Below are 72089 nucleotides of genomic sequence, written 5' to 3'. Positions count from 1 at the left end.
CTCAGCACTCTGATTACTCAGCGTCGGCTTATGCAAATTATATACTGAGTAATTTAAGCAAGCAACACATACATATATATCAAGAGAAAGGTTTAGAGATTACTCAGCAGACTTATCCTGGTTCGGCCTCACCGCCTACGTCCAGTCCCCAGAATCCCTCCGGGCTTTTTCAATCCACTACTGAGCTCTTTAAAGGTAGAGCACAAACCGTTTACAAAGCAATTGAGTATGCAAGAGTACCGTCCTCTATTCGTCTACTCAATCCTACTGAGCGCTATAACCGAACACTCAGATTTTCTCTACCGCTGAGTACTAAAACCGAGCACTCAGCTTCACTCTTCTAACCTTTACAATTGATACAGAATTGTTCTCTCTAAATGAAGAACACTTTAGATGAATACAAATTCAGTTTAGACTTTTACACAAAGATTGGAATTGGGTGTAAGAACTTGCTTTTTCTAATCAGATAGCTTCTCTTTTGGATCTTTTAACTTAGTGAAGATCTTGCTTGTCTTTTCTCTTTTTGTAATTCGACAAACGATCCAAGTGATGAACTTGTCCTTTTATAGCAAATTCTGAAGCTTCAATGATTTGAATTCGGACATATCCGTTGAATTCAAACGGTCTTCTTTCGTCATTGATAGGTCAGCATTCAGAATCGCAGGCCAATCCTGTCATATGAATTTAGCAGGCGTCAGGCTTGCCAGTTTCGTCTTCTTGTGCCAGGTTCGTCTTCTAGCGCCAGTTTTGTCTTCTTGCCAAATGACAGGCGTCTTGAAAAGGCCTCTTGGTGTAATTCTGAGGCTTCTGAATTTGTGCAGACCTTTGTCGGACTTTGTCTTCTAGTCAACGGATCATTGGCGCTGTCCTGACAAATACTCAGCTTGATTGTTTGCTTTGCCTTCAATCTTTTTCTTTATCTATGCTGAGTTACATTCCACTCAGATTCTTCGGTCGGCTTTGCCTTCAAGCGTTATTCTGAAGAAGACTTTTCTTTTAACAAGGCTGAGTTACATTCTACTCAGCATCGGCTATGTGTCTTTGCTTATGCTGACTTGTTCTGTCTTTCTTTTATGAACTTTTAGTTCCTGTTCTCGTTAGTAAATATACTCAACATTGAACAAACATATTAGTACAATTAAATCAAAGCACTTAAATTTAATTGTCTTAATCATGGGATTAACTTAAATAATTTTGTCAAATCAAAATCATGTGGAAAGGTGTTTCAATAATAAGGAATTAAACTTTGTTGCAAAGGTACCATAATTCATTACCATAATATTATGTTCAGATATATGTAGTTGTTATCAGTGATATAGAGAAAATTCCTAATAGTAAAGCATTTATGTTTTGTAGTGGATAAACAATCGTGGATTGACTTACAGCCATTCGGATTTGGATCATCTCCGCACAGAATAGGCAGATCATGTGCTTTACTTGAAGTGACAATGGATTGTGTATGTAATCCTGTTTTCGTACAATATGATAATCAGTTTGTGGTACACTGTTGTTGTGCATATTTTGGGTCTTTTTTAGGCGTACAATGATATCCCACTAGTACTGTGTATATATTGTGCACAACTGGTGTACATGTTATGTAAATAATGGATAGTTAAGTTATATATATGAGGTTTATAGCTTGGTTGTAATTGGAGTAGTAGTATCATATTGCAGTATGTACAGGTGCATTAAAGGGTTACAGGTTATGCGACACAGTTGAGATAAAAAATCTGGCGTCTAATGCATTAATGAATGAGCGCAAAATTAAAAAAATTGTCATATTATGACGCGTGACATGATACCAAGTTAATGAAATACTGTCATGACTAAAACGCTAAGATGACATAAATAAAAAATATGACTGTCATCTTACAATTAACGTAGTCAAATTTCATTGACTTTTATGACATTTGATTAAATGAAAAATGTCATGTGAAATCCACGCGCAAGAAAAAAAATTTAAAGACAACGTCAACTGAAACATCTTTGAATGACAGCAACAAAGAGGAAAACTATCATCGTAACTTATCTACAATGACACAAACAATAATAAAAAATGTAGTATGACAAGAAAAAGGTCTATGGTTTTACATACTACAATGACGGTATATATAAAAAAGCTGTCATGAGAAATTATCCAATATTACGGTTTCAACAAAGTCGAACGTCGTTGTAACATGAAAAAGATGATAGACGTTTAGGAAGCGCGTGTTGTCTATCGCGTCGAAAGATGACAGAACTCGACTGTCGTCTGATGCCTTATCAGACGGCAGTGAGCCCTGTGATAGATTTATATCGTGCGGGACGACGGTTTTGAACCGTCGTCTGAAGAGGGTTTTGGCGTAGTGCTACCATATATGGTTTCGGCTTCGACCATTGAAACTACCACTATTGTGGATATTTGCCCCCCTTTTATGGCAAATTAAGATTCAGGATGGTTAATTAACTCATTAAGTTTGTATTTAATTACAAAATCTAACTTAATTAATATATGATTGGAGATAAACTTCCCTAAGTTTGTTCAAAACGATTCAATCTTACTTTTGTTGTTCAAATCTAGTTTAATTTTGAGAAGTTTTACCATGGTACGTAAAAATTGGTATGTACTATTCAGAGATTACATGTATATATACGCAAAAAAAAAAAATTGAATAAGTTCGATTTTGGAAAAAAAATCTACACACGCATGTGTGAAATTAGCCCCCCTGAAGACCAATCATGTATTTGTCAGTGCTTTTTCTCCATTCGAACTTCTTATCTTCTTATTTTCTTATGTTCTTCTCTATTGTAGACATATTACCGAAGAAACTGTTTGGAATTTAGAGTCCCGGACATATTACAAAATGTAAAGTGTCTAGGACTCTAAGTTTCAGACATGTTTTTCGATAAATACAGAAAATAGTCTTGGACTTTGAGTTCTAGACACCATCGAGTTTCAATTTCATTTTGAGAACCCATTTTGTAGCTTATTGGTTTGCAACCTGGTGATAAGTCAAGTAAATGCCAAGTTTTTGTTTGACTTAAGAGATTCCATTTCATCATTACTGCCTTCTTGCCACAAATCAACATCTAAAGAGGTGAGAGCTGCTTGGAGGCTAAGTGAATCCTTCTCTACTATGAATACATAAAAATCAGGACCAACGTCTTTTGACACTCTAGGTGTCTTACTTTTTCTGGCTTCAAATTCTCCACTCTTATTATGCACAATAGGACGAACAACAAGGATGTTACTAAATGATGCACCCCCACTATTTCTCAATTTAAAAGGAAATATATCTTTATAAAAGTAGTATCATTTGATTCCAAAACAACATGTGCATTTAAATCATAGAACCTATATGCTTGACTATTCACATCATACCTAGTGAACACACATTCATAAGCCCTACTAGCAAGTTTGACTCTTTTAGGGTCAGACATTCTAACCTAAACCAAACATCCCTGAGTTATAAAGCAGGACAAGTTTGGTGGTCTAATTTTAAAAATATCATAAGGATAGACTTTACTCTTTAACTTAGTGACTCTATTAAGCATATAGCAAACAGTCAACTAAATTTCTCCCCACCAACGGGAAGCAGCACCTAAACTTAGCACAATAGCAATAACCGACTCTGCCAATATCCTATTTTTTTCTTTCAACCTTTCCATTCATCTCAAGTGAATATGGTGTCGTAAATGATAAAAAAATCAATAAACAAGCTAGAATCATATTTTCTGTCTCTATCACTAAGAAGCCTCTTAATTTAACAAGTTCATTCAAAGACACTTTTGGAACTAAGCATATGTTACTCATATTCTTAATTATTCGTTTATTCATATGACAAAAACGATCATGCCAAACATTAAAATTACACAAAACATAAACACAAACATTCACTTTATTAATTTCAATATTAATTAAGTTTAAACATCCCATCAGTTGTATATGCTTTTCATACAGGCATTCCATTTTTTTTGTCAAAGTAAATAAATGTGCTCCTATAGTTTGAGTAAATACTACCTAATTGAGAGTAGCCCGAAATAAGATTTTCCTTATCTCTGGAGTGTGCATAACATCCTTTAAATCAATATTTTTTCCAGAGATGAAGTTCAATTCCGCACTGCTAGTTCCAACAATAGTAGTGGTGTGGGAATCAACCAACAACACTTTCTTATCCTTGCTCATAGTTGTATATGTTATAAACATATTTTGATCATAGCAAACATGGAGAGAGGTACCAATGTCTACCCACCATCTATTTGATCCACCAACAAGTTTGATCTTAGTAATCATTGATACTAGAGCTAGTTCTTCAGTCAAATTAACACTATGAGTATCGTTTGGTTTGTTCCTAGACTTACATGCCATATGACATGGTTTCCCACAATTAAATCAGAGAAATGTAATGTTATTTTTAGGTGGCTGTTGTTGGGATCTATTTTGGTTCTTTTAAAGGTTCTAATTTTTATTGCTCTAAATATTGCGGTTCTGGTTTTGTTTGCTGTTCTGATTCTTGAAATTTTTTGATTGGGTCTCAGAACATTAGTGGTTCTCTTGGTGTTGTTAGAGACAACAAACACCTCTTTTTTTTATCATATTTTCGAGCTTCCTCCTTAATACAGAGGCGGATGATGAAACATTCTAGCAAAATTCCTTAGTTTTGGGCTCAAGAACATTTTTAAAATTCTTCCAAAAAGGAGATAGTTTGGCAATAATAACATCAACTTGAAATTTTCATTAAGAGACAAACTTTTTATATAATCTCGTGAGCAATTTTTTAGAATTCTTGTTGTTGAGCCTACATAGATTTATCATCAGTCATTTGGAACTTGAGGTAGCGACTCACAACGTACTTCTTCATTCTAGCCTCCTATGTGTCATATTTCTTTTGCAAAGCATCCCAAATGTCCTTGGTAGTTTTCTGCTCAGCATTGTAGTAATCATATACATCAATTTTCAAAGAACTCAGTCTCTACCAATTTTTCTGCATCATGCTTTTCTGCCTCAGTGGAAATTTCAGGAACAACAAGTTTTTAAAGGTAAGAACAGATGCAACCCGCTTTGCGGTGAGGTAGAAAAGCATCTTCTGTTTTCATCGGAAGTGATCTCTCTCAAACCGAAATGGTTTATTGATATCAATCAACCCATTGGTTTGTTCGGTAGCCATTGCAGCAAAGAACATTTTAAAATTATTATTGCACAGTAATTGAAAGAATAGAATTACCGAACAAAATTATATGGGATGAGTCACGGATGAGGTTGCTCTCTTTAAGACGTTCTCGGCACTGCCTCTAAAATGTGCAAGCAATATAGAAGTCGACCGCCTCTAGGATGAAATAGCTCAATTAGGAATGCGATTCTAAATTACATAGTACATAATCGTTTTAAATACACTCAAGAAGAAACTACTACTCAATTTCTTATTTTGAAGAAGAAAAAACGTTCAGTTTTTTTTTTCGAGAATCAAACATGTTGATGAACTGGTCAATGAGAGAAAAGGTAGAGAGCAAAAGCATGGAAGGTTTTAAAACATGATTGTCAGACACTAATTCAAATTCATAAAACACTTAATTAAATAATTAGACTATTAAATAAAAAATTATTTAATTAAATAAAAAATTTCTAAAAAAAGTGCCCACTCCAACCCAACCTGGTCCGGCCCGATCAGACGACGACGATACACGTGTGCGGTGATCAAGCATCATATAGGTCCTTACCCTTTCATAAAAGTGGAGGTACCCAAATGTATGAGTCACCCCAATATAAGCACTTCAAACAAGTTGTAGTTTTCCCATGTGAGATTTTTGACACTTTCTATATCCTTTTGTGGGGCGTTTGGTACTTGGAGGAAATAAGTGTTGGAATAGGGATAAAAATAAATGATTGAGATAAGAATAAAAATAAGATAGTAGGACTTATGATCTCATGTTTGTTATATAGGATAGCCTGATAGATACAATGAAAATAAACAACACTTTACGTCGATGGCCAACTTACTTACAACTAGGGGTGCACGTGGTCGGTTAACCAGTCCATTAAGGTTAATTCGGTCGGTTAACTATTTTATCGGTTTTTGTAAAAACACTAACCATACGCTAGTCCACTAAATTCGGTTAACCACTAATTGGTTAGCCAATTTTTTTCGGTCGATTAATCTTTTATTTCGGTTTCTAACCATTATTAAATAAAAATAAAAATAATAAAAGAATTCTAATTTTTATTGTGAGTGAGACGGCGGGTCAATGGCGAGTTGAGAGATCAACTGCGAAGAGGAAGATGTGTGTGCATTATGTCCGTGTGGCTTTACATAATACATTAATTATTTAACCCTTATGGTTTTACATAATACACTAATTAGTCCCTAACATTTTAAAATAATTATATGATCCATCGGTTTTGATTCCATTAAATTGTTTAGTCCTTATATCAAATCTCCGTCTACAAATATGTTAAAGAACAATTAAACGGATAAAAATAAATTTCTAAAAGGCAAAATTGCCCCTAATAAAACTTTTGGCTACAAAGTTTTGGAAAACAAGTAATAAAATCTTGTCCTTGTTTCTATATCCAGAAACATAAAAGAAAAAAAACTCACATAAACTGAAATTAGAGAGATAATAACAAATAAACTGAGAGTTATTTACATATTTTTATCTCATTTAATGTTAATATTTGATAGAATGATTAAACCATTAAAAGTGAAAAAATTTAGAGACCTTATGATTAAATAATGGATTGATTAAGGAGTTATGTAAAACTATAGGGACTAAATAATTATTTACCCATATAAATAAATGTATTTTTATATTTTTTAATATTTAATTGATATTTGTTCGGTTTCGGTTAACCACGGTTTTTGAAATAAAGAAGCCGTAAGCGTAACCATTATCCAGTATTTTTAAAATTAAAAACCGTACATTAGTCCATCGGTTTCGGTTAACCTTATTTTTGGTTTGATTTTAGGTTTGGTTTTTTAGTTTTTCGGTTTTCCGGTTTTTTGTGTACACCTCTACTTACAACCACAAAATAATGTAGATATTTCTTGTATCTTCTATATTTCTCTTATAATTTCTAGAGATTGCTTTGTTCCGCGACTTAAGTCGGTGAGGATATAATTAACACTCCACTTTTTAATTTAGAAATGATTTAAGCGTCAGAGAGTCCTCTGACAAAATACAACCAACCTCTCTATCTTTATATTGCACGGATATATAAACTGCTCGCGATTGTCTCTTTCACAAAAGCATCCGGATGTTCTAGAAAGATTTTACACTTATCTTACCGTGTGATATGTAAAAATATGGATGAATAAATTATTTACTAATGACTTGGTTGCTACTTTTTCTCCTCTTGCTTGCTTTTCAGTTTAAAATGGAGAGTTTTAGGTATTTGGTTAGACAGATTCTGTTTACTTTTTATAGCTGAAAAGTAACTTTTTATAAAAAAGAACCTCTGCTTTTTTTAAAGCAGTTTTTTTCCAACAGCAAACCGTAACAGCAAATGGTAAATCGTAACAACAAACAACAAATAAACCAAACAGGAGCCTTAATATAGATTAAGAAAATAAATGAATGAGCAAAAGAGAAATGGAAAAGAAAAAAGGGAAAATTACAAATCTGGGTCAAATGGGAAGCCCATTTACATATTAAACCCATTTACTAATTCTACTACATATCTAGACTGATTTTGTGTGACTTTCTAAAAATACCCCTGACCTTCCCACTTCCCCCCTATCTCCGCGAATCACCGCTCCCCCCTATCTCCTTGGTTATGCGAAAAGTTGCTCCTGCATTAATGATTTCAAGACTTTTGATTTCTTCCTTTAAATTGCACGAAATCTGCACCATTTCGTCAAAATCACAATGAATTTCTCATTTTCCTCTTTTCATCTCTTGATTCTGCAACTTCCGAACCCTAGAAAACGAAGCCATGGTTTTTCATCTTCCTGTTCGTTGCTTGGTTTCTTTCTTCTTGTTACCATCAAAGAAATGGTTTTTCTACGTTATTTTCTTCGTTCTTCCCATGTTATCATATTGTTATTGTCGCTTTTGGGGGTGAAAGGGGCGAAAAATGTAAGTATCTGTTTTTTTTCTGCGTTTTTTCATGAATTCACTTCGCAGTCGATGGTTTCGCTAAGCTTTGCGAAGAGAACGCGCCTGGAAAGTGATGATCTACTTCGTGTATTGATGATCTCACGACGTTCTGCGAAGAGAAAGAGTCTGAAACGTATGGATCTACCTCGCGAATCTATTAGTTCGCGAAGTCTACGAATAGATCCTCACGTTTCAGACCTCGCATACTTCGCGAAAGCATCGATATGCGACGTAGATAGTCACATTTCAGACCTCGCAGACTTCGCGAAAAAATCGATATGCGAAGTAAAATCACCTCTTCCCCTGCACATTTACATTCGCATGCTTCGCTAATTTTCATTTCGCGAATCCAAAATCGTCCTTTTTCATAACTAACACGGTTAATTTTTTCTGTAGATGGTTGAATACGTAACATCCCTTTCTGGAAGGCGGCGTACTGGGCTGCAGGGAAGATGATTTTCCTTCCTGTATAGGGATGAACTTCCCCAAGATTGACACATTCACTCCTGAAATGATTCGTTAGGAGAGGTTGTGTCAATCTCGGGGTGCACCATGGGACACGTCCATCCCATGGTGCCAATCTTCAAAGTGGACCTAACTTAATCCGGTGCCAATTTTGAAGCGGATGCGTAATCTTGGTACCGGATTAGTTAGTTTCACTTTGAAATGATTAGTTAGTAGAGTTCATTGTGGCAATCTTGTTGTAAATTTTGATAATGTTATGATTTGAATGTTATTATTGTGGCAATCTTGTTGTAAATTTTGATAATGTTATGATTTTAATGTTCGAATCCGTTGTTGTTTGCCAATTTTTGTAATATACCACTTCGCGTATTAGCTTCAAATCATATCCAGCATTCGCATATGCGAACTAAATTCATCAAGCAAAACAAACTTCAGCTTCGCAGGCTTCGCATATGCGAACTAAATTCATTAAGTAAATCAAAACATTAACTTCGCAGGCTTCGCATATGGGTGAATATGCGAAGTCAGACGGGATGGGGCGAGCTCCGCGTAAATATTGGGGGTATTTTTGGAAAGTCACACAAAATCAGTCTAGATATGTAGTAGAATTAATAAATGGGTTTAATATGTAAATGGGCTTCCCATTTGACCCAGATTTGTAATTTTCCCAAGAAAAAAATGGGGAGAAATTAATTATAGGATTAGCAAATTAAGGTGCAATGCACTTGAACTGATTTTATTGCAGGACCACATTCATCAACAGGTTCTTCCAATTATTTTAACATCTAAAAAACATCATCTCTTATTTTATTAAGGCTAAATAGTAGTATATAATATGATATATCTAAACAGTTTCTAGGAAAGGAAAAAAACAGCGGCCTCCTTGGATTAATCCCTTGTTTGGGACCATTTTAAAAAAAAATAACTTTTATAGACTTGGTTGGGAAATCCCCTAGAAGGGGCTATTTCCAACCATGGTTAATAAAAATAATTTCTTTTTTTTATAATTCTATTACCCATTACGGCGCCATTGGCGCCGTAATACGTATGTTGACAGGAATCCCTGTGGGATTCCTGTCAACAAGCCACTGCCCAAAATTTATATAAAATAAATTTTAAATTTTATTTTTATAATAATTATTTTTAAACTTATATAATAAAAAATTTAAAATTGATTATATTATAAAAATAAAATTATATCCGTAACGTTAGAGTTAAATTTGTATAATTTTATACATTAGGATTAAATCTGTATTTCGTTTGAAATGTTACGGTTAAATATTTAGTGCATTATTAACGCATGAAATTGTGCAAATTTAACTCTAACGCTTCAAGGGAAGTGCAGATTTAGCCCTAATGTATAAAACTGTATAAATTTAACCCTAACATTTTAAGCAAAGTGCAGATTTAGCCCTACCATATGAAATTATACAAATTTAACTTTAACGTTTCCAAGCAAAATCAATTTTAACCACGTGCTACTGAAAATTTGAAAAGACTTGTTTGACTGCTATATATATATATAGGAGGGCTCTTGTGAGAACCCTTTCTTAGATGAGAACCCTTTCTTAGGTGAGAACCACTAAAACTACGTAGTTTTGAGTCTAAAAATAACAAAAAAATGCTACTGCTAAAGGGGTTTGAACCTGAGACCTTTAGTTTACACTCCATGCTACTTACCACTAAGCTAATTATTTTGCTTGTGTAATGTATGCCGCGCGGATTAATATACCATACTGTAACTTTCATTGTTTAATATTTTACACATGCACTTATTAATATTGATTAAATATGCATAATAATGAATTATTAATAGAAAAAAAGAATGTGCATTATAATGAATTATTAATAAAAAAAAAAGAAACGTGCATAATAATTAATTATTAATAGAAAAAAAATCCAAGGACATGCTCTAATTTCTTATTTATTTAATTCCTCCATATTTTTGTAATTTATGTTTTAAAATGTTAAGGACGATGTTCTAAATATTGTTTAATATTTGACGCATGCACTTATTAATATCGATTAAATATGCATAATAATGAATTATTAATAGAAAAAAAAAAGAAATATGCATAATAATTAATTATTAATAGAAAAAAAAAGAAATATGCATAATAATGAATTATTAATAGAAAAAAATACAAGAACATGCTCTAATTTTTTATTTAATTTCTCTATATTTTGTAATTTATGTTATATAAGAAAATATACGTTATGTTTTTTCGAACATGAGTTATAAATTATATTATAGAACAAACACGAACTATAAAGTTTAGAACGTACGATATATTTTTTAGAACATACGTCATGCTTTTTTAGAACATGTGTTATGTTTTTTCGAACATGAGTTATAAATTATATTATAGAACAAATGAAAAAACGATCCAGATATCTACTGATTTTTTTAAAACATTATACTGAATTTTTGAAACATAAACTATAAACTTTAGAACATGTGTTACGTTTTTTCGAACATGAGTTATAAATTATATTATAGAACAAATGCAAAAATGATCGAGATATTTACTGATTTTTTTAAACATTATACTTAATTTGGAGAACATAAATTATAAAGTTTAGAATTATGTAACATTATTTAGAACATCGTGCTTAACATTTAAAAACATAAATTACAAAAAATATAGAGGAATTAAATAAATAAAAAATTAGAGCATGTTTTTGGATTTTTTTGTTTTATTAATAATTCGTTATTATGCACATTTCTTTTTTTTTTCTATTAATAATTTATTATTATGCACATTTAATCGATATTTAATAAGTGCATATGTCTAATATTAAACAATAGAAGCTACATGGATAATGGTATATTAATCGGCGCGCTCCATAATGGATAAGGAAAACAATTGTTGTTTAAAAAAACAGTAAATATATGAACCATTTTTGCATTTGTTCTATAATATAATTTATAACTCATATTCTAAATAACATAACGTATGTTCTAAAGTTTATAGTTTGTGCTCCAAAAATTAAGTATAATGTTCTAAAAAAATCAGTAGATATCTGGATTGTTTTTTCATTTGTTCCAAAAATATAATTTCTAACTCATGTTCGAAAAAAAATAACACATGTTATAAAAAACATAACGTATGTTCTAAAGTTTGTAGTTTGTGTTCCAAAAATTAAGTATAATGTTCTAAAAAAATCAGTAGATATTTGGATCGTTTTTTCATTTTTTCCAAAAATATAATTTATAACTCATGTTCGAAAAAACATAACACATGTTCTAAAAAACATAACGTATGTTCTAAAAAATACGTCGTACGTTTTAAACTTCATAGTTCGCGTTTTAAAAGTTAAAATATATGTTGTTTCAAAAAAAAAAGTTAAATTATATGTTATAACGTATGTTTAAAAAAATATATTTTCTTATATAACATAAATTACAAAATATAAAGGAATTAAATAAATAAGAAATTGGAGCATGTTCTTGAGGTGTCTTCTATGGTTACTTTGTTTTTGACAAAGTACCATTACTTGGTGTGTTTGTACCATTGGATGAAGGAGTATAAAATTAATCCAATGGTGCAAACACACAAAGTAAGGCTTACTTTGTCAGAAATAAAGTAAGCATAGTCTTTACCTGTTCTTGAATTTTTTTTATTAATAATTCATTATTATCCACATTTTTTTTTCTATTAATAATTCATTATTATGCACATTTCTTTTTTTTCTATTAATAATTCATTATTATGCATATTTAATCAATATTAATAAGTGCATGTGTCAAATATTAAACAATGAAAGCTACAGTGCGATGGTATATTAATCAGCGCGACACATATTACATAAGGAAAGGAATTAAATAAATAAGAAATTGGAGCATGTTTTTTAATTTTTTTTTTAATAATTCATTATTATGCACATTTTTTTCTATTAATAATTCATTATTATGCATATTTAATCAATATTAATAAGTGCATGCGTTAAATATTAACAATGAAAGCTATAGTGCGATAGTATATTAATCAGCACGGCACATATTAGACAAGAAAAGTAGTTAGCTCAGTGGTAAATAAGATGGAGTGTAAATTAAGGGTCCAAGGTTTTTTTCTATTAGTAATTCATTATTATATGCATTTTTTTTCTATTAATAATTCATATTATGCAAATTTTTTTTTCTATTAATAATTCATTATTTTGCATATTTAATCGATATTAATAAGTGCATGCATCAAATATTAAACAATAGAAGCTAAAAGGCACTAGTATATTAAACAGCGCTTGACAATATATACAAAGAAGGCAAATGGCTTAGTGGTAAGCCATGTGAAGTGTAGTTGAAGGGTGCCAGGTTCAAATCCCCTAGGCAATAGCATTTTTTTAAATTTCTCCACTTAAAAAAACTAAACCTGCTGCATATAAATTAATCACAATTTTATTTTAAATTGTCTAAAATATTTTACTGTGTTATTAATACACTAAATTTTTTTTATTAGTAATGCACTAAATATTTAACCTTAACGTTACGACTAAATCTGCACTTCGCTTAAAATATTAAAGTTAATATTTAGTATATTACTAAAAAAAAATATTTAGTGCATTAATAACACGGACAATTTCAACTGCATATAAATTAATCACAATTTTTTTTTAAATTGTCTAAAATATTTTACTGTGTTATTAATACACTAAATTTTTTTTATTAGTAATGCACTAAATATTTAACCTTAACGTTACGGCTAAATCTGCACTTCGCTTAAAATATTAAAGTTAATATTTAGTATATTACTAAAAAAAAATATTTAGTGCATTAATAACACGGACAATTTCAAAAAAAATTGCGATTTATTTATATGTAACAGGTTTAGTTTTTTTTAAATTGTCTAAAATATTTTACTGTGTTATTAATATATTTAAAAAAATATATGAAACTGCTTCAGTTTATCGACAAACTGGTTTAGAATGTCCGATGTAGCTAAATAACAATCAAACAGGTCTTTTCAAATTTTCGGTAGCGCGTGATTAAGATTTATTTTGCTTGAAAACATTACGGTTAAATTTGGACAATTTCATATGTTAGGCTAAATCTGTACTTCGCTTAAAACGTTAAAGTTAAATTTATACAAGGGCTAAATTTGTATTTCTCTTGAAACGTTAGGGTTAAATTTACACAATTTCATACGTTAATAAATATTTAACCATAACGTTTCAAACAAAACGTAAATTTAATCCTAATTTACATTTTAATTAAATTTCTATAAAATAAATAATTTATATATATTTAAAAAATAATTTATATATATTTTTATTTTAATAATATAATAAAAAAAATATATATTTTGGGCAGTGGCTTCACGCCACTGCCCAAAATATATTACTATTTGACAGGAATTGATTCCTGTCAACATAGATGCTCATTACGACGCCTACAGCGCCGTAAGTATTATATTAAAAAAAAAAATTGTTCTTTTTAACTGTGGTGGGAAAACAGCCTCTTTGAACGAAATATTTTCCAACCACAACCAATTGAACAATTTTTTATTAAAATTATCCCCTTTAAGGGATTAATCCGGCCTCCTTTCCATTATTCTCATCTCTTTTCCCTCACGTCTTGCAGTCCATCAAAATATACAAACTTTTTTATTTGGGCATAATACATCATATGCATCTTGAATTTATCCCAAAAAAAAAAAACTTGATTAACTCTTAAATTTTTAAAGTGTCTCGATAGTCTCTAATTTGTATAAAATATTCAGTTAGCTCCCTGAACTTATGTAAAATGTACTCAATTGATCACTCGGTTGCAAAAAAAAAAAAAAGTTAAATGCGGAAGATGTATTCCGCGTGTCTTAGAATGTTATTACATAATTCAAAAATAGATTAAAAATAAAATTATTACTTACTCGACTATAAACCTTGTATTCTCTAATATTACAACCGCATATATCCGATCTTGATTGTTTTACTTTTTTTAAGATGCGTACAATACATCTTCCGTATTTAACTTACTTTTTTTTACGACTGAGTGATCAATTGATTACATTTTACATAAATCCAGGGAGCAAACTGAACATTTTATACAAGTTCAGGAGTCTATAAAGACACTTTGAAAGTTCAGAAGGTCAATCAAACTTTTTAAACAAGTTCAGGAGGCAAATGATGTATTAAGCCTTTTTATTTTGTTGATCTATTTTAAAGAGGATGAAGGAAGTTTATCTTCATTTTTTCTCCTCCCACCGGATTGTGTTTTCTGTGTATTATTTTCTTTTTTATTTGTGTTCGTATATTTTATCGGATCTCTTTATCCGTCTGAATTGTATCTGATTTTTATTGTTTAGTTGTTTATATAAATTTTGAATTTAGCAAGAGCGGAAATGATTTATCTTGCAATAAAAGAAAAAAGTTTGATCCTAAAATGACTAAAATGATGAAGTTTAAATTGCAAATATTTTTATACATATTTGTTTTATAGGAAATATATTTTTTTTTTTTGTTTTATATTTTTTTTTATATTTTTATGGGTTTTTTATGGGTAAATTACAAAACTAGGTCGAATGGGAGGCTCATTTACATATTTAACCTATTTACTCAACCTACTACATATGTAGATTATTTTTGTGTGACTTTCCCATAATACCCTCAATATTTACGCGCGTTTGTCTCCCTCCCGTCTGACTTCACAGATTCGATCTTATGCGAAGCCTGCGAAGCTGATGTTTGAGTTTACTTGATGAATTTAATTAGTATATGCGAAGCCTGCGAAACTAATTTTTGGTTTACTTGATGAATTTAATTAACATGTGCGAAGCCTGGATGTGTTTTGAAACTAATTCGTGAAGTGGTATATAACAAAAAATGTCAAACAACGGATTCTAACATTAAAATTATAACATTATCAAAATTTACAACAAGATTGCCACAATAACAACATTAAAATCATAACATTATCAAAATTTACAACAAGATTGCCACAATAAACTCCTAACAAATCACTTCAAAGTGAACTTGACTAATCTGGATGGAAATTTCTCCCTCTACAGGAAGTCCAGACCTTTTGGGATGAGAAATGGAAGTCCAGACCTTTTGGGATGGACGTGTCCCATGGTGCACACCAAGATTGACGCAATCTCTCCTAACCAACCATTTCAAAGTGAATGTGCCAATCTTGAGGGAAATTTCTCCCTATACAGGAAGGAAAGTCATCTCCCCTGCATCCGAGGACACCGCCTTCCAGAAAGGGACGTTATGTATTCAATCACCTTCAAAAAAATTAATCGTGTTAGGCAGGAAAAATGACGATTTGGCTTCGCGAAATGAGGATTAGCGAAGCATGCGGATGTAAATGTGCAGAGAAAGGGATGATTTTACTTCGCTAATCGATGTTTTCGCGAAGTCTGCGAGGTCTGAAACATGACGATCTATGTCGCATATCGATGCTTTCGCGAAGTCTGCGAGTGAAATCATGAACTTTTCTACTCGCAGACTTCGCGAACTAATCGATTCGCGAAGTAGATCGTCACGTTTCAGGCTCTTTCTCTTCGCAGATCTTCGCGAAATCATCGACTACGCGAAGTGATTTCATGGAAAAACGCAGAAAAAATAGCAGATACTTACAATTTTTCGCGCCTTTCACCCTTAAAAGCGACAATAACAATATGATAAACTGGGAAAAACGATGGAAATAACGTAGAATAACCATTTCTTTGATGGTAACAAGAAGAAAGAAACCAAGTAACGAGCAAAAACATAAAGATGAAGAACCATGACTTGGTTTTCTAGGATTAGGAAGTTGCAGAATCAAGAGATGGAGAGAGGAAAAAGAGAAATACATTGTGATTTGGAGAAATGGTGCAGATTTCATGCAATTTAAAGGAAGATATGGAGATCAAAAGTCTTGAAATCATTAATGGAGGAGCCAACAGCCGTTTCGCGCACCCAAGGAGAAGAGGGGAGAGGACGTTCGCGTAAGGGGGAAGTAGAAAGGTTAGGAGTATTATGGGAAAGTCACACAAAATCAATCTAGATATGTAGTAGGTTGAGTAAATGGGTTAAATATGTAAATAGACCTTCAATTTGATCCATATTTATAATTTACCCGTTTTCTTTATCCGTGGATGGATCTTACATCCACTTTATCGTATACTAATTTTCTACTTTTTATTTGTTGTACCTACAGCTACTCCACTTATTCCGGAGAGTACTGTAAAGGGAAATAAGCTTTTTGATTTATTTATTTATTTTCTTTTTCTTCCTACTACACTTTACTTATTTTAACATTGTGCTTACAGAATTTTAATTTTTAATTGTATGATTATTGAATTTTTCATTATTTAACACTGGTGACCATTTAACATCTCAAACAACCGTTGACAGCTTCAAAATAAAAAATTTCGAAGAGTTAATTATATTATAAGGAACTTTATGATACAAATCGGTTTCGGGACGTGTTAGTTTTAATCGTAAACTAACAAAGATGTTTTTCTCTAGCTAAACTAGAAGGAGTGAATCCCGGGTTTTACGGACTAAATCCATAGGAAATCAATGATTCCCCATTGTTGAAGGTTTCAAAGCTTAACAAGCTTCAATGAAGAAGAAGATATATTTTGTATTGATAAAAGTTCAACAACAATTACAAGAAAGAGATGTATTTATACAATCTCAAAACCCTAAAGCAAATTACATAAAAGGGTAAATCCTTAATTAATTAAAATGATACAGATAAGGGTAAAATGGGTTAAATATAAAGGGGTGGTATGGATGGTAAATAGGGAGTGGCATGAGTTGTAAATAAGAAGTGACAAGATTGTAATTAAGGAGAGAGTTGGAGTAAGGAGCAAGTTCCTTAAAATGAAGGTACGCGGAGCGTGCCTAATTCTACGCGGTGCCTATGTGACCTCTTGGACTTCTCTCCGGATCAGTATTCATTATACGCGGAGCGTGCCCAAATCTACGCGGTGCGTGGATTCTTAAAATGAAGGTACGCAGTGCGTGCCTAATTCTACGCGGTGCGTATGTGACCTCCTGGACTTCTCTCCGGATCAGTACTCATTTTACGCGAAGCGTGCCCAAATCTATGCGGAGCGTATGTTGGCTACTGGACTCATCTCCGGGTCACCTTCCTTCACGCGGAGCGTGCTTTAATCCATGCGGAGCGTGTCTGAGCTGCTGGTGTATTGTGTGGCACTGTCTTGGCCTCTTTACTCGCTTATTGCTCGTGCTTTGTTCTTCCTCCTACTTTCTTCGTACGGACCCGGTCCCAGAAGGAGATGCCCCGCATCATACACTCTCTCTTAAAAAGAACTTGATCCCAAAGATGGTTTGACAAGTTTCGCCAAGACATACCATTCGATGTTGGTAAATCATTCGATATTGGTGGAGATGGGGAGATGAGTACCACGGAAGATGAAGTTCGGGGTGAGGCACTTGTTGAGATATGGGGAAGATCTCGTGAGGAGACGGTGAGTCTGGTAATATGTGGAGTGAACTTCTTGAATTCATCTCGAACAACACCTTGGTTCGATTTGAGGGCTTGGTTCCGCTCAAAATGAATACGTCTCATCAATGCGTGGCAAGCAACTTGGGATCAAGTTTTTTTTAAGAGAGAGTGTATGATGCGGGGCATCTCCTTCTGGGATCGGGTCCGTACGAAGAAAGTAGGAGGAAGAACAAAGCACGAGCAACAAGCGAGTAAAGAGGCCAAGACAGTGCCACACAATACATCAGTAACTCAGACACGCTCCGCGTGGATTAAAGCATGCTCCGCGTGAAGGAAGGTGACCCGGAGAAGAGTTCAGCAGCCAAACTCGCTCCGCGTAGATTTGGGCACGCTCCGCGTAAAACGAGTACTGATCCGGAGAGAAGTCTAGGAGGTCACATACGCACCGCGTAGAATTAGGCACGCACCGCGTACCTTGATTTTAAGAATCCACGCACCGCGTAGATTTGGGCACGCTCCGCGTATAATGAATACTGATCCGGAGAGAAGTCCAGGAGGTCACATACGCACCACGTAGAATTAGACACGCTCCGCGTACCTTCATTTTAAGGAACTTGCTCCTTACTCCAGCTCTCTCCTTAATTATAATCCTGCCACTCCTTATTTACAACCCATGCCACTCCCTATTTACCATCCATGCCACCCCTTTATATTTAACCCATTTTACCCTTATCTTTATCATTTTAATTAATTAAGGATTTGCCCTTTTATGTAATTTGCTTTAGGGTTTTGAGATTTTATAAATACATCTCTTTCTTGTAATTGTTGTTCAACTTTTATCAATACAAAATATATTTTCTTCTTCATTGAGGCTTGTTAAGGTTTGAAACCTTCAACAATGGGGAATCATTGATTTCCTACGGATTTAGTCCGTAAAACCCGGGATTCACTCCTTCTAGTTTAGCTAGAGAAGAACATCTTTGTTAGTTTATGATTAAAACTAACACGTCCCGAAACCGATCTGTATCACTTTATTTTTTTTTAAATTTTCGTTTTTAGGTCATTTATAAGTTGTTTGGTTTGGAGAGAGAATGAATCTTTAGAGAGAGCTCCAAAAAATTATTTTGAAAAATAAAAAATGTGGTTTGATGGTAAATGTCGTTCTGAACAACTTGAATTCTTGAACATTTTCATTTTGTAGTCATTAACGGTTATTTTGAGAAGTTAGTTAAAGTTGAGTGGCTGTCGGTGTTTAAAAGTGTAAAGTTCGGTAGTCATATTATTAAAAATTAAAGTTTAGTGGCCACAATATTAAAATGGCTAAAATTCAATGGACATGGGTGTAATTTACCCGTTTTTTTAGTATGTTTTAAAAAAATTATGTACTTACAATTTATATTTATAATATTTTTATTTTTAAAATTATATTTAAGTAGCATTAAATTTTTTTTCTTACACGTTGCTCCCCAGATTTTGGTCCTGACTCTCCACCACTTTTAATAGCTATCAAAATTTCCAAGCAATTCATAAGAATTAAAGAATTAAAACATAAAAATATGTCAAATCTACCCATATCAAAACTCTAATCTGTAATGATTATTAGGGTAGTTATGTTTGAAGTGAGGGAAACATAGAGAGATAGGGACAATGAGTGAAAATGAATCATTGTCCCCTTTGTTTGTGGGGCAACTATCTTACTTTTTAATGAGTATGGAACTGGAAAGACTATTTTGTCCTTGAATTGGCTTTTGGATGCTAATTTAAGATGTACTTATATTTACAATCATTCTCACTTTGGTATATTAGATTGACATTTGATTCAAATTATCTTTATAATTATGAAAGAAATGAAGGTATGTGTGGCTTCACTTTGTAATAGACAATGAAACTTCTTAAAGTTTTATTTCACATTTCCCCCATTTTGAATTTGATAGAGTGAATTTAGTTAGTAGTATAGGATTAATTTTTTTTTTTTTTAAAGAAATTGGGACGAGACAGAACTTGGGCAGGGTAAGCACCCGTGGTCCAAGAACTAAATATAATTTGTGATTTCCCTTGGATATTTATCATATAAGGATTGACATCTCGCATTGGAGAATGGATGTGAGAAATATTAAAAGTAAATACTTTACAATTATCCAATATATTTATTTTTATCTTTTAAAAAAAAATTATGTTTTAATGTGTTGGAATTGGATTTGAACCCATATTCTCCAACTATACCAATTGTTAAATATACTTATAATTTAGGTGCAAATTGTTTGATGATATATCATAACTAAAATTGGTTAACTGGATTATTTTTATATAAGAAAAAAGTATCATTCCTTTAAAAGGAAAATACAGCAGAAAAATAAAAAGAAATAAAATTTGGTATAAATCTAGACTATAAGTGATATAAATGTTTTCAAACATTAATATAAAAAATTATATTAAATCTTAACTATAAGTCTAAGTTTTTAATATGGTAACAATGTTTTTAGATCAAACTAACTGGGTAAGAATTCAAATCCTAACAAATTCATTAGTCGGTGAAATGCAAAAAAAAAAAAAAAATGATAAAATAAATATATTTTGTGTATGCTTCAAACCTACCAAGCATTCATATGCATAGGTATGTCAAAAACTCCACTCCCCTCTTCACCACATGTATTCAATGTTTTAAAAACCGGATCAGATATCAAACCGATGTGTTAAAGGATTTAGGGGTCAAGGTGTTCAACCGGTTGACTTGGACTGGTTGAACCGGATGACATCATAAATAATAATATATATTTATCTATAAATAAATATATATATATTATAATTTTCTGTTAGGGTTAGTGTTTATTATGTTTAGTATTAAAATTTGTGTTTTGTTAAAAAAAAATACGTGTTAATTATTATTAGTATGGTTTTGTTTTTTTTCTTTAATCATGCATTATTAAAATTATGTTTGTTTCACTGTTAATTATTAACAATATACATATATTAAATGAATAAAGAAGATCCACTCAGAAAAAAAAAATGAATAAAGAAGATGAGGAGAGAAGGATGTCATATGTCCAGTAAAAGAAAAAAAAAAAAGAAGGAAGTCATATGAAGAAGGAATCCCACATCGGGATGAAAATAAGTACTTCCACAAAAGTCTTTCCTATAAAAGGGCATTTGGGAATAGAGATATGGCTCATATGTGTCAATGATCACGTGAATTAAATGGATTAAAGTAAGTTTTTTACTTTTTAAATTATATCGATGGTACATGAAATATAACCCAGTTCACACTTTGGTACCTAGATTAAATTTCGTCCCAAAAATATACCCTAAATATAAATGACCGGATAATTTAATATTTTTAACAGGTATTAACCAGTGAATTCAAATTTGTCAATCCATTTGACCATTTTTAATAGTTTCACCATTTAAATCAATAACTTTTAATTAAAAATTAAAAACACTCCCTTTCTCTCTCCTTTAAATCTGTTCCTCTCTCTTCTGTTTCTTTCTCTCTCTTTCCGTCTCCCTTCTCAAATTTATTTCTCTCTCAATCTTTCTTTCTCTTCCAATCTTTCTCTTTCTCTCCCTTTGAAGGATTATGATCGATCTCTATTTTCTTTCTCTTCCAATCTAGGATTCAGATCTCTTTCTCTTTCTCTCTCTTCCTCTTCAAAGGATTCAGACCGATCTCCATCTTTCTTTCTCTTCCAATCGATCGAGAGTCTGTACCATGGATTTCTTCTGGAGATCGATTGATCGAATGATGTGAATTTCTTTCAATTTCAATTCGAGCGCATCTATTTCTACTTCTTCAAGTTTGTCCGTGGATTTCTTCTAGACATAGAGAACGATGATATCAGTACCATGAACGCCAACAGCAGCATTTCCCTTTTCGGACGGTTCGAGAGCGTAGTCCATCTGTAACAGTGAAATCCATATAATATCAAATAATGGAGTTCAAATAAGAACTGTGACAATGAGAGAGAGGAAGTAATGAAATCCATGTAATATCAAATAATGAAGTTCAAAGAACTGTGACAATAGCGAGAGAGGAAGTAAGATAATGCATAATGTATGCAGCAAATCGCATGAATAAGATAATGCTCAAGTCATAATATATGATTTTCAATGTATAACTTATTATTGAGTATTTATTTCCTTTTTGTTTTATTTTTTTTTGGTAAGAAGGGAAGAAAAAAAACAAACAAACAAAAACCTAACCCGGGATCAGTCTAGGAAGACTGACCCCAATCCTATCCTCAAGAAGAGAAGGTAACAGAAAAGAAGGAGGAACGGAAAGGGTAGAAACACCTAACATCCCCCCATGCCCAGCAGCTGCCAAGCGATCCGCCACGCGGTTTTCCTTTTTGTTTTATGATATTTTGTTAAATGTTATTTTGCAAAAATGTTATTTTCCTTTCTGTTAAATGATAATTTATGATATTTTGTTAAAAATGCAGCACCCAAATTTTGGAGAGAGACTCTTAATTTTTGTTTAGGTGAAAGTACATCACCTGCAAATTTTGGAGAGAGAGAGTCCTAGTTTTTTATTTTTAATTAAAAATAGTCAAATAAATGGTCAAACTCACATTAACTAGTAAATGACCGGCTAAAACTACTAAATTGTCCAGTTACCTTTACTTGAGGTATATTTTTGTGACAAAATGTAATCTAGGTACCAAAGTGTGAACTGAGGTATAGTTCAGGTACCGTTGGTGTAATTTACTCATCTTTTAACAGAAACCGGGGTGAAACCGGTTCACCGGGTTGATCCCGGTTTACCGGTTTTTTCCGGTTCTAATGGGGTCAATAGTATTGACCCCTGAGTAGTGTAACCGGATCGGAATCCTAGCCGGTTTCCGGTTGAACCGGTTCGACCGGCCGGTCCGATCCGGTTTTTAAAACCATGCATGTATTAGCCGCAAAAATTCCGTTTACCAACTAGTCTTTCTCCTTTTCCATCTTCTTGTTGTTTTAGAGTTTTTTTTTTTTTTTTTTTTTTTTGTCTCTCTCTTTAGGTTTGATACTAGCTAGTTGAGGAGGAACTCCCACCATTCCATTTTTCTAGTTGTTTATTTTTCTGTGTTTGTTAAGTTTATTTTAGTTGAATTTCATATATTTTATCGGATCTTTTAATCTGTTTGAGCTGCATATGTTGTATATAATCTTTGTTTTTGTAACCTTTTCTGATTTAGCAAGAGCAGAAACAATAGATCTTTTCTATAGATCACTGAATCTACGTGGTTGCGAAAAAAGGACTTAGATCCGAAGGTTCGAAATGGTTAAGACGAAGAAGACTAGATTTCAGTTGCCTCTCTGCGAATTTGGAGTTACGAGAAATATATGTGAGATTATACGGTATGCCAGGCATACCATATCAAAATCTGATGTGGTATGCCATGGCCAATCAAAACAAGACAGCTGTTAAAAAAATTCCTTCTAAAATGTTTTAGGTTTGACGTATAATCCTTCCCCAAATAACTCAACTAAGTTCTGAAGATTTCTGCCCGCAACATTAAAGCTCTCATTCACCGACTACCACTACGGATCCGATTGTTCTTCTTTGTTGGTCACCACCGCTTCTCTTTCCAATTTCCTCCGCTGTCAAGCCCGACAGTTCCGATTGTTCTTCTTTTGATGGTCACCACCACCGCTTCTCTTTCCAATTTCCTCTGCCGTCAAGCCCGACAGTTCCGATTGTTCTTCTTTTGATGGCCACCACCACCGAATCTCTTTCCAATTTCCTCCGCCGTCAAGCCCGACAGTTCCGATTGTTCTTCTTTGCTGGCCACCACCACCGCTTCTCTTTCCAATTTCCTCCGCCGTCAAGCCAAGAAACCAAAATTTAATTCTATAAAACAAAATTTAATTCCAGAAACCAAAATGAATTAACCACCATTGTGTTTTAATAGAAATTGAAAAAAACCTAATTGAAGTTCATATACCCATTACGTTTTAATAGAAATTAAATATAATTTTTTTTAGGATCCTCATAGTTTTTGAGATATCAAGTAGAAAAAGGACAAAGAAAGTTAATGGTGTTGGTTTTAATTTTAAGAGGATGGAGACAACAGGAAGGAGGAAGAGATCAGAAAAGTGATTTAATATTTTTAATTATTAACTTTTTTAATTAAAATCCATGTGTTGTAATTTGATTGGCCATGGTATACCACATCAGATTTTGATGTGATATGCCTGGCATACCGTATAATTTCTATCTTATATGTTGTTTAACTTAGTCGTACCTTTAATAACTTTATTCAAGATAATCGTCATTGCATAAAGCTCTAATTAACCAACTAGGAATAACATAAGAAATAAACAGATCAATATTGGAATGAGCAACCCCATTAGCTAATCCAGGAACGAAAGACACTGAAAGGTTTGATCTCGACAATCTTGAATAATATATAGTACCGAATTCAGTAAGGTCCTGTTATGAGGAATTAAGACTATCAACCACAAACTTCACATCAGATTCGAACAACACATTAATGAACTGAAAAGAGATGACCCAACTGACACTCTAACAGAGAGCCACATCCACTGCTAACTTGGCCTCAAGAACACCCACATATGAAGAACTTAATATAGTTGTAAAGCTGTTTACACCAGATTACAGCCCCAAGCCCACTCTCACGCCTCATCCAGATGTTGTACAAGACAACAACAAAGTTTTTCGCCTCAGAGCTATTCCCAGATTCGAAAAACTTTGATTTTACTGATAGCTTTAATTCTATTATTTCATTAATGATATTATTAAACTTGTGTTATTCTGTATATAGGAATTAAATTGGCTCTTTCCACAAATATGGAGATTATTTTAGTATTTCATATTTTTTTTTTAGAGAGAATTGAGATTTTTTTAGAATTGAATTGTTCACTGTTTGTAAAAGAAAAATAATTAAGAAGTGAACATTTAAAAAGTGAAGGGATATAAGGTACAAAAATACCTCTAATGTTTCGAGAAAAAATTCACCTTTAACGTTTAAAATGGTGTAATTTTATCCCTAACGTTAGCAGCCAAGAGCAATTTTACTCCTAACAGTGACAAATTGAGTGCATTTAAGATATTATTATTATACGATACATATATTTTATTTCTTATTTTGCAACAATTTCGTATCAGTTTGTTTTTAAAAAAAGTTTCATATTTTATGTGGTTTTTTTTTGTAGGAAAAAGAAAGAAAGAACAAAAAACCACAACAAGTTAGCCCGAGATTAGCCTAGGAAAGCTAACTCTCACATTATCTTCCGAAAGCAAAAACAAAAGGAAATCAGGGGGAGACGAGAAAATCGAGACGTCCAAAACCCTCCCATGGCCTTCTGTGGTTTAATAATAGAATTGAAGATTAATATTTTAAAAAAAACTATTTTTTTTTATCAAAACTAGTGATATGTTTATGATCTGTTACTGTTAGTGATAAAATAACTCACGTATGAAGTGTAGATAACAAGATTCATGATCGAGAAAACAGTTTGATGAATTATTTCTCAAATTGAGTCAATTTAACAATATTAAGGGTAAAATTGCATCATTTTAGACGTTAAAAGTAAAATTGTTTCTACTTTAAGAACGTTATGAGTATTTTTGCACCTTATCCTAAACACTTAATCCGATCTACTTATATATATAGTTCATTCCAACAAAATTTACAAATCCACAATGAAGTTAGAATGATTTTATTAAAAGGCATGTTTTATGTGCAATCTATGTAGTTGGTAACCATTAATTACTTTAAAACAGAAAAATGCAAAATTCCATAATATATAATATTATATTACAATTCACATTAATTAACTTAATTGATTAAATAAATAAAAGATGTACATTATAGTACATAGTGTTTGGTAAACTTAATAAATTCCAAGAGGTAGTTGTGGGTAGATCGATCTGTTCACCATTTTTATTTGACCCCTTTGGTATTTATCCTTCTAATGTTTCATTCAAAGTTTAAACCTTTAATATAATAATACTGAAAATTCTGGGCAGAAGACCTTTTTATGTTAAAAAAATAGGGATATATTGTAAAAATACCCATAATATTTACAGACAGAGCGATTTTACTCTTAACGTTTAAAATGACGCAATTTTTTCCCTAACGCTAGCAGTCAAGAGCAATTTTACTCCTAACGTTGGCAAGTTGAGTCAATTTCAGACATTATTAGAAAACATAAATATTTTATTTCTTATTTTGCCCCAATTGCACGTAAGTTGATTCTAAAAAAAGAATTTCATATTTTTTGTGACTTAATAATAGAATTTGAGATTAATATTTTTAAATTCGGTGAAATATTTGAATTTTTTTGTCCAACTCGTAAAAAATACAGTGTATTTTAAAAAAAATCACATTTAATCATATGTTTGTGACCTATTACTAGTGAATGATAAAATGACGCACATGTGAAATGTAGATGACAAGATTCATGAACGAGAAGACAATTTGATGAATACTTTCTCCAATCGACCCAACTTGTCAACGTTAGAGGTAAAATTGCTCCTAGATGTAAATGTTAGGGGTGTTTTTACAAATTATCCCAAAAAAATAATAATTCTAAACGAATTTTATTAGAAGACTTACCTGCGTACATGTTATGAAAGATTTTTTTCGTTACACGGGTGGGCTAAAGATCCCGAGAACAAAAAATAAAACGACCACCTACGCTTTAATTGTATGAGGAAAACAAGAGCCAATAATTTCAGAAAAAATAATCTTGGATGCCTATAGGATATAGGATGCACATCATACTCATGATAACCTAAGAAAAACTGTCATGTGTAGTTTGTCATCCAATCTGATGTGCGGCGCCCCTCTCGATACGTATGAACAATGAGAACATCCCAATCACGAGCAATATACTCTCGACACTTCTCAAGAATCCGACGTATAAGTGTCATTAGTGACCATTTGAAGCACAACCTCAGAGTCGACTCCAAGATTACTCTCCGACAACCTTTCTTCCAAACCAAATCCAAACCCGAAAAGAGACCTCGCAGCTCCGCTAAAACAACCGTATAAATACCGATATTAATTGCAAAACCACCTTGCCACTGACCCCTCTCATTCCGAATAAGATCTCTAGACGAAGCTAGACTCGGATTGCGCTTGCTAGCACCATCCAAATTCATTTTAATCCACCCCATATCAAGCTGCTTTTGAGATGTTACTCATACAAAAGTCAAAAGCCAGCAAACACCATGAAATGTTTAAACAAAGAAAAGTAACCTTGTCAGGAGGAGGATCTCTTCTAGGATAAAAATATATTGACAACACCATCTCCATAACCACCAAACCACCGTTACAAACATTATCGGTCATCTATAACTCTCCCACAAACTCTTGTGCTTTAGATTGAACATGATCCAACTTTGAATATCAGCCATGTAGAGCACAATAGTGTCGTTCGCTGAAATAAAGGCGGACCGAATCTATTACGCACATCGGCGATCCCCAACGATGTGCATCATTGATTCCAAATGAAAAACTCTGAACATTCTGCACTCGGGCTCAAGTGACGGGCAAGACGACTAACATTAGATAACACGTGATTATAAAGGATCAGCCATATGAAAAATCTTAGACGTTCTGGGACTTGAATGCGCCAAATATTTGTCTAGTTACATGTAACGTCCAGCAGCAGCGACAGACTGATGCGCGAGAGATAAGCCAAGGCAACAGTGAACATTACAAGTAAATAATAGTTTACAAATGACACAATGTCGTCGGTAATTGTTATATTTTTTGTTGGTAATCATCATTAGCAACGGGATACCAACGTAATATATGTCGAAGCCATTTCGCTTGTTGGACAAAAATCTGCGTCATTGGTATTTGAATTTGAAACGACAATGTTGTTTGTAAATTGCGTCATTGGTAAAATATATGTCGATGATTTATTTTATACTTTAATAAGATTTACAGAACACTCAAGCTCAGAAGAAGAAAGCAAGAAGAAGATTTACAGTCTTGAAACCAGGAGAAAGGAGGAGATGGTTTCGATATCTTTTTGGCTTTCCAACAGTCAAGTACACCGACTTCAGAATATGAAACCTTATTGAAGACGTTTCATTACCCAAGGGTGGTTCGGTCTTTTTACCAAAAGAGGCTTCTAGAATAACACACAAAGTGTCAATCCTGCACCATCACACAGCCAAGCAAATCCCTCTTAATCACAACCGTCCATCTTCATCAGCCTTGATCAACGTCCGAGATTGCACCACTTGTTTTGTCCTGTTTTTATTCCTTTGTCCTTTGTATGTCCTTTATCCTTGCTCAACAAGCCTATAACAAATATATAATATAGGTAAGCATAATGTAATGTTTTAATGAGAAATAGTAAGAAATCAAATTCTCTTACCTCATTCTTTTCATGGTATCAGAGCAAATACTCTACCTTTATCAAGCTTCATCATAAGCTTTCTTTACAGCTATGGCTGGTCCCATTATCACCTCCAGCAGCCCCTATCACCTCCCTCAGAATGAAACTCCAGCTTTGGCTCTTGTCACACAGGTCCTCACTGGACCAAACTACCATCAGTGGTCTAGATCGGTGAAAATTGCCTTGATGTCCAAAAACAAGTATGGCTTTGTTGATGGGACTCTAACGGCACCACCAGTGACAGATAACATGTATAGTCAATGGGAGAGATGCAACAATATAGTCATGTCATGGATAAATCACGCACTTTCACCATCGATAGCTAGAAGCATCATGTGGCTGGACAAGGCTCACCAAATCTGGGCTGATCTGAAGGAAAGGTTGGCACAAACGGATTCCCTGAGGATCCTCGAGCTTTGAAGGGAGATTCAGAGCCTGAAACAGGGCAATGGCAACGTTACAGATTACTACACAAGTCTTAAAATCCTGTACGATGAGCTTTCTGTTGTCCTCAGATGTGACTCTAGCAAGTGTACTAGATACAAGTAATAAAGTGATAAGTCAAGTATCGTATCCACAGGGATTGAGATCAAAATGATATGAGAAAATCGTTGCTGAATAGAGTGTGTGTGTAAAGGTATCTTCCTAGCAGGATTGATTGCTTGACTGTGACAGTTAAGACAAAAGTGTGCTAAAGCTATGAAGGATATGACAAATAGTAGACAGTTTAAAGGATAGAACAGGCTAGGCACTGCCGAACAGGTTGTGCAAGACCTTACAACACTCCAATGAATTTATGACATTACCAATGAAGTCAAAGTATCAGCTTTAATGCCCACTTAAGTCAACTTTCGTGTGTTCTTAAGTTCCTAAGATTTACTAGAACCAATAGCGTCCTAAAGGAACTTTCTTTCTTGCATTAAGATCAAAGTTGCATTTCCGTTAAGAAAACCTTTGACACAACCATCTAACATGTCTGCTTCGAGGTGGTGAGATTGATAGAGATATCAGTGAAGATGCAAGTAGTGTCCTAACATTCATCTATCACATGCATATATGCCGAAGCATAGAAATGAAGACCCTCATCAACACATCATTGGCAAAATACTAAACATTCATTGAAAGAGTTATAGAACTTACATAACCGGCCCGGACTGGCCGTGCCTATTCAAAATGGATTACTCACTCATATCGAGCAGTGAGCAATAAGAAGTTCTTGATACATTCCCAAACTCCATTGGAGCTCTAATCTACGATTTTAAAGAGTGACTTTTCTGTTCTAAAATAAATAAACTAACCGATGATAAAAACCATCCCCTCTCCTTCCTTTGCTACATCTATTTAAAGGAGAAAGATAGGGCCAAAACTGGTACCCGAAAGTACCCTTACAAAAGAAAAGCACAGAAAAATAAGTCAACACTTTACTAAAACTAAAACAAAGTAGAAAATAATCATTGATCTTTTTGACCCTTGAACACTCAAGGGTCGAAACTTCTTGTCTCTTGTTGCTTTTAGGAAATGCCACCTGAACACTTTTCCACCTGCTGCCTCTGCCTTTGCCACCTCTGATCTATCGCTGTCCGTCATCGAGTATCCGACGTTTAATCGCTGGATCATAGAAAGGCTCCACTCCTCTTTGGCAGTTGCGAAACAAGCTGTTTCCAGCTAGTTTGGCTTTTATCCATGCTTATCTACAAAAAGACATTAATCAGTCCTTTTATCTTGCAATATAATGTAACAAACACCCAAATTCTCATATAAATATTATGTTAAACTACGTCTATTTCATGCCTAACAAATACCCCCAAATTGAACCTTTGCTTGTCCTCAAGCAACAAATTGTAAGAAAGAATACTGTAACAGAAGAGAGTTAGGAACGAAATTTTTCAGAGAATGACAAGGGGAACAGAGATTATTTTGCCCAATGAGGAAATTAACAGATGTGTGCTATGATTTTATCAAAGAGCTTAGAGCTTGTTTTAAACAGTGTGTCCTTTTACTCGAGAACTTCCTTAAAGCTTAAAATTTAGACTTCTACTTTCACAAGAAGTTACCAACTCGCCAGACATGCCTTGCTAAGGAATGGAATAATTCACTCACTCTCGCATGGCATTTATTTACCATAGGAAAAAGAATTCGATTACACTCCTCAGCTCAGTCACCACACCCTTAGGGTGTGAGTTTGCCTATTGGTCTTGAATCTATGGGTCAAAATTCTTCCAAGCATAGTCCAAAGGACTTGACAAGGGTTGAAATGTAAGGCTCGGGTTCTGGTTTGACAGTGAAAGGCTATTTCAGTGTATGAATTCTGTCTTTATGCAACTTATTTAACTGACACAACTTTCAACAATCAAAGTGATTTACCCCTTAGCACATTCAAACAGCTTGTTTTCTCAAAACAACCTACCCTTTCTATTCATATCAATCATTAAAGATCTTTCCACCCAAACACAAACTTCCCAAGTTCCTTTCTATCTTATCTTAAGCATTATCTGCACAACTGCCTTTGCTGTGTAATTTTAAAAACACATGATTTCAATTTAACCAGTTGGTTTTAGAGCACAAGACAGAACTCAGGGTATTTAGGAATATCAGTGAAAGAACGGGGTTTCTTTGCGTGGTTTTCAGAAAGAACAGGTTATGTCTCAAGTTGGGTACCCCTAAAACGTGAGTGCAAAGCACAGGTGGCATTTTGTGTAGTGGAAAGGGGAACTAATGCCTTTTTCTTCCTAAGTTTGTCAAAAAGAATCTCCATTTCAATAGGGCAATCCAAGGCAAATTCTCCCTAAAGATAGTGAGTGTTGGCCCTCTTAGAAAAGAATCGATGCATACTATGATGCACACTCAGGCTCGAGTTCTCACTATTTTTGGGGAAATGCAGTAAGACAAGGGTTACTAATTGTGAAAGAAGATTTAAAAAATTGAATTTTTTTTGGAACTTCCCGATTCGGGGAGACAAAATTCAAACAAACAAGTAAAACTAAACAATTCCATCAAAACACGCACAGTCTGTTTAGTAATTCCCATTGAACACAAAACAATCGAAGAGATAATGATTAAACAAGGATATGAGAGAACGAAGAAACGAAAATCACAGAAATCACAAAATCACAAAGGACAATTGCATCAAAGATTCTCAAGGGATATTTGTTCTACATCAAATCACTAGTTTAAACAATCTGAATTTAAAGTATTTATCATGTTATGCCTGCATTTATTGTGATACACAACCCCCACCCCCAAGTTAAAACAGAACATTGTCCTCAATGTTATAATGATGGCAGCATATTGTAAATAATTTAAAGCATAACAACACATGCATAGCTTAATTGGATAGAGTAAGGGTGTTATAGGTTACCAAATGCTAGGACATCGACAATGTTGACAGATCAGGCAGGCTGGGAAAGAGAGGAGTTAACCTCTCTATCCGCAGCGGCAGGAATGCCCTCCCCTTTCAAGGAAGTTTCAGCATTAGCATTAGCAGTAGCAGGTGTTTCAGGCATTTTTCTTACCGGACTTTTGACAGAAAAACCAGATGGACTCTCCTTGCCATGCTCCTCAATACAGATTGTTTTGAGCATGTCGATCGATACCTCATGTGACTCACACTTTTGCTCGAGTGCAAATATCATCTCACGGTTGGCTTGGTTTTGAGCATATAAGGCATTGAACCTGTCAAGGATGTCCTTGCTCGAAAGCTTTGCACATTTCTTATAGAAGTTCAGATCCTTTGGCAGCTCGACCTATTCAGAATCCGATGAGACCGACACAGTTGGTTCATTCTTTCTCTTCCGGCTCTCAACTTTCCTTGATGCCATAAAGTCTGACATCCAAACCCACTTCCCGTTTACCATTTTACCAAACAACATCTTCTGCAGGCTCTTTAGGTCAATCTGGTCTGGGTGGTTCACAATAGTGAGCCAGGAGTGGTCCTCAGGCTTAAAAACTCCGATAGATTCAGCAATTCTAGTGACAATGCTCCCGCAGTAGATTAGCGATGAATTCTTCTTATAAAAAGCACGGATGTACTCCCCAAACCAGTAACCTAAGTTCATTCTTGGCCCAATTGACATGCTCCACAAAGCTGTGAGGTCTACATGCAGCATAGTCTCCTGATTTTCGCGGGCAAAGATTGTGCCGGACACCAGCTTGTGCAAGTAACGAACATCATAGTCATCAATATTTGACGCTTTGGAGACGCTCCCGTCATAATGTTGCTGACCTGTAAGAGAATTCCAGAAGGCAGTAGGGTCAAAGACATCAGGGGTCTTGGTGAATGCTTCCTTGTAGCTCTCGGACTCTAAGTCATCATCATCCGCAGCACCTAACATTTGGTTAAACAGGTTGAGCGAAGGCCTCTGAGTGTGACCCATAAGCCTGAAACTGAACTTCCCTTCTTCTTCAAGATCGGTGATCTCAGTATCGTGCTTGAAAGTAACCAGGAATTCTAGCGTCAGTTCTTTATACGCAGGCTCTTTCATCTCAAAGAAGCAGCCGAAATGGCCTGCCTCCATGAGCGTGCGCACGCGCTCTTCAAGCTTTAGCCGCCTCAAGGTGTCCCAACAAACTGTTCTTATGGGCCCGAAATCAAGTTTAGCCAGATCTTCATAGTACTTTTGCACCTCAGGATCTTTGAACTGAGAGAGCTTTTTCACAAGCTTTTCATCCGGAACGAAAGCGACCGTGCTTGGTTCCGTCATCTTCCCTTTTGCTTTTTCCTTCTTGGTCGACCCCTCGACTTTCACGTGCTTTCCCGATCCTCTAGTTCTCATCTGTAAATCAAACTAAATAGGAACTTTTGCACCGTGTTATGAGAGAAACAGAAATCTTGGTAAAGGTGAGGGAATAGTGCGTAAAGAAGATTTAGGGTAACCAGCAGTCTGCGTCCTTTAAGTAGAAAGGAGGAGACAGATCTCTTGAGCTACCGCCCTAAAGACCGTCTCCCAATCTGCCACCTGGATGAAATAGATGATTACCCGAGGCGAAAAGACGCAAGGGTACAATAAATCTTGCATTTACGGCAAGCTATCTACTTTATATTTTTCCGAGGGGACGATTAGGCTGAAATTACCGCCTAAAGACAGTTGATTTGACGCGTCCCCTATCTTCTTTTTTTATTTTGAATTTTATTCCCCCCCCCCAAAACTATTACGACCTAACTTCACATCCCTCTAAAGTTTACACAAGCAAAACTAAAAACTTCACTCTTATTGACAAGGGTAGAAGTTTTACATTTTTCCTTGCGAAGAATTTGATTACGACCATGGTTAAAGCAAAAATCAGACAATGTAATTGTTATCAGGTTAATCACTTAACACATGATGATGGATTAATAAAATAATAAAAAAAACTTGTTCGGGGGTACTTTCCTGCTGCAATTGGTGTTTGCAGAGAACACCCTGTGTCTATGTTCATTAGTGCGGTGGATCCTGGAAGTGAACAGTGTCAATCTTCCTCCTGTGGTCGTTCTCAAGGTACGGTTTAAGACGCTGCCCGTTCACTTTGAAAGGAGCATCACCATTTTTGAAAATTTCCACCGCTCCATGCTCGAACACCCTGTGTACTGTGAATGGTCATGACCATCGTGACTTAAGCTTTCCTGGAAACAGTCGTAGTCTTGAGTTGAACAGAAGGACATTTTGACCTTCGTGAAAGACTTTTTCCTGGATCTTTTTATCGTGCCACTGCTTGGTCTTTTCCTTGTAATTGACTGCATTCTCATAGGAGAACAACCTGAATTCTTCCATGTCGCACAGTTGCATGCGTCTCTGTTCTCCAACAGCCTGTGTCTCAAAATTTAAGAATGTTAATGCCCAAAAGGCCCTGTGTTCCATTTCAACGGGTAGGTGACAAGATTTTTCGTATAACAATCTAAACGGAGACATTCCAATTGGTGTTTTATAAGCTGTTCTATATGCCCAAAGAGCATCGTCAATCTTGTTTGCCCAGTCTCTCCTAGAACTGCCAACATTTTTCTCTAAAATTCTTTTGATTTCACGATTGGAAATCTCCACCTGTCCACTCGTTTGTGGATGGTAGGGTGTGGCAATTCTGTGAGAGACTCCAAGCTTACCCATCAGCTTTTCAAATTTGGCATTGCAAAAGTGGGTTCCTTGATCACTAATGATCGCTCGTGGGACACCGAATCTGGCGAACAGCCTTTTCAGGAATTTTACAACCACACGGGCGTCATTGGTGGGACTAGCCATTGCTTCAACCCACTTGCTCACATAATCTACATCCACTAAGATATATTTATTCCCAAAAGATGTAGGGAATGGACCCATAAAATCTATGCCCTAGATATCAAAAATTTCGCAAACAACTATGTTGTTGAGGGGCATGGCATTTCTAGCCGAGATATTGCCTGTTCATTGGCACTCATTGCAAGTGCTAACAAACATATGGGCATCTTTAAAAAGTGTTGGCCAGAAAAAACCTGATTGAAGAACCTTGGCCGCAGTTGTGCTAGCGCTATGGTGTCCTCCAGCTTCTCGGTCATGACAATGGCTAAGCACATCCTGTTGCTCCTCTTGAGATATACATCTTCGAATAATTTGATCAGCGCACAACCTGAAAAGATAAGGGTCATCCCAAAAATAATATTTAATTTCAGAAAAAAACTTCATCCTCTGATTCGTGGACATGTTGTGTGGCTTGAGCGAACTCGCAAGGTAATTAGCAATATCGGCAAACCACGGCTCAGACTGTGCAGCATATAGATGCTCGTCTGGAAATCTTTCTAGAATCTCTGGTTGTTCCTGGCTGCCTTGGTGAGAAATCCTTGACAAATGATCAGCCGCGACATTTTCAGTTCCCTTTTTATCCTTAATCTCGAGATCAAACTCTTGAAGCAACAATAGCCACCGGATTAACCTCGGCTTAGCATCCTTTTTCGCGAACAAGTAGCGTAGCGCAGCGTGGTCTGTGTGCACAACTACTTTGGATAACACTAAGTAAGGTCGAAATTTGTCGAAGGCATACACAACTGCAAGAAGCTCCTTCTCTATAGTTGTGTAATTCTGTTGGGCATCGTTTAGCGTCTTGCTTGCATAGTAAATTGGCCTAAACTTTTTCTCTATCCTTTGTCCAAGGACGGCCCCCACACAAGTATCGCTTGCGTCGCACATTATCTCAAAAGGTTGCTCCCAGTCAGGTCCTGCCAGTATGGGTGAGTTGATCAGCTTGCTCTTTAAAAGCTCAAACGCCTTCAAACAGTTTGCGTCAAAGGAAAATTCGGCTTCCTTATGAAGTAAGGCAGACAAGGGAAGCGCAATCTTTGAAAAATCCTTAATAAACCTGTGGTAACACCCTACGTGTCCCAGAAAACTTCGCACATCTTTTACATTGGCCGGAACAGCCAGCTTTTCGATTACTTCCACCTTCGCTTTGTCCACTTCCATCCCCTTTTCTGAAATTTTATGCCCGAGGACAATTCCTCTAGTGACCATGAAGTGGCACTTCTCCCAGTTCAAGACCAAGTGGGTCTCCTTGCATCGCACGAGCACGGCTTCGAGGTTGTTTAGACAACTATCAAATGAGTTTCCATAAACTGAGAAGTCATCCATTAATATTTCTACGGTCCGCTCCACCATGTCATGAAAAATGGACACCGTACACCTTTGGAAAGTGGCTGGAGCGTTGCACAACCCGAACGGCATTCTTCTGTAAGCATAAGTCCCATACGGACATGTGAACGTTGTCTTCTCTTGATCCTCACTATGAATTGCGATCTGGTTGTATCCTGAATAACCGTCGAGAAAACAATAGAAGGCATATCCTGCTAACCGCTCTAACATATGATCAATGAAGGGCAAAGGGAAATGATCCTTCCTCGTGGCTTCGTTGAGCTTTCTGTAATCAACACAAACTCGCCATCCAGTTATTGTTCTTGTGGGCACCAACTCGTCTTTCTCGTTGAGAACTACGGTTGTTCCTCCCTTCTTAGGCACAACGTGAACAGGGCTGGTCCACACACTATCAGAGATTGGGTAAATAATGCCAACATCAAGAAGCTTGATCACTTCTTTTCGCACAAACTCCTTCATGTGGGGATTTAACCTGCGTTGCGGCTGGACAGATGGTTTGTGCTCCTTTTCCATCAAGATTCTGTGAACACAGACTGCTGGACTGATCCATTTTATGTCATCAATTTTCCATGCGATTGCATCCTTGTTTCTTCGCAAGACGGCCATGAGTTGCACCTTTTGATCAGGAGTTAACTTCGAGGATATGATGACTGGACTTCCACTGGGTGGTTCAAGGAAGGCATACTCGAGGTGTGCATGCAATGGTTTCAATTCTGGTTTCGACACCGGCACACTTGGTATCTCTGGTGGTTCTTGATGAGTAGGAACAGTCGGATCGAAAGGAGGTGTCGGTAGGTTGGATTCAATGGAACAGCCTGTTCCTTCGCATATGTTCACCTCTTCTCCCAATAAATTCTCCAGAGTGTCCTGTTCCTACAAAGTAGACAAACTTTGAAAATCATCCAGGAAACAGCATGTGTCATCATTATTATTTGCACGTCTCATTGCCTCGTTCATCTTAAAGATGACTTCTTCCCCATTGATCCTTAAGAATAATTGCCCCTCTCCTACGTCTATCAATGCTCTACCTGTGGCTAAGAATGGTCTACCTATGATGATAGGAACATGCAAGTCTTCATCAATGTCCATGATAATGAAATCAACGGGCAAAATAAATTTCCCTACTTTGACTAGCACATCTTCCACAACCCCCCTAGGATAGCATACCGAACGATCAGCTAATTGAATAGACATACGAGTAGGTTGGGGTTCTCCTAATCCAAGCTTTGCATATACAGAATAAGGCATCAGATTTATGCTAGCTCCTAGGTCACATAGTGCATTTTCAATATTTAGCTTTCCAATTGAACAAGGAATAGAAAAACTCCCTGGATCTTTTAGCTTCTTGGGTAGCTGCTGCTTGTTTTGGAGTATTGACGAACAATCTCTGTTGAGTTGTATCATGGAAATGTTTTCCAGTTTCTTTTTGTTAGACAGGATGTCTTTGAGGAATTTGGCATATGTCGGCATCTCTGCCAGTGCTTCTACGAAAGGAATGTTGATGTGCAACTTCCTTAAGGTATCCAACACTTTAGAATTCTATTCCTCTAGCTTTTTGTTGACCAGACACGTTGGATATGTCACAGGTGGAACATACAATGGTGGTGGCTTATATATTCTTTCGCTTTCCTCTTGATCCGGCTTACTTGTACAGGTTGTCTTCCTAGTTTCATCTTCACTGGGAACAGCCTGTTCTTGCTCCCTTTCAGCTTCTTTGGATGTTCCTGTGCATTCAACATCTACATCAGTTGAAATAATGGGTTGAGTTTGCTTACCTAACCTCAGGGTGATTGCCATGACATCGCCCTTTGGATTTGGCTCTGTGTTGCTCGGCATTATTCCCTTTCCTTTTGACGTAGATGCAGCCAACTGGTGAACCTGTGTTTCCAGACTTTTTATTGATGCTTGTGTCTGTTTCATGAACTGCATCATCATTGTTTTCATATCTGGCTCTACATCTTCCTTTGGTGGCACAGGTTGTTTGTAATGCTGCTGAGGTTACCTTTGGTAATGTCCTCCCTGTTGTTGTTGATATCGCGGTTGTTCCTGCTGGTTTGGCTGGCCTGTCCATCCAAAGTTCGGATGGTTTCTTGTGGCAGGATTATACGTGTTGGAATACGGGTTAGGTGGATTCCTCTGATTATACCATGCGTAATCACATTCTGCCTGTGCGCCCTTTCCCTGCTTAACTCCGGGACAGTTGATACTGAAATGAAGACCTCCACAAAAATCGCAAATGTCATTGAATGGTGGTTCATTGTGAATTGAAGACACATTTATCTTGCCCAGCTGTCTAGTGAGCTGTTCTACCTGACTTGTCAATTTTGACACAACATCATCATTTCCCATCTTCTTCCCTTCACTTCTGGCTGAGTGCCAGTTGAAACTCGTGCTTACTACCTTCTCTATAAGGTCATAAAAAGCCTGTGGCTCAAGATCTTCTGGATTACCGTTAGCAATGGATTCGATTTGAATTTTGTAAATGTTGGTCACACCATTGTAGAAATTTGGCACTTGCATCCACATAGGGATACCATGATTTGGCACCCTTCTCAACAACTCTTTGTATCTCTCCCAGGCTTCTGCCAGCGACTCATCCTCTTCTTGTATGAACCGAGACACTTCATTTCTCAGTTTTATGGCTTGTCGTGGTGGGAAATATTTCATCAGAAAAGATCGCGCCATCTCTTCCCAACTTGTGATTGTCCCCGGCTGTAAATTTCTTAGCCAGTTCTTCGCTTTATCCCTTAGGGAAAAAGGAAACAACTTCAATCTGATTACGTCGTCAGAAACACCTCTGTTTGATCTAAATGTGTTGCACAACGTGATGAATTCTTGAATGTGCCCGTTTGGATCTTCAGATTGAAACCCATTAAATTGCACTGAGGCCTGGATCATGTGTATCATGGATCCCTTCACCTCGAACATGTTGTTCCCCTCGTTGGGCAACACGATACAAGATGAATGTCCCTATGTGGTTGGCCTCGAATAATCTCTGATTCGCATACAGGAGGGTTATTATTCTCTCCTTCTTCTTCTTGGTTTGGTTGAACTGGTTGTTCGGGTGGCACACTTCCAGTCATTCTTCTTTCTCGTTGTCTTTCTCTCTGTCTAGCACGTCGAGCTCCTACTCGGTTTCGTCTACACGTTCTCTCTAATTCGAGATCGATAGGAAAAACAGGAGGTCCAGCTCTACGCATAAACAGGTTGAGAACTTCTTTGTTTCCTGCACGCCTTAGCAAACAGATTAAAAACACCCTGTTTCACAGAAATTTCAGATAAATTTTGTTGCTTAATCCCCGGCAACGGTGCCAAAAACTTGTTGTGCTCAGATGTGACTCTAGCAAGTGTACTAGATACAAGTAATAAAGTGATAAGTCAAGTATTATATCCATAGGGATTGAGATCAAAATGATATGAGAAAATCATTGCTGAACAGAGTGTGTGTGTAAAGGTATCTTCCTAGCAGGATTGATTGTTTGAGTGTGACAGTTAAGACAAAAGTGTGCTAAAGCTATGAAGGATATGACAAATTAACAGTTTAAAGGATAGAACAGGCTAGGCACTGCCGAACAGGTTGTGCAAGACCTTACAACACTCCAATGAATTTATGACATTACCAATGAAGTCAAAGTATTAGCTTTAATGCCCACTTAAGTCAACTTTCGTGTGTTCTTAAGTTCCTAAGATTTACTAGAACCAATAGCGTCCTAAAGGAACTTTCTTTCTTGCATTAAGATCAAAGCTGCATTTCCGTTAAGAAAACCTTTGACACAACCATCTAACATGTCTGCTTCGAGGTGGTGAGATTGATAGAGATATCAGTGAAGATGCAAGTAGTGTCCTAACATTCATCTATCACATGCATATATGCCGAAGCATAGAAATAAAGACCCTCATCAACACATCATTGGAAAAATACTAAACATTCATTGAAAGAGTTATAGAACTTACATAACCGGCCCGGACTGGCCGTGCCTATTCAAAATGGATTACTCACTCATATCGAGCAGTGAGCAATCAGAAGTTCTTGATACATTCCCAAACTCCATTGGAGCTCTAATCTACGATTTTAAAGAGTGACTTTTCTGTTCTAAAATAAATAAACTAACCGATGATAAAAACCATCCCCTCTCCTTCCTTTGCTACATCTATTTAAAGGAGAAAGATATGGCCAAAACTGGTACCCGAAAGTACCCTTACAAAGGAAAAGTACAGAAAAATAAGTCAACACTTTACTAAAACTAAAACAAAGTAGAAAATAATCATTGATCTTTTTGACCCTTGAACACTCAAGGGTCGAAACTTCTTGTCTCTTGTTGCTTTTAGGAAATGCCACCTGAACACTTTTCCACCTGCTGCCTCTGCCTCTGCCACCTCTGATCTATCGCTGTCCGTCATCGAGTATCCGACGTTTAACCGCTGGATCATAGAAAGGCTCCACTCCTCTTTGGCAGTTGCGAAACAAGCTGTTTCCAGCTAGTTTGGCTTTTATCCATGCTTATCTATAAAAAGACATTAATCAGTCCTTTTATCTTGCAATATAATGTAACAAACACCCAAATTCTCATATAAATATTATGTTAAACTACGTCTATTTCATGCCTAACACTTTCCAACCTCAGACCTATGCCTGTGTGCTCGTGTGTTCCAGCATGTCGCTGCGATGCCTTCCGAGTACTACGAGATCAACAGGACGCCGACCAAGTGATGACATTCCTTCAGGGTCTTAGTGAAGCCTATTCCACCATTTGTTCTCAGATTCTCCTGATGGAGCCACTTCCCTCACTCAACAGGGTTTATGCCTTGTCAATACAACATGAACGACAGATCGGGATGTCACCTGCGAAACATAATGAAGGAAGTGAGAACAGCCCTTTTGCCGGCTTCACCAAAATGCAAAACAAGCAGGGAAATCGCTACAATACTAGGTTCCCTAATCGCAAGGGCAACAACAGTAATAGGAACTCATCCCTTTGCACCTTCTGTGGCAATACGGGACATACCGAGGATATTTGTTTTAAAAAGCACGGTTATCCTCCGAGCTATGGAAACAAGGGCAGGAACAACAATTATAAAACACCACAAGCTAAGGCGAATGTTGCGACTAACCAAGGAAAGGAAGGAACAGAAGATTCAAGTGAGGAAGATAACTCACAGATCAATGGAGACCATTTCACTCTCACAAAGGATCAATACCAGAAGCTCGTTGCGTTGCTACCCCCAAAACCACACGGAAAGGCCATAGCCTCAACCAGCAGCGTTAATACCTTCGCAAAGGGGGACAGTTCTGGTAACATTTTTAATACCTCTCTTGATAAAACTGCGAATTCCTGCTGGATAATAGATACTGGGGCTACCGATCACATTATTTGCAGTGTTGAATTTTTCAGCTCATACAAAAAAATAGAAAAATGCTGGGTTAGTTTACCAAATAGAGAAAAGGTGAAAGCAGAATATATAGGCACAGTCATTTTGAGTCCGAAAATCATCCTATACCGTGTGTTGTGCATTCCCAAGTTTGATTACAATTTGATATCAACTAGCAAGTTATTAGACACATGTGAAATACGAATTGTTATAACTGGTTCGACATGTGTGCTACAGGACACCACGAATTGGAAGAGGATTGGCTGGGCTAAGGAACAGGGAGGCTTATATCACCTAGAGCACCCATTACCTAGTATAGCTAAAGACATGTCTGTTTTTTCTTATTCAATCAAAGGAAATGTATGGCACTCACGCTTTGGGCATCCCTCTCATGAGCGCTTGAGGAGCCTAGAATTACCATGTAATGACTTTCAGAAATCAAAAGGAATGCCATGTGATATTTGTCAAAGGGCCAAACAAAAGAAAAGACCTTTTTCTCTAAGTAGCAGTATAGTAACACAAGCTTTTGAACTAATACATGTGGATATATGGGGCCCTGTAAAGGAATCCCATCTTGATAAACACTATTTTTTGACTATACTCGATGACTATAGCAGATACACATGGGTTGCCTTGTTACAGAACAAAGGGGAGGATGGACAAACATTGAAGCACTTCTGTGTTCACATAGCCAGACAATTCAACAAGCAAGTGAAAAAGGTTAGATCAGACAATGGCCCCGAATTTACTATGCGGGGTTTTTTTTTATCTCAACGAAGGAATCATGCATCAAACTTCGTGTCCTGAAACACCGCAACAGAACAGACGGGTGGAAAGAAAACATTTAGACATAATGAACACGACAAGGGCATTGATGATGCAAAGTTCCATGCCAAAGGCTTATTGGGGAGAAGCAGTCAGCCATGCAGTCTACTTGATCAATAGACTACCAGCCACACCAATACAACAACAGACACCATATGAACGCCTCTATGGAAAAAAAAGCAGTGTGAAAGATCTCAGGATCTTTGGATGTTTGGCTTATGCCTCAACATTGGACAGACATAGAACAAATTCACAGATAGAGCCACAAAATGTGTCTTTATGGGATACGAAAGAGACACCAAAGGCTATAAATTATTGAGCCTAACCACTAACATTATCTTCTTTTCCAGGCATGTTCAATTTTTTGAAGATCATTTTCCATTCTCAGATCAAAAGGACAAGGTGGACACATCATACTGCACAGAAGATGAACTTGACACTCTCCATATGACATTAATGGAAGACGACACAGACACAAACAATGATGCGGAACCAATGCAGGAAGCAGATATGCAGGAAGAACAACACATAGACAATCTTACAACAGAAGAGGCCATCAATCCCATTCAACAATAGGCAACCACAAGACCAATTAGAACAAGGAGAGCTCCCACTTACCTTCAGGATTATCACCTCGCCTTGTTGCAAGGAACTCCGGTGCCTGACCCTGCAAATTCACCCCACACCATGAGCAAGCACTTATCCTACGATAAGTTATCCCAATAAAGGCAAACCTTTGCCCTTAATATCACTTGCCATATAGAACCTGCAACGTACAAACAAGCCTGCTTAGATCACAATTGGCAACGTGCTATGAACGAGGAGCTCACAGCCTTAGAAGCTAATCAGACATGGAGGATAATGGATTTACCTGAGGGAAAGAAAGCAATCGGCTGTAGATGGGTATATAAACTTAAACACAGAGCAGACGGCACCATTGCTCGCTTCAAAGCGAGGCTAGTAGCCAAAGGCTACAACCAACAGGCCGACGTTGATTTTACAGCCACCTTCGCACCTGTAGCCAAATTCACAACAATTAGAACATTGTTGACGGTTGCTACTTCAAAAGGATGGCATATTCAACAACTAGATATTGACAACGCTTACCTCCACGGCGAGTTGCACGAAGACGTTTACATGGCACTACCTCCCAGAGTCCAGGGAGCTTCTCCAAGGCAAGTATGCAAACTCAATAAATCTCTCTACGGTCTTCGCCAGGCGGGGCGACAGTGGAACGCCAAACTCACTGCCACTATCAAATCCATGGGTTTTCTGCAGTCTGGCGCCGACCTATCACTCTTCACTAGACAGGTGCATAAATCCATCATAATGTTGTTGGTCTATGTCGACGATGTCATAATTGTAGGAAACGACGAACAAGACATCTGCAGAGCAAAAGACTCATTGCATGCCTCCTTCAGCATCAAAGACCTTGGCCCCATCCACTACTTTCTAGGCTTTGAGTTTGCTCGCAGTTCGACGGGGCTGCATATGTCACAGAGGAAATACACGTTAGAATTACTTCAAGAAACAAATTATCTTGACTGTAAACCAGATTCCTCACCAGCCCTACCTAATCACAAACCAAATGCCAACACCACCCCACTAGCAGACATCACCAGTTACAGACAAATCATAGGAAAACTGCTTTACCTTACCCACACAAGACCCGACATCTCATACATTGTTAACCAGCTTTCCCAACACCTAACCCAACCAAACACAGATGACCAACACAGGGTTACAAGGATCTTACGTTACCTCAAAGGCACCATTGGCCTTGGCCTCTTCTTTCCGGCATCAAACAACCTTCAGCTTCAGGCTTTTTCAGACTCCGACTGGGGCACATGCAATGAAACTAGAAAGTCAATCACCGGCTATGTCGTTTTTCTGGGCTCAGCCATTATCTCCTGGCGTTCGAAGAAGCAGAACATAGTGTCCCTCTCCTCATCGGAAGCAGAGTACCGGGCAATGGCTTCCACCTCCTGCGAACTACACTGGTTAACCTTCTTACTCGCTGATTTGAAGACCCCGCGGGCCACCTCCGCCTTGCTCTTTTACGATAATGTTTCCGCCATGCATATCGCACAAAATCCAGTGTTCCACGAACGCACGAAGCACATCGAGATCGATTGCCACGTGATTCGGGAACGGGTTCAATCGGGGTTGATCCGTCTCATGCCTATCTCCTCCGCCATGCAACTCGCCGACCTCTTCACGAAGGCCCAGCACTCTCCGCAACTCCGATTTCTCCTTAGCAAACTAGGCTTGCGTAATCTCTACCAAGCATAGTTTGAGGAAGGGTAATAAGATTTACAGAACACTCAAGCTCAGAAGAAGAAAGCAAGAAGAAGATTTACAGTCTTGAAACCAGGAGAAAGGAGGAGATGGTTTCGATATCTTTTTGGCTTTCCAACATTCAAGTACACAGACTTCAGAATATGAAACCTTATTGAAGACGTTTCATTACCCAAGGGTGGTTCGGTCTTTTTACCAAAAGAGGCTTCTAGAATAACACACAAAGTGTCAATCCTGCACCATCACACAGCCAAGCAAATCCCTCTTAATCACAACCGTCCATCTTCATCAGCCTTGATCAACGTTCGGGATTGCACCACTTGTTTTGTCCTGTTTTTATTCCTTTGTCCTTTGTATGTCCTTTATCCTTGCTCAACAAGCCTATAACAAATATATAATATAGGTAAGCATAATGTAATGTTTTAATGAGAAATAGTAAGAAATCAAATTCTCTTACCTTATTCTTTTCATACTTTGTTAAATTTGTAATATTTTTTTATTTTATTTATTGATTCTTAACGCGAATTAAATGGGACGGGTATGAGATGCAAAAAGTATACCCGTTAGGGTAATGGGACGGGTACGAGTAATTAAAAAAATAAAAGGATAAGGGTTTGCGGTTGGCATTACCCGCGGGTACCCTAACCGTTGCCATCCGCATACATATGCGAATAATTTAATAATAAGAGCATTCTCCTATGGAATCATGAATTTCTTCTTTAGTTCATGATCAAGGGTAACCTTGGGGTATAAGTTATATCCATTCTCAAATTCAATCTTCACCTTACCCAAAACCTCAATAATTCAAATACTCTTACATCCCTGACTACATCTTTGTTCACTAGAAGATCATGCCACACGACATGAGGAGGTGACGGTGATTTCAGGCCATGCTTGTCTGGCGGGGCAAGCGGTAGGCATGAAGAATTAGGGTTGCGGTCATGTACAGCCATTAATGCTTTAATTCCCTACTTCCCCCTATCTTCTACTCTTTTTATTCTAATACTCCATTATTTATGAAAAGATTGAATCATGGAATTTTTTTATTGCAGTAACTTAAGTATCAGAGTGTTTAAGTCAGGAAGGAAACCAAAAACTCCCGGGTTTTACAGAAATTTATTAAATGAGAGAAAAAAAATTTCTTCTCGGATCTAATTCATTATAATTTTCACAATATATCACCTTGATATCACATTCCTCATAATTTAATGTATTAAAAAATTAATTTTCTCGAAAAAAATCAATTAATTATATAGTAATAATATTTTATTTGTCAAAGTGTAACATGATATTAAATTATTATTTTAATATATTAGTAACATAATGCGTGAAGTCGTATATTTCTTTTTCCTTTTCCGAACGGATATTTTTTTCCTGAATCACGTATCCAATGACTTGTAATTTTTAATTAAATGAAATACAATTGATGAGTGATAAACTAATTTAGTCCAGAAGGTTTCCCCAATCAACAAAAACATGTACTTAGAGACAACTCTTTAAGAAGTAAAACTTGTCCGGTTGGTATAGTCTGATCCTGACCTCTTAACGCCCTTAAATTATCACTACCATTTTATTAGCCTTTTCCAATCATTCATTCACACACAAACATCTAGGTTAACTCAACACACCATTTCTTATTGACAAAAAGTATCATTAAATTCTTAATCTTTCATTTTTTTTATTTATTAAACCTTTAATTTTTTATTCGGATACATTAAACCTTTAATTATTATTTTTTTTATCTCATTAAGCTTTTGATGAAACATCTAATTCTGTTAAAAATATATTATTAACTTCATATATGTATTTAAAATTATTAAAAAAAGATTTTTTACAGTTTAAATTAAGGTTTTTATAGTTTTCGTATAGCCACATTAGACATCCAAAAATACTTTCAAACAGTGAAAAATTTAAATTTTGAATCCAGGTGTAACGAATAACAGTCTGTTAACAGAATTAGATTTTCATAACTTACTAATTTGGTCATCAAGGGTTTAATGAGACCAAAAATAAATAATCAGAGGCTTAATGTATCCAAATAAAAGGTTAAAGGCTTAATAAACAACAAAATGAAAGATCATGGACCTAATGGTGTTTTTTTTTTTTTTTCCTTTCTTATTGATTTTTCAATTTTCATCAATCTCAAAATAATTCAATTCCAAAACAGTATTATTATTTAATTTCCATTATTATCCAACGGAAACCATTCGACTACTACAAGTAACACATGATTAACGGCAAAACATAAACAATACTTATGGTCCCTAAATTTGGTTAAATTCTTTCAATCCTTCAACTTTGATTTTCTGAAATATAATATATGAATTTTGGTTTATATTAAAACATACCCCTTTTCTTTTCTTTCTTTTTTTTTTTTTTTTGAAGAAAATTAAAACATACCTTTTAATGGACTAAATTAATAGGGATGTAAAATCTATATTATTTCCTACTATTTTTAAAATCTTTTAGATTGTTTTAAATTATTTTTCTTGTTAATTTTAATAAAATGCATGGTTTGTTCTTATTTTAGTTTTTATGTTGTTTTCTTAGTTTGTGTTAGCATTTTCCATTAATTTCAGTCATTTTCTAACAATTTTAATTAAAAAAGATTAATTGCGTGTTGTTACTTTTTAATTTTATCTTAGTAATTTTATTTTACTATTTTCGTTTTTTTTATGTAGATTATAGAATTTAACATTTTCTGATTTTATTTTAGATAAGTTGTTATTTTAAATGTATTAGGATAAGCTTCCTTTTTTATATATTTTAATTTTTAATTCTTAGATAGAAATAAAAAGATATTTGACTTTTGTTTGAATTAAAAGGAAAATAGGAAGTAGATTTGGTATATATAATTTGAAATTATGCCGTTTGAATTTTAATTGAGGAAGAATTAAAGATGATTTGGAGCAATGAAGGAAAGATTTTAACAATCAAAAAGAATTTTCTGCGGAACAATTCCATTTGGCGTATTGGTCATGTAACACGTTGAGTTAAAGTTCAGATTGTCCAAGGTCCAGCTTTCCACTATCAACTCGACGAGTTCATTTGTCAACATGCCGAGTGGAAGATCAGAAGTTACAAGACTTTGAGCACCAATTTTCAACTCACCGAATTGGCCTGTTTTTCAACAGAGTTTCATTAAATCATGTCTTTGTATTTACAGTTTTGCTATACATAGTTAGCTTTTTTTTTTTAATTGAAACTCACTTAGAATTCATTTTTAAGTACTTAGATTTTAGTATTTGCATCCCTTAATTAGTTGTCACACCTAACTAGTAAACTACATCCTCCATAGCCATCAGCACCTCAATATTTCTTCCGTCTTTCATCTTCTACCAAATGATAGTCTTAGCCGCAGATTTCTCCGGCGAAGCACTAGTCCGGGTTAGCAAAATGCTTTAATGACATAATTCATTCTCCTTTATGTCGTCTTGTTAACTTTGTATGTACTTTTTGTGATGACTCGAGTGTTCTTATCCATTTTCAATATAATTTCATATTTTGATGTTTGATCATTTTCTTATGCTTTTTCCTTTCAATTTAATTATATGTTTTCTTGCCTTTTAGTTTAATCTTACTTCAATCATTTTATCTTACTATCTCAGTTCACAAATGAATATCATACCGTAGATAAAAAAAAAGGGGTTAGTGAAATTGAACCTAGATTAAATTAGTTTGCTTGTATAGTTTTTTTTTAACTCTAATAACGCTCTCATCACATCAATCTTACCATACTCTATATTGTTCGCACAAGCGGAGATAATGCTAAAATCTGTTTCATATAGTTAGGAGTAGGAGTAGATTAATATAGTTCAAAACCTTAAATATTTGTCCACCTAAATAATAGGAGAAGCTATTAGAGTATTGCTTCTTAAATATATCTCTCTCGTGGATTCAATAACACAGTCTAACCGAAGTTTATTATATGTTATGTTGGGATACACATGTCACTAAGCGTACGTTACATTATTAATCCGAGTTACGTTACTCTAAGTTAAGTTACATTATGTTACATTACATATCATTACTCTGAGTTACGCTACGTTACTCTGAGTTACGTTACGTTATAGCTGATGAAGGATCGAATTATACTAGACCTAATACGGAAAGGTAAATATCAGTATCAATCTGGCTTCTTATCGCTCTAAGGGAATGTTTACGGTTATGCTAGTGATGGCTCAATGCTTCATACATAGTTTCGCATTTTAATTTGTCACCTTTTGCCCATAGTATCATAAACTTATTATTGGACCTACTACATATATACATAAACTGGTTAATTTTGGATATCTTGTTGATTCGGTAGATTTTAAGTTGATAGAGGATTGGAAATCAAACTTTCATTGAAATACGTTTCATATTGTCATTGAAGCAAAAACTTAAATTCATAGTTAAGGCCCAACCAATTTTTTTACAATAATCTTTAACACACTCCCGCATGTAAATCACTTGGATTGGAAGCGTGTACAACTAATGCTAATCTAAATATGCTGAAATTTTACTAACTAATAAGTTTGCTAGAATTTGACTTCTCACCCACTTGGGGTAAGAGGCTTTATGTCATAAAACTATTTGAACCAAAAGTTTAAATTAATAGTTAAAGTTCAATCAAGATTGTAAAAATGTTAAGCGCTAGTTGGACGGACAGAGCCCGAATACTAGTCAGGGATAAATTGAATTTTTTATTTATAATTTTTTATTTGTTAATAAAAAAATTATTATATAAAGACAATAAAAAATATTTGTTATATTGCCTGAAAATAATAATATACAATAATTTAATATAGAAAAACACATATTTATATATCTTTAAGGCAAAAAGCATCCTGAACCCCCTGATCTTTCATTGTTTGGTGCATTAAGCCCTCGATCTTTTATTTAGACACATTAAGCCCCTGATCTTTCATCATTTGGTGCATTAAGCCATCGATCTTTCATTTAGACACATTGAGCCCTTGATCTTTCATATATGGGTGTATTAGGCCCTTCCGTAAATCAATTAATATATAGGTTTATTAAGGGCATGTTTGGTTAGGTTTATATAACTGCAGCGTTTCGCATTTTCTCTGGACACTGCAACATTTTGGAGCTTTTCACGAAAAGCTCTTTCCATGAACAGTTGTTTGTAGTTACTTGTTATTGATAAAATTACCATTCTTATTTCCACAAAATGTGCTTCAATTTTAACATTATTTTTATTTTTAGAACATAATTATCGAAAAACAAGGTTTTATTGTGTTCAATAAATTTTTAATTTTTAATTTAAATCATTTTTATTAATTTTTATAATATATTTTTTATTTTAGAATTTGTTATTTTTAGAACATCATTTGTTGTCACACCAAACATGCCCTTAATAAACCTATATATTAATTGATTTATGGAAGGACCTAATACACTCATATATGAAAGATCAAGGGCTCAATGTGTCTTAATGAAAGATCGAGTGCTTAATGTACCAAATGGTAAAAGATCAGGGGCTCAATGTGTTTAAATAAAAGATCGAGGGCTTAATGCACCAAACAATGAAAGATCAGGGGCCTCAGGATGCTTTTTGTCTATCTTTAAAAATGTACTGATAATAACATCATTGTAACAACTCAAATAAGTAAAAAATGATATATAAGTAATATAATTCACTCAAAATCACGAAACAATATCATTTTCTTAATTAAAGGTGGGGAATAGGGGAGTGCGAGACACAACCCCGAGCCCGATATTGTTATAGAAGACTTAAGAAAATAAGAAATGTATGTACAAAAGAATGTAAATTCTAGGCAAAGCGAAATGAGTTTCAACGATAATAAATGTTGCTCAGGGGACAAAAAAAAAGGTCCAACAAGCTAAATTAGAGAAAATCTAATTAGTTTTTCGATTCAGGCATCTAATTGGATTTTTTCGATTCAGGCATCAAATCGGTTTTTCGATTCAGGCATCTAATTGAATATTAAATTTAATAATAGTTTTTATTATAATCTTCCGCTACAAATTAAGGTGGTGAAAATCTAAAATTGATAAGTTTAAGTGTGTTATAAGTGTAAATATAAGTTTAGTTTAGGGTTTAAATATAGGTTTGTAATTGATTCAATGAACTAAGTATGCAAGCAAGCATCATAGGTAAGGTAGTAGCTAGAAGGAAGAAAGACAAGTTTGAAAAAGACATTGTTTTAATTTTATGTAATTAGACTCGAAAGTCAATTAAGACATCTATCTACGGAGAATTCTAATTTCTAACTAATATCTTCATTTCATAATCACATTACATATGCATGCAGAAGTGGGGAAAATTCATAAAAAGTCATCTCAATGAGTACCTATTTCAATCTATATAAATGGACCCAAACCAAAAAGTGCAGCAGTACTAGTAGGTAAATGAAAAAAGGAAATTAAAAAAAGCACTCCTCCTTTTCAAGTTTTTCACATCAACCGTCAATCATGGTTTAATTAATTGAAACCCAATTCTTAAAAATTCCAGAGTATCGATCATGACTATGAAAAAGGGAACATGGAAATGCATAATCTTGAGTTGCTACAAGACTCAGCCGTTGCCGGAATTGGAATCGGAAGATCGTCGGAATTTGAAGCATTCATCGTTTAGAAGATTCTCTCTCTCCGAAGCCAGCAATCCTTCCTCTCCACTCTGTGTTGAGGACCTTTCGAATTCTTTCGCCGGCCCTAAACTCCATATTTTCACATTCGCCGAACTAAGACTCATAACACAGAGTTTTGCAAGGTGTAATCTGCTCGGAGAAGGAGGGTTCGGCCCGGTATACAAGGGGTTTTTAGATGATAAGTTAAGGCCTGGATTGGAAGCTCAACCGGTAGCTGTTAAATCTCTTGATTTAGATGGATTACAGGGCCACCGGGAATGGATGGTTAGTTAGTACTAATTAATTACACTTTAATTTTAGAATTCTGATGAAATTATAATCTAGTTCTTGATGATTGCAGGCGGAGATTATATTTCTTGGGCAGCTAAGGCATCGACATCTTGTTAAATTAATTGGATACTGTTGTGAGGATGAGCAGAGGCTTTTAGTTTATGAATATATGCCTAGAGGCAGCTTGGAGAATCAACTCTTTAGAAGTAAGCCTTTCGATTTCAATTTCGGACACGAAAATATGATTTTGGGGTGACAAAGATCTAACCGATTGAGGTTAAATTTGCAGGATTTTCAGCGGCATTGCCATGGTCAATTAGGATGAAAATTGCATTAGGAGCAGCTAAGGGATTGGGATTTCTTCATGAAACTGATCCACCTGTTATTTACAGAGATTTCAAATCTTCTAACATTTTGCTCGATTCTGTAAGCCTCTTCTTCAGCTTTTAACTGTAGTGTATGTTGCATGGACACTTCTTTTTAGTAGTGTTTCAATGTTTCCGTGTCTGTATCCGTTTTGTGTCTATATCGGTTTTAGCTGTTTTACGTGTCCGTATCTGTTTTGTCTATGTCTGTTTTAGTTTGAAGGCTATTTTATGAAGGTCACGTTACCGTTTAAAGGCTAATTTATGAAGGTCATGTTACCTTTTATAAATAAGGTTGTCAGTATCTGTTTGTGTTAGTGTCCGTATCCGTTTTTTCTTTTTTTTAATCAGTGCAACATAGTTAAATTAATTCTTTGTATGTTGTAACAGGATTTTACTGCAAAACTGTCAGATTTTGGGCTTGCAAAGGATGGTCCTGATGGAGAAGAGACGCACGTGACTACACGTGTAATGGGAACTCAAGGTTATGCTGCTCCTGAATATGTCATGACCGGTAATTATGATTATCAAATGTTAATTCCTTTCCTGGTCTATTTTAATTTTTGAAGCTGCTTTGTTCTGTTCTTGGTTTCTTTTTTCTTATTTTCGGAACCTGTTTATGTGCTGACCAATTGAAAGAGAGATGTAACATCATTTCATTGAGAAAATTGATTGGTCGGATGTATTGCTACGTGTGAGAATTCTATATTAATCTAGCTTCATTATGAACACCAATTACTTTCTTGTATAAACAATTATCTCTAATGAAGCAATATGCATTCTTCTTTTTGAGTGATTTATGGCTAGACCACAGTTGAGGTTCTCCTTAAGCAACCAACAGAATAAGCCAACAACCTAACTGAATCTAATGTATTAATTACAGGTCACCTAACAACAATGAGTGACGTGTACAGCTTCGGAGTAGTTCTGTTAGAGCTATTAACCGGAAAACGATCAATGGACGACAGTCGTCAAGGGCGGGAGCAGAGCCTTGTAGAAAGGGTAAGGCCATTGCTGAAGGAGTCAAACAAGCTTGACAGAATCATAGATCCAAGACTGGAAGGCCAATATTCGTGCAGCGGAGCACAAAAGGCAGCGGCATTGGCCTATAAATGCCTGAGCCATCAAGCAAAGAGTCGGCCTCCTATGAGTTATGTGGTGAAAGTCCTTGAATCTCTTCAGGATTTTGATGATGCTTTTGATTCTCCATTTGTTTACATTGTACCAAATGAAAATGGTAGCTTTGAGAAGGATCAGGAAATGAGCAGTGGAGATCAGATTCAGAATCGAAGTCTCCTAAGATTTTGGAAAGATAGGATTAGAATGCCTTTATCTAAAGTTTCTTATTCTGATTCTGCTCTTTATGACACTATTGGAAATGGTTTTAGCTCTCCTTATACTTCTAGAAAATAAGGTGGATACTTGTATAGACGATACAAATACAATGCAAATCATTGTTTTATTTTTTTTAAGCAAGAATTTATTACAAACTTGTAATATTTGTGTTTATATTATACAAGAATAGAGCTGCAAGAGTATTCATTGAAAAATTTGGGAGAAAGAATCAGATTGACTTCTCAGTTTAGCTTTTTAAGTTCAATTTAGTCCATAATAAAGTTTAGGTATATCAATTTAGTTCGTAATTCGACATTTTATGTTAAATTTCTCCATAAATGACACATATTAATTAACAAATGACTTATAACTAATGTTAAAACGTGTCATTTTAGACTAATTTAGACAAAAAAAAAATAAAAAGTTATGGTAAAAGGTCAAATTGATACTTTTAAGTTTATTTTGGGTAAATTAACCCTATAGGCTAAGATGAAGGGCAAGTAAAATTGTAGTAAAAACTGAAATGGGAAAGTTTGGATAAAATCTGTCATATTTTAACAAAAAAAAAAAAAAAAAGTCACAGAATTTCCGAGCTTTCTAAAAATTAACTATTTTATATCTCTATCCATAATTTTATTAGTTATAAATATACACAACACAGGAAATACTAGAGCTGGGCAACCACGAGTTTTCCGTTTCGAGTCAATGTGGCTCAGAGATAACAGCTGCAGGGAGATAATCCGGTCTGTTTGGACAGAAACTGGTCAAAATAGCACGGAAGCTGACTTCCAGGCTAAAGTGGAGCGGTGTGCAATCAAGCTGCGTCAGTGGAATAAATCAACGTTTGGTCACCTAGGCAACCTTATTAAGGAAAAACGGGCACTAATTGCAGACATCCAAGAAAAGTGGGAATCTGATTCTGCTCGTCACAGGCTTCATGAGGAATCAGAGAACTTGGCGGAACTACTGCGACGGGAGGAGGTCATGTGGCAGCAAAGGTCACGCGTTGAATGGCTGCACGGGGGTGACGCTAATACGGCTTTTTTCCATTCAAAGGCGTCAGTCCGGAGGAGGACAAATGCACTATCAAAATTACAAGATGAAGATGGCCATTGGTTTGAGGGGACTGACCGAATAACTACATTGATCGAGCAGTCTTTCTCGAAGCTTTTTCAGTCCTCTAACCCAACAGAGATGGAGAACGTGGTGGGTAAAATAACAAACAAAGTGAGTACGGAAGGAAAAGAGTCACTAGATGCACCGTTTAGTCGGGAGGAGGTTGAGGGAGCTATGAAGGGTATCAACCCCTCTAAGGCGCCAGGCCCGGATGGGATGACAGGCTTATTCTACCAAGCTAATTGGGATGTTGTGGGAAATGATGTGATTAACCTCGTGCTACGGTTCTTGGAAACAGGGACTATGCCAGCAAACCTCAATCACACTTATATCACTTTGATACCTAAAGTGAAAAATCCCACAAAAGTGAAGGACTTAAGACCAATCAGTCTGTGCAACGTGATTTACAAGGTTATTTCAAAAGTACTAGCTAACAGGCTCAAGGGTATTCTACCTGAGGTCATCCATCATACGCAGAGTGCCTTTGTCCCGAGAAGGCTGATAACTGACAATGCTCTAGTGGCTTTTGAGATTTTTCACTCTATGAAAACTCGGATGAAGGGTAAAAAGGGCCAGTTTGCACTAAAGGTAGATATGAGCAAAGCATACGACAGGGTGGAGTGGCGGTTCTTGGATGAAGTGATGACTAAGATGGAGTTCCTTGATCATTTCCGTTCTTTAATTATGCAATGTATATCGTCGGTCTCTTTCTCTTTTCTGATAAATGGCAATCCCAGGGGTTTTCTGCAACCTGGACACGGCCTTCGTCAGGGCGATCCCATATCCCCATATCTCTTTCTACTATGTGCCGAGGGGCTATCCTCACTATTACGAGGTGCCGAGGCTCGTAGTTTGATCCATGGTATTAAAATTGGCCGCTCTTGCCCAGTTATATCACACTTATTTTTTGCAGATGACGCCATAATCTTTGGAAAGGCCACGATAGATGAAGCACGGGAGATTCATCAACTCTTGAAGCTGTATGAATTAGCATCAGGGCAATGCGTTAACTATGAGAAATCAGAGTTGTCTTTCAGTAAGAATGTCAGCCACCAGGTTAGAGACCAACTGAAACAAATCTTTGAAGCCAAAGAAGTAGGGAGCTTACCACGATACCTGGGCATCCCAACTCTAATCGGAAGATCGAAGAAAGAGATTTTTGGCTTCCTGAAAGAGAGATTAATGAAAAGAGTGAATGGATGGTCAGAAAAACTTCTATCAAAGGAGGGAAAGAAATACTGATCAAGGCTGTAGCACAAGCTATCCCGACCTACATTATGAGTTGCTTCCGACTCCCTGACAGTTTCTGTGCGGAAATTCAACGAATCATCAGTCGGTTTTGGTGGAAAGCGGGAGAAATCGGATCGGCCTATGCACTGGTTGACTTGGGAAGCCATGTGCTCTTCAAAGACGGAAGGGGGATTGGGCTTCCGGTGGTTATCGTCTTTCAATCTGGCTATGCTCGCCAAACAGGGATGGCGCTTTCTATTAAACCCGCAATCCCTGTGTGCCCAAATTTTTAGAGGAAAATACCATAATAACTGCAATTTCATGGAAGCTGAATTGGGGGCTCAACCGAGTTACGCATGGAGAGGGATCATCGAGGCTAGAGGAGTACTAACAAAAGGATTGGGATTCACAGTAGGAAATGGATCATCCATTCGTATCACCCAGGATCAGTGGGTCCCAGGCTTACCATGCCTGCACCCACTCATTATAAAGGCTCCGCTTCCCTCCCAATCCGTTTCGTGCTTGATTGACGAACATTCGGGAAGGTGGAATATAGGACTAATTCGATCCTTGTTTGCTGATGATGAAGCCTTGCAGGTATTAAAGATACCACTGAGTTACCAGCGCTCGGATGATAGACTTCGCTGGATGTTCTCAAAGGATGGAGTTTACAACGTCAAATCTGGATACCATACTGCAGAGTGGATTCGCAAGCAGGGAACCGTAGCTCCATCATCTTATGCACCAGATGTAAGTCTGTGGAGAATGATTTGGGGTGTAAAAGTTCAAGCAAAGGTACGACATTTGTTATGGCGAGCGTGCAAAGGAATCCTCCCAAGCATGGTCAACTTAGCAAAACGCCATATGAAGGTGGAGATAAGATGCAACAGTTGTGGATCTCCTATGGAATCTGATATTCATATTTTCAAATGGTGTCCGCAAGCGAAGGAGCAATGGAAGGCTTTTCCTATGGGTGTGAGGATTGACAAAATCCCAGGGGAGAATATGGTCGACTGGGTGGAGAATTTTTTAGGACAGTGCAAAGGGACATGATCCCCCTGTTTACCACAATCATCTGGTTACTATGGTATGCGAGGAATAGGCGGAGTAAAGGAGCTGAGAACTGTGGAAACTTGCCCATTATTGTACGAGCACAAGGACTACTTGAGGAGTGGCGGGAAGGAAAACAACAGATGGCTTTCCATACAGAACGAAATATGACAGATGAGCAATGGAAGCCACCGAATCCCCCCTGGTTAAAAATGAATGTTGACGCTGCGTTTGGCCAGGATGGATCGCAATGTGGAGCGGGAGCGTTAGTAAGGGATGAAAAGGGACAGGTACTGATGGCGACTGGAGTGCCTTTAGGCCATTGTTTTTCTCCGGAAGTGGCGGAAGCGACGGCTCTACAGGAATGCATGCGTTTGGCGGCTGAAGCAGGCTTCCGTGAGCTGCTGGTGGAACTGGATGCCAAAAATATTGTTGAAGCAATGCAAGTAAAAAGGCCTCCGTCGGCTGAAGTGGCTGTTATACTGTCAGATGTTGCACATACTGGTGCAGATTTCCAGAAATTACAATTTTGCTATACTGGGCGGTTATGCAATAAACCGGCGCATGAATTGGCCAAATGGGGAGCTGAGGCTATGGAGACAGTAGTGTTGATAGAAGATATACCAGCTTTCCTAATACCTTTTGTTATGTCTGATTCTTTGTAATGGCTTTATGCTTATTCTTTTATTCGATTGATTCATCAAAAAAAAAAATAATTTTATTAGTTCAAGGCAGATTAAATTTTATTTGAAATGATAAATTTACTCTTCTATCATTAATTAATTTACGTATATATATATACATATATTTTTAATTAACTATTATAGTATTTGTTTATTATATTAATATAATAATAGTAATAAAATTATACCAAATTGAAATTCTCCTTTTGTGTGGTGTCATTTTTTTTTCTTTGCAACTTTTATTGTTACTAGAATTATGTGGTATGGTTAAGCAACTCAATTGAATTATTTGGTCTCACTCATTGCCAATGAGATCAAGGATAGTTCTAGTAAGAAATATATCAACGAGTTAGTGTAGGTCGAGCCAAAAATCGAAATTTAGAATAATAAAAGTTATATTATTATATTATAACACAATTTTCATAACAATGTCATAAAAATGGAATGAGTTGCATATAAGGTAGGAAAAGAGATGCATATATATATATATATATATGTATGTTTAAGAGAAACGTCTAGCAGTTAGAAAAGAGAAATATATGCTACACATGCATTTAGTGATAAAATAAGAGAAAAACATTAAGAATCTAAGGATTCATAATGATGAAAATGACTGCATCAGATGGTGTAATTACTACTTTTATTGCTATTAGTGGATTTAGCCTTGAATGGATTGATGACATGGTTGCATAACTTCTAAAATGAGATCTTCTGAACTTCACTGAGTTAGATGATCGTTGCGCTTTATGACCGTTAGAAACCTTTTGTTACCATTATATTTAGTGATATGTTTTCAGCTAGTTTTGGTTGTTTTCACTTGTGGCTTTCAACTGATTTCAAAGGATGCCATCGCTATGATTTATTCCCCCCCCCCTTCCCAAACTTGGCCAAGAAAAAGCACCTTTATTAATGGATTGAAGATGCCAAATTTGGACAAAATGAAGCAGACCTAAGGCGAATGTTGCACCTTGGTGAATAGATCATCAAGTTGGAGCGCTTATGAAATTGGCATAAGATGGATCAAAATGAATTTGGACCCTCTTTAATCACGTAACAATCGATATAGATGTGCTTGGTTCTCTCGTGAAAGACTGGATTCTGGGCGATGTGAAGAGTAGAGGCACTGTCAAAGAACAATGAAGCAAGGGTATGTTATGGAAGTGTAAGATCTCCTAGAAGATTTAGAAGCCATTGGAGCTCACATGAAGTAAAAGTATGGATTTTTACTTTGCTTCAGAGGAGGAGCGAGACAATGTGCTCTACTTCTTTGATTGCCAACATACGATGGAAGCGTCAAGAAAAAATGCATATCAAGTGATATTTTTTATTTTGGGCAAGATGCTCAGTCAAAATAAGGAAAGGCATAAAGTTGAAGCTTGTTTGTGGTTGGAAAATAAAGGCATATTCATGGTGTCCCTTTAAGATATTCGAGAACTCTATGTTCTCTATTAAGGTCTTATATTGTAGGACTATGAAGATGTTAAGTTAAATTTTTGACAATGTAAGGTAATCCAGGCTTATTATAGATAATGTATAACATTTTGCCAATGACTCTTTGATAGGTTGTGATGTTGGCATGGTGTGGCATTGGAGGTAGGATTAAAATTTGGCATGGATGGTGTGGATACTACTTTGCATCCCAAGAAGTTGCAGTCACTTAATAACTCGAGTATAAATTTGCGCTGGCAAACCCCAATAAATAATGTAGTGGTCTCAGGTCTTTAGTGTTGAAACCCAATATTGATTAAGTTTTGGTTATGACAAAAATAACATTAAAGGAATAAGACCCTCTATAGATTAAAATTCAGAATTAATTAATTATTGATTCCCTTCCTGCTCGTGTTTTGCGCTGTTTGGTGAAAACACCCACTTCCGACACCCCCGTCGAGATCGACCATGACTCGAAGGCATTGGGCCTCGTCGGCGTCCGTGCAGTCTTTCACTCGAGGCGCGAGGTGCGAGCGGCTTTCGTGTTCACTCAGTCCCTTTCGGTTCAGGACCCGGCAGCGTGGCATCCTCGGAGCGCTTGGCGAATCGTTTCGCTGCGGTTTCCTGTATACCCGTGTTTATTTCGAGCACACCACTTGCGGTCGCTGGGTGGACTCGCCAGCGTGGCCATGGGAGCGCTTGGTAAACTTCGCAGCTAGCACACTATCGGCTCTGATACCATTTGTCACGGGGTCAGAGTTTCCACACAGAGGCAACTCCCGTGCGGCACCTCAAGTCGGCCAGGACTCCTTGAGGTCAGTCTTTTCGTCTCCGTGTTCACTGGTTTTCACCCTCCTATGGGCTCATTAGGGGAGCGAGATCAGCTCCCGAACCAGTTTAGTGCCTAGATGTACACCCTTGAACTAACAAATTTTTATAAGTATGAAATTCTATTCAAAGCAATTAGTTTGTGTTCTATGCTATGAACAAATAGAAGCAAAAAGGCCTTCACTAGATAAAGGCCCAGACAAAAGCAATGCCCAACAAACCAGAGGCTAATCGCACAAGAAGAGACACCACTGTTGTCTTCCCAAACATACTCTATTCTAGTTGAGCGCAGAAACTGATGACTCTACACCCAACCCATCTCTCACTATACACAATAATGGAAACACTCCAGCCCGGCCAGAATTCTAGAGAAGAACAATGGACGAGACTTCTGATAGGCTTCAAAACTATATGTCGATTAAGAGTATGTGAAATCTGTCGCATCAAGTAGTAAATGTTCTTTCGAACAATATCGATCCTACAAAGACTATGTTTTAATTCATTACCTGTGCTAGAACTCTATATTATCTAAGGATTGAATTATTTGATTGAGTTTTATCACTTTAACTACTGATTTAAACTAAGCAAAGAAATAATAATTGGGTGTCTACGTATGAGTGAGAAATGCTAAGACTTTGTATCCCTGTGTTGATTTATATGGATTAATTCGTATACATTGTGTTAACGAAGATAACTTGAGAAGGTAAATTCCCTTATAAAGCTAACAATTCCAGTCTAGAAATATTAACTCTAGTCCTAACACCCTTGGACTGATGCTTGGTTAGACAAAATCCCTAAGTGTGTTAGGAACCATTAATTACATTGAAAGCTAAAGCTACGCCATAACCTAGACTACAAAGCCGCACTATCTTGTTAAGGTATATGAATATTTAAATTACTCGGTTGAATCGTTTGATTGATTAGGTTTCACAATTCAACCTCTCTTACTAATTACTTGGTTAGGTTTTTTAGTTCGAACTGAGTAAGTACTTTTAACTAATTCTCTTGTTATACTTCCTACAACACAACATAGACACTCATTAACGACCCATACTCGTTAAACACGGTTCGCGACCATCCTAGCCTTAGGTGGTTTAGCTCATGTTCAAACTAAAATACAGAGGGATGTTAAGATGGACTGAGATTGAACCCATCTTTATCGAATTGGGTTGTTAATTCAATGTGATAAGACAAAATATAATTGAGATAAATAGAAACTTGAATATGACAACGTAAATTAAATAAGTAAGGATGAAAGACAAACCAATGTTTACTTTTTGATGAATGGAACGAAAAAATTAAATATAAATTGAGTGGAATGTGAACAAAAATATAATGTGAAATATAATTAAGCTAAGAACTAAATTGATACTATTACGATGGACAAATCCCCTATTTATAATGATATTGGTCGTCCTCTAGTCTGATTAGGGTTTCTAGCCTCTCTCTGATCAGAATAGAATGGAGAGAGTTGGGTAAGACCGAACCTTTTGGAGTAGAGTTTTGATAGGAATCAATTCCTACTTCTACCCTATCTCACTGAGATGCTGTGTCTAGCTCACCGAGCGACCGTTGCGCTTTATGACCTTTAGAAACCTTTATTATCGTTGTAGTTAGTGATATGCTTTTAGCTAGTTTTAATCATTTTCATCTATGACTTTCAGCCGATGTAAAAGGATTTCAACCATTATAACTTATTAAAATGTTAATTTGATTTTTTCTTTCTAATTAAAAATATATTTGAATAATATAACTTTATTATTAATATTAATGGTCCTACTTGTATTGATTTAATTTATAAAAAAAATCTTTAATTAATATTAAAGATGTTTTAACATATATGTAACTTCTTTGTTTCAAAAAAAAAAACATATATGTAACTTAAATAACGGTAGAAGGATAAATTTATTATTTATTTTTTAAATTTAATTTTAATTTTTCACTAACAAAATTATGAATAGAGGAATTAAACAAGTAAATTAAATAAAAAAAATTGAGTAATAAATTATTTATCGAAAATAAAAGAAAAATATGTAAGTTGTTGTTAAGATAGTATTATTATTACAAGTTTGAAGATGATGCAGCAAGAAGCATGCAAATGCAGTTAACAATAACAAGTACACAAGAAAAAAAGGTGTCCAAATTCCTGTACTATTTCTTTGTTTTAAACAGAATAGACAGCCACCCAACATATGTTATGATAACTATATCCTCCTTTCAATAATAATATTATTGAACATTGATAATAACAGCCACCTATACCTTTCAATAAGATATTAATTTTATATATAATATGGATACATACTCCTTACAAATTTCAACAACTACTCGCCGGCTCAAACTGTATACATTTCTCATAATATCTCGGAAGCCGCCTCAAATATCATCAAATTACATATCAAAAAAAAAAAAAACAACAGGAATGTTCACATATATCATAATTTTGTTTTCTTATATTGATAAGATTCGGAAAAGTTATAAGGCGTAAAATTGTAAAAATCTCTAAAGGGATCAAATAAGGAGATTCCGCTGAGTGGAGTCCGCTAGCGGAGCTAAAACATACCGTGGATTTAAAGACATACGTCATAGGGGTCCAATGATAAAGATCCGACTCAAATAAGGAGATCAGCATCCGTCAAATGAAGATAAGGAGGATTCTGGGGGCGGATCTATCCAAAGGTGTTCAGGCTGTTATTAAAGAAAAACCTTCAAAGATTAATGATGCTAACATGGCCGATCCTGACAATTTAGAGGTCTTAGGTAAAATAAGCAATATGAGCCCTTCTAATTTAAAATTTACTAATTAAAGTGTAAAGATTGGACATGCCTTTTAATTATTTTTTTATCAATAGGCTTTCAAAAAAAATTAAGCCCTACTTTGTGATTTTATCACTATTTATATTGAAAACAATTAACTTTCATATATACATATAACACTAAAAAAAAAATTGAGCCTCCTCCAGCCTTGGGAATTACTTTTTATAGTCTAGTTCAGCCCGGCCCGAGCCCGATATAAATATAGGTGGACTGGATTGGATTTGGACAAAGTAATTATATGTGAAGCCCGATTAGGCCCGGCTCGAACCCAACCCATTAACAGGTCTATTATAAATCATAATTTTGATCATTGTTACCATCATTAGGTTATTGTTAGATTTAGATTTTGTTAAAACCTCAAGATATATTTTTTAAAATTATTCTAAAACGGGTAAAGGGTATACTGTTTACTGTTACGGTCTGCTGTTGGAAATACTATTTTTTCAAAAAAACAGAGATTTCATGCTTTTGTAAAAAGATATTTTTCATGTGTAAAAGACAAACAGGAGGTAACTAACCAAACACTTAAAGCGCTCTCTTTTAAAGTGAAAAAGTAAAATAGTAAACAGAAGCATGAAAATGAGCAACCAAACACCTCTTAAATACTTTTTAAGTGAAAAAGTTAATATAAAGTGAAAATTGAGTAACCAAACACCCCCTTAATCATAATTAATTAATAATTTGAATTATCTAATTAATTAATTAGTTAATTAGAGTGGATTACATGCAATGGTGAAACCAGAAATCTATTTCGGGGTGTTTGGTATTCTATTGGGATAGAGATATGGATAAAGTTTGGGATAGGGATAAGGATAAATGGTTGGGATAATGATAAAAATATGATAGTCGAGAATTATTATTCAACGTTTGGTATGTGGGATAGGGATGGTGATAAAATAATACATTTTACTATTTTAACCTTATTTAAACTACATAACATTAATTTGAGGGATAAGATGGACTTTTCCATCCTATTAAAATCGCAGGAGCTTATCCCGCCTCCTTATACCACCCTCTTCCTGGGTATAGGATTTGAGGAATAAGAGGCTTATCCATCATCCGTCTCACTCTTCTATCTCCTAAACAAACACGACATAACTTATCTCGTGTTTTTTTTATCCCTATCCCACCTCCTATATCCCTTCTAACAAACACCCCGTTTGGGTTTAGCTTTATAAAGTTAGGGGCAATTTCTGAAATTCAACTTGCGAGGGCTAGATAAGATTGTTTAGGCTCTAACAATCTAAATCTTTATTGTTTTGGTGCGTTGAAAACTAATCAATTAAAAGTAGTTAACCTAAAAAGAATAAATATCTTTAATGTTAAACACAAATTTTTTAAAATTATACAACTTCTATCGTTTTAGTTTGGCTGAATAGGCACCCAACCCCCTAAATTTGTAACTTTTTTCATCTGGCCTTCTCAACTTAGGGGATAACCTCTCAACCCCCTCAAATCTCCAAAAACATCACATACAACCCCTTACACCATTATGTCCGGTCAAAATATTGACCCGTATAGAAAATGCGCTTGACTGTTGACCACACCAATGCCACGTGTCATTTTTGTAACAATCACTTGGATACATTTCACCTCCACGACCACTATCGCCAACCTCAGCACCTCGATAAGGCTGCGACGACAAACAGCGACAGCACCTCGCACGAATATGGAAAAATTTAATAAAAAAATTGACACGTGACATTGGTGTAGTCAACAGTCGAGCGCGTTTTCTACACGGGTCAATATTTTGACCGAACATAGTGGTGTAAGGGGTTGTATGCGATGTTTTTGGAGAGTTGAGGGGGTTGGGAGGTTGTCCTCTAAGTTGAGAGGGCCAAGTGAAAAAAAGTTACAAGTTTAAAGGGTTGGGTGTCTATTAAGCCTTTTAGTTTGAGTTCTAAATTTCTTATAATTTTGATCAATCAAAATTTAATTAAAAATTTTAATTTTTTTAGATTGAAAAGTATAAAATTGATTTTGAAAAAAGAAAATTAGTTTAAGAAAGGTTTTTTTACATACAGTTGTTCGGTTTCTCGATTTGAGACTTATCATGTCTTTCAATTAAAACTTTATGTGTATGTCGAAATTTGACTCAAAATCTATCTTAAACGGCTTGAGACGCTTAACCACTCAAACCAACTTTAATTGGTATTAGTTGATGAAGATTAAAAAAAACATTAATTAATAATGATAAAGGTAGTTATTTAAGAAACAAAATTCTGTAAAAGAAAAATTGGTTAAGGTGTAAAAATACCCTTAACGTTTTGAGTCAGGAGCAATTTTATCCTTAACATTTGTAATCAAGAGTAGTTTTACTCATAACCTTGATAAATTGGGTCAATTTCAGAAATAATTCATCAAACTGTCTTTTCGGTCATGAATTTTATTATCTACACTTTACACGTGTGTCATTTTATCAGTAACAAATCATAAACATATATTGGGATGTGAAAAAAATAAAAAAAAAATATTTTGTCTTTTGTACGAATTAGACAAAAAAAATAAAAAATTCACCGAATTTATAAATATTAATCTCAAATTCTATTATTAAATTACAAAAAAAAAACATGAAATCCTTTTCTTAGAATGAATTGATATGCAATTGGTGCAAAATAATGAACAAAAATATCTTGTGTTTTATAATAGTATCTGAAATTGACAACGTTAGGGGTAAAATTGCTCTTGTCTATAAACGTTAGAGATAAAATTGCATCATTTTAGACGTTATGGGTAAAATTACTACTAATCTAAAACGTTAGAGTATTTTGGGTAAATAATTATAAAGTTCCTGAGTTTTTACGTAATACGTTAGTTAGTCCCTCTGTTTTTAGAAATAATTATATAGTCCCTTAGTTTTTAGTTTCATCAACTCCTTAGTCCTTATGTTTGAGTCAATGGTAAAACTATACCAAATAAATTTTAAAATACCAAAATTACCCTTTATTCTATATTTTAATAATAAAACATCTATTTTTCTTATTTTATATTTTTTCCTCCTTTTTTCCTACATAGTCTCTACAATATTTTTTCCCTACATAATCTCTACAATATTGAGTAATTAATTTATTTAAATTTTATATAATTATAGAAATTTAATTTAGTAGAGTAAATTTTATTGACTAAAAAAATGAATGAAAAATATTTCAAAAATTATCAAAATAAGAGCAAAGCTATATAAATTGTAAAAAATAATCTTTATTTATCTCTAATAAATTTTATAAATGAAAAAAAATATGATTTTTTAAAAAAATTTATTAATATTTAATGCTTAGTATATACATTACATAAATTTCAGTATATATATACTTGATAAAATTTATTAAAACTATTTCGATTAAATTTGAAATTAAAAAATAAGTTTTTTTATGTAAATAACTAGGAACAATTTAGACTTTCATCTACAAAAACACATAAAAAGACTAAAGAATTGATTAAAATAAAACTTAAACCCCTTATAATAATAAAATTGACCTAAGCAAAAACATAAAGACTTTATAATTATTTATCGGGTATTTTTGCACCTTAAGTTGAGTACACATGTCAAAAACATGTATTGGGTCCTCTGTTTAAGGTATAATTTTGCTTTGTCGATCAGACAGAATTAATCGAATTCCAGATAAAGACGACCAAAACACAATAAAAGATGAATGTTTTTACCGGACTCCAATCAATCAAAGAGAAACACAGCTTTTCATACATACATAACACTAAAATTCACATTAAAACCAAACTTTATTCTTTGTTTGTATCTAAGCACAGGCACAAGGGTTATCAACAACCTTCAATTCCTCATCATCATCGCTCCTAAACAACAAATACCCAACACTTAATCCCAATACCACTGCTATAAACACTCCTCCATTAAACGACATCACAGCCAACATCAACATGTATCCGACGCCCGAATTTATCCCAAAAAGAACTGCTCCGAATACCTTCGCCGCCGACCATTTACCTCCACTGATCTTCGATTCAAGCAGAGGAGTTTCTACTCCATCCGCCGATGAAGATGATTTCCCGGCTATGAATTTTAATCGGATTCTTTGGTTCTCCAGTAATTGATACAGGATTGGAGCGATTAAACAAGCGATGAGTGTGAGGGCGTAACTGAGCCACGTGGTGGTCTTCCAGGAGGTGAAGAGGAGAGTAACCTCCTTGCTCCAGTAAAAGGTCATGTGCATCATTCTGATCTGACTCTTTGAGAGTTGTAGAGACAAAGTGAGAGACACCGATAAAGTTACGTTACGGGGATGACAAAGAAACAAGTATAAAGGGCTTTGGTGAAATTGGGTGTTGTGTAGTACATCCAATTTAATTGAAGTACGCTCGCTTCGGAGACTTGTACTATAGTTGCCTAAACTTTTTTTCTTTTTCTTAATATGACAAAATTACTTTCTATTTTATTTTAGGGTAAATGATTTATTAGTCTCAATATCTTAACAAAACATACTGTTTAGTCACTATATTTTTAAAAACACACTGTTTAGTCTATTTATTTTCAAAAACACACGGTAAAGTCCTTAATGTTTTTCTCAGTGAACTGTTTAGTCCCTAAAGTTTTTCTCGGTGAATTGTTTAGTCTCTGCCATTAGACTCTCATGAAGATTCTATTAGTCAATTTGGATTTGCGTTCTTCTTTTCCTTTATTTTCCTTTCCTTTAAACTCTAATGCATCTGAAATCAACTTTGAGAGTTATTCTTCTTGATTTTCTTCTTAATCGTTCAAATCCGTAAACATTGGGTCTATTCTTTTTCTTGTTCTCCATACAAATAGCTTCTTTTTCTAAATTGCATTTCCTCTTCTGAAGTTTGAAGGTAAATAGTAAAAGGTAATTTAGTCATTTCTGAAGTCATAAACGGTAAAAAAATCTAACAAACATACGGAATGACTAAACAGTTCACTGAGAAAAAGGTTAGGAACCTTACCATGTGTTTTTGAAAATACAGGGACTAAACAGTGTGTTTTGTCAAAATATAAGGACTAATAAATTAATTACCCTTTATTTTATAATAATAATTCATTCATGTTTTCTGTTTTAGGTTTTTATTTAGGAAAATTACACAAATAAATATTTTCGATTGGTATCTTGTCGTTTAAAAATTTATAAAATGATATTTTGAGGTTCATTCTATTGGCCAACACAAGTCAAATTGATTAACGGTGTTAAAAAAAAAGTCAAAACCAAAAGGAAAAATTAATTTTATCCTTATATTTATTTATTTTATAAATTATTTCCCTTATTATCTAATTAAATCCAAAAATAAAAAAATAAAAATCAATTAAACCATCTTCTATATTTCTCTTTAATTTTTTTTCTTCTACTTTCTCTCTCTTCTCCCTCCTCTTTGTTAATTTTTCTCTCTTCCCTTTCGTCTCCGGGGTGGAAGAGAAAAGAAAGGAAGAAGACAACAAAACTGAGATGGTGGTGAGTCAGTGAATGGAGGGGAAGACGACCAGAGGTGGAGGTAATAATGGTCCGCATACAAGAAGAATATGTATACCCGAACACATACATCCATTGCTCTTATATTGAATTGATTCTAGAGAAAGAAAAATTAACAAAGAGGAGAGAGAAGAGAGAGAAAGTAGAAGAAAAATAAGAGATTAAAGAGAAATAGAGAATATGGTGTAATTGATTTTTATTTTTTATTTTGGGGTTTGTTTGTTATAATTAGATAATAAGAGGGGGTAATTTATAAAATAAATAAATATAAGGATAAAATTAACTTTTTTTCCTTTGACTTTTGACTTTTTTTAACACCATTAGGCAATTTGCTCTATGTTTGCTAACAGAACGAATCTCAATGTACCATTTTATAAAGTTCTAAACCACAAGGTTACCGATCGAAAATAGGTGTAACCACAAGGTTTATTTTTGTGTTTTTCCCTTTTATTTATTTTCTTGCTCCATTTTAATCTCTCACTACAAAAAGGTTTTCATCTTTCTCAACACTTTAATAGCATTGCTTTATTTAAATGTAACTACAAAATATTCTATTTTAATTTAATAATTGTTTTAAGCTAAATTTTTATCAAGCCCAACCCAAATAGAAACTATCCATTGACCCTAACCGGCCAATTTCATATCATTCTCTCCTTCACCCCTCAGCTTCTTCTTTCTACCGACTTCTCTTCTTCCCTTTTCTTCTAAACCTTCGTCGTTTTTATCCTTTTTCCTTCCTACTTTCAACTTCGATAGACAAGTTTGTATCTTGTCGTTTCTTTCAACTATAACGGCTTTCTGTCTCGCCGTCCACAGAGAGTTTAGAAAACCGCGATAAATGAGACATCATTAAGAGCACCCACAATGGGTGATACAAGTTTTTTGTATTATATAAAAAAAAAACCACTTTTTTCAAAAAAATCTAATACACTCAACTAGCTCTCCATTAAACCAATTTGTATCACTTTTTATGTAGGACCCACATGTCATAAAACTCTTATACATTTCAAATAAATTATTATTTCTTTCCACCAAACAATTAATCTAATTATTTCATCATTCAATCTACATAATTCCATTAATCTATAAATTGGTTAAAAAATAAATATCAATTATATCTATAATTATTTTGAACCGAACTAGTTAATTAAAAAATATAATTAATTGCAAAAATAAAAATACAATGTAAAAAAATACAGTTAAAAAAAATACAATGCAAACTAACACGATTAATGGAATAAATCTGGGTATTTCTTCATGATGAAAGACTACATAATATCATATCTTTTTTTATGCTCTTCATTCATTCCGTTCTGAACCCTTATTGATAAAATCAAAATCTCGTTGCATCGCAATAACGTCATTTTGCCGTGACACTTCCTTTGCCGCTAGCATTTTTTCTACATGCATTTTTTCTACACGAGCTAGATCATCACCAATGGCGGACGATGTTGCCTTTTGTTTGCCTTTGTCTTTAGCCGCCGCCTTCGCCGCCTTAATTCCAGGTGGTCGTTCACGTTTCTCTTCTGTTTCGGCGACCTCTTCACCTCCAACGGTTCCCCCATTCGCCATAATATAGTCCCGCCATTTAGGTTCATTGCATAAAACCCGCCAACAATAGATATAGGTGAATGTCGTGTTCCACTTCGCTCGGTATAGAGACCGAGCATGTTCAACGCGTTCATTATCCCCTTTTCCACTTAATTGTAAATTCTGCACTTTTATAAATGAACCAACAAATCTATTGGTTTCTCTACTGATTCGTAAAAAATTATTCTTACCCTTACCGCTTGTGAGTGCTTCTGAATTTCTGGGCCTCCTTTCGTTGAACATAGTGCTAATTCGAGTCCAGAACGTTCTTTCCTTCTGAGCCGAGCCAACAACATTGTCCGTAGAAATTGATAAAAAACATTTACATAATAAGTCTTCTAGTTCATGAGTCCATTTATACTGTTTTTGCTTCTTTGTTGGCTCGGCAACAGGTTCACCGAGAAGTGATTCGTCAATCTCTTCTTCTTCGTCGTCGTCGTCTTCATCGTCAAGATCGACAGAATCCCGATTTGGCGAGTCAAGATTTGGTGACTGTGATCCGGAAAGTGAACTTCTTGAACTGTTGAATGAAAGATACGGATCAGTATAACCCGAATTTTGGAGGTGATGGTTCATCGGTTGACTATCGTTATATTGGGTCATATTGGCGTAATGAACATCGGGATGGTAAAAGTTTTGAGGGTTTGGCACAAAATTACCGTAATTTTGAGGAAATCCGGGTTGCGGAGATCTTCTCATGGGAGATATTTGTATATTCGAAGTATTTCGGTTTGGCATTTAGAAAGGATTAGGGTGTTGCGAATCAGAATATCGACTTTTCTCCGAGGATTTTTTCTTGCCTTGACGTTTTTCCATACTTCTAAAAATGTAAGATATAGTATTTAGGTGTTTTTTTTTTGTTGTGTAAATATTTGGGATGATATGCAAAATATAATGGATTGGGTATTTATATTGAAATTTTAAAAAAAAATTGCAACGGATAGAAAACGGCTAGTATACGGCTATTTCTTTTTGGATTTAATTAATTCCAACGGCCATTTAAATTTCAAAAGAAATATAAACTTTTGTTTTGTCTTCAACGGATATATATCCAGCCACCCACCGCCACTTTTTCCAATATAAAAAAAAATTAAAGGGACACAGTCCACCTTTACGGCTAGATGCGCCTCAAGCGCACGTGTAATACACGCGCCAACTGAGGCGCGATCTCAGCCGCTAGATCGGACGTGTCCCACAGTTGCTCTTCACCCTTCACTTTTCGCCTCTTGTATCACAATTGTGATACAACTAACTTCTCTCTTCAAAAGAGACACTACCCTGCAATCCAAAGAGACAATGTTTTGTATCACTTTTACCAAAGTGAGACAACCATTGCAGATGGTCTAATGCAATCAGGCCTTCGATCTTTATGGAGGCTTTAGAAGACAAGGGATATATTCTCTCCCAATCTTTCAAATCAATCCATGAATTTCACCATCCATTGGATTCATCATTCTCTTTGAAATATGTTTGAATTATCGATCTTATTCTTCACCCTCTCAATCATTTTCTTCTCGTTAAATGTTTGTCCTTCTAGAATAAAGCTCTGATTTCACAAAACATAAAAAGAATTTCATTGTTCAGTTTTCTTCATTTTGCCTTCAACCCTTTCTCTATTTCTCTTAATCTTTCTCATATTCAATTTTAGTTTACTTCCAATTCAATTCTAGTCATTGTATGTATTGTTTTTTTTTTTTTTTTTGTCTCAATCATGTTTAAAAATTTTGCTACTTTAGATTTCAAACATGGTTTACACCAATTGCAATTTGGACAAACTATTTGCAGTTTGAATTGCTAAAAGATTCTAGGTTTCCATCTCTGCATTTATCATTTTTGTTTTTGTTTTCCTTTGTTGAATGGTCACACCTCTTCATTCTCAGTTCTGTTATAGTTCGTATGCTTGAGGTTTACAGACTATCCGTAGATATATCTAATTTAACTTTTATGGACAAATTATGCACACGGAATTCCAGTTCTGGAATTCCAAATACAGTATTTGAAATTCTAGATTTTTGGAATTTTAGAAAATGGAAAAAAAAGAAAGATAGAAGAAGAAGAAAGTAAAAAAAAAAATCCCAAAAATATTCATCTGCCACGTCAGCAATCTAAAGGTATCAAGACATTTGCCTTTATTTTGCTAACAGCGTAAACCACAGGGTTTGTTTTGGGACCAAAAAAAACCATACGTAATCAACACCTCAAAATAACCGTTGACGACTTCAAAATACAAAAATTCCAAGAATTGGTGATATTCTAAGAAACTTTAATTCTTCAGAATTTTTTTTTTTTTTGAGGTAATTTAGGTGTTATTTGGTTAGGAGAGGGAAAATGAATTTTTAAAGAGAGAAAACTCTAAAAATGATGATTTTAGAAAATAAAAATGTGGTTTCAGGGTAAATGTCATTCTAAACAACTTTAATGCTTAAACATTTTCATTTTGATGCGTTAGTTAAAGTTTAGTGATCATAATGTTAGAAAAGTTAAAGTTAAGTAGTTTTTATGTTACTTTTTAAAGTTTAGTGGTCATGCCGTGAAATTGAGTAAAGTTGAGTGGTCATGAGTAAAAAAAAATATATATAAAAAGAGTAAAGAGTTGATTAAGATAAAACTATAGGATATTAAAATACATATATATGGACTAACTAGTGTAATGGTTAAAACACATGACTCAAAAATTATTTAATATATTAAAGATTTGGTTCGTCAGATCTCCTCTATTAGATAAGATAATTAGAATGTGTTTTTTAGAATTATATTTCTCCTTATTAAGATATTTAAGTCATATTTAACTAAGAGTGATAACTCTAATTTATACGAATCAAACATTTTTAAGATTATTTTCTAGATAGAAAAAATGGTAAGTTGAATCATATTGTAATATATGACTATTAAACTCCAATATACACTTAAGCCCTTAATGTATGAATACATTCTATTATT

General features: G+C 35.2%; 1 protein-coding gene and 1 non-coding gene across 2 annotated transcripts; both read left to right on the top strand.

Moving 5' to 3' along the window:
- Positions 1-38413: 38413 nt before the first annotated feature.
- Positions 38414-38520, top strand: LOC136204453 (small nucleolar RNA R71). The gene has a single exon (XR_010675296.1). It is a non-coding gene; the product is annotated as a small nucleolar RNA R71 (small nucleolar RNA).
- A 12208-nt stretch (positions 38521-50728) lies between these two features.
- LOC136202994 (probable serine/threonine-protein kinase PBL12) lies at positions 50729-53175 on the top strand. Its single transcript, XM_065994022.1, has 5 exons — positions 50729-51254; positions 51331-51466; positions 51550-51686; positions 52016-52139; positions 52509-53175. The coding sequence occupies exons 1-5, from the start codon at positions 50865-50867 to the stop codon at positions 53036-53038; spliced, it is 1317 nt and encodes a 438-aa protein (XP_065850094.1). The 5' UTR covers positions 50729-50864; the 3' UTR covers positions 53039-53175.
- Positions 53176-72089: the final 18914 nt, after the last annotated feature.

The sequence above is a fragment of the Euphorbia lathyris genome, chromosome 8 (genome assembly GCF_963576675.1).
Source record: "Euphorbia lathyris chromosome 8, ddEupLath1.1, whole genome shotgun sequence".
NCBI lineage: Eukaryota > Viridiplantae > Streptophyta > Magnoliopsida > Malpighiales > Euphorbiaceae > Euphorbia > Euphorbia lathyris.
The sequence above is the reverse complement of the archived record's forward strand: the minus strand, read 5'-3'. Positions and strand labels throughout refer to the sequence as shown.

What these genes read in the sequence shown, in the direction of transcription:
- LOC136202994 (XM_065994022.1), top strand. Translation starts at nt 50,865, where the DNA reads ATGACTATGAAAAAGGGAACATGGAAATGCATAATCTTGAGTTGCTAC. An exon ending in AGGGCCACCGGGAATGGATG is followed by an intron (nt 51,255 to 51,330) that starts GTTAGTTAGTAC and finishes TGATGATTGCAG; the next exon opens with GCGGAGATTATATTTCTTGG. An exon ending in TCCTGAATATGTCATGACCG is followed by an intron (nt 52,140 to 52,508) that starts GTAATTATGATT and finishes TATTAATTACAG; the next exon opens with GTCACCTAACAACAATGAGT.